Source organism: Miniopterus schreibersii (assembly GCF_964146895.1).
Source record: "Miniopterus schreibersii genome assembly, chromosome: 18".
NCBI classification, from domain to species: domain Eukaryota; kingdom Metazoa; phylum Chordata; class Mammalia; order Chiroptera; family Miniopteridae; genus Miniopterus; species Miniopterus schreibersii.
Window position 1 is genome coordinate 36,419,832 of NC_138121.1, and position 69,901 is coordinate 36,489,732.

Sequence of the window (69,901 nt, forward strand, 5' to 3'; positions counted from 1 at the left end):
ACAGGAGCTCCCATAAGGCTGTCAGCTGACTTCTCATCAGAAACTCTACAGGCCAGAAGGGAATGGCATGAAGTACTCAAGGTAATGCAAAATAAGGATCTGAAACCAAGAGTACTCTATCCAGCAAGGCTATCTTTCAAAATAGATGGTGAAATAGTTTCCCAGACAAAAAAGAAAAGAAAAAAGGCTAAAGGAGTTTATCACCACCAAACCAGCATTGCAGGAAATGTTAAAGGGACTGCTGTAATAATAAGAATAGAGAGAGAAACATAGGCATAAAGAATTAAAATGGCAATAAAGAAGGTTATCAATAATAACCTTAAGGACTTTAAGGGAGAGATCAACAGCAATACAGTTATAGTCATGGACTTTAATACCCCACTGACTTCACTGGATAGATCTTCCAGACAAAAGGTCAACACAGAAACAGTAACTCTTTTAAACGGCACACTAGATCAGATTAATGAATATTTACAGAACATTTCACCCCAAAGCTGCAGAATATACATTCCTCTCAAGTGCACATGGGTCCTTCTCATAGACAGACCACATGTTAGGACATAAAACAAGTCTCTACACGTTCAAGAAGATTGAAATCATATCAAGCATCTCAGATCACAAGGGCATGAAATTAGAAATTGTCTACAGTAAAAACACTCAAAAACATTCAAACACATGGAGGCTAAATAGCATGTTATTAAATAATGATGGGTTACCAATAAGATCAAGAAAGAAATAAAAAACTTCCTGGAAACAAATGAAATGAACACACAGCCACCCAAATCTATGGGACACAGCAAAAGTAGTCCTGAGAGGGAAGTTCATAGCACTACAGGCCTACCTCAAAAAGCAAGAAAAATTTTTAGTAAACTATCTAACCTGACAACTAAAAGAATTACAAAGCTCCCTGTGAAGTCATCCGGACCAGGGCTTTTGTTTTCTGGGAGTTTTTTTTATCACTGCTTCGATTTCATCAGTTGTTATTGGCCTATTCAGGTTTTCTGATTCTTCCTGATTCAGTTTTACATGATCTCACTCATATGTGGAATCTAATAAACAAAATAGACTGAGGAACAAAATAGATCCAGAGACATAGAAGCATGGAACAGATTGATGAGTCTCATTGGGAAGGCCAGGGTGGGGGAGTGGGTGGGGAGAGATTAATCAAAGAACTTATATGCATATATGCATAACCTATGGACACAGATAATAGTGTGGTGAAGGCCTGGGGGGGTTGAGCATGTGGGGTGGAGGGAATCAATGGGGAACAAAAAGGGGGATACCTGTAATACTTTCAACAACAAAGATAAATTTTTTAAAAAAAGCATTCTGGCACTCTCCCTCCTGGAAGCACTCCCACACCTTTCAGTCTCCCTTTCCTTTCCCCTCCCCACCGCCAGGTGCCTTACCATTAGCTTCTTCACTCCCAAGCTCCAAGGCCCTCCCTTTGCCTCTATAACTTGTTTCTTAAGCCCATTTCTTCTATGAATTACTTTTTCTACCTCTGGGATTAACCAAATAAGTGTTCTCTTATAGTTTGAAAAAATAAATAAAAAGCATTCTCACTATCACATAGAGGCTGAGCAATGTGACGATAGGGACCAGCTATCTTGATTTCTAGTCTGGAGTTCTTACCCTGTATTGTGTTCCAGTTGACTTCATCCAAATGCACAATCAAATTTCACTAATTTGTGTGGCTTTATGGTCTGCTAAAAGATGGATATTTTAAAAAGAAAAACATCTGACCATAACAGTGTTTTGTCTAACTGGATCATAGAATCATCGAAGGGCCCCCGAGAGATCATGTCATTGAGTGGTTTTCAAATATTTTTTTGCAACTCCTCGTTTCAAATGAAGTTTTAAGCAGAGCTCTTATGTGTAAGAAATAAAGCTATATCTTGTAGTGCAAATATACTTTATCTTTTAAGGTAAAAGTTTTAACATTTACTTTTTATAATCAATGCAGACCTAAATTCTAATGTATTTGTTTTCCAGGTATAAAAGTTGATTATATAGGAAACCAACAGAATAAATCAATAAAACCGAAAGTTGTTTCTTTGGAAAGATCAATAAAATCAATAAGCCTCTAGCCAGGCTGAGAAAAATTACTAATTACTATTATCATAAATGAAAAAGGAGACATCACTACAGATCCTGTGGACATTAAAAAATAATAAAGGAATAGTAGGAACAACTCCATGCCCACAAATTTGATTACCTAGATGAAATGGACCAATTCTTTGAAAGACACAACTAGCCAAATTCACACAAGAAGAATAGACCATCTGAACAGATCTATATCTATTAAAGAAACTGAAACAATTAATAAACTTTCAAAACAGAAAGCACCAGAACAGATGGGTTCACTGCAAAATCTACCAAATATTTAAAGACGTTATACCAAATATAGTATATATATATCAACTGTAATTGAAAAATAAAAAATTATTTTTTAAAAAACAAGTTAAACCAACTTTCTACAACCTCTTTCAGAGAATGGAAATAGAGGAAGTACTTTCTAACTCATTCTATGAGGTCAATACAAAAAGTAGATAACATTACACACACACACACACACAAAAAACTATAGACCAATATTTCTCACGAACATAGATATAAAAATCCTCAACAAGATACAGCAAGTAGAACCAAGTAACGTATAAAAGAATTATACAACATGAGTAAGTGGGATTTATCCCAGGCATGCAAAGCTGGTGCAAGGTCAATTAATGTAATCCACCACATGAACAGGCTAAAGAAGAAAAATCACATGATCATGTCAATAAATACCAAAAGAAGCATTTGACAAAATCCAACACCCATTCATAATTTAAAAATATTTCTCAATAAACTAGAAATAGAGAGGAACATCCTCATCTTAAGAATATCTACAGGCTGGCATGGCTCAGCAGTTAAGCATCAACCTATGATCCAGGAGATCACGGGAGATCACTGTTCAATTCAGCAGTTAGGGCACATGCCCAGGTTGCAGGCTCCATCCCCAGCAGGGGCCATGCAGGAGGCAGCCAATCAATGACTCTCTCATCATTGATGTTTCTCTCTCTCTCTCCTTCTCCCTTCCTCTCTCTGAAATCAATGGGGAAAAAAAAAAAAAAGAATATCTACAAAAAACCTACAGTTTCTGTTAACAGTGAGAAACTCAAAGCTTTCCCTCTAAGATCAAGTCCCTTCTCACCACTGCTTTTGAACACAACACTTGAAGTTCTAGGCAATACAATAAAACAAGGAAAGGAAATGCATGTTAAGAAGGAAGAAATTGTCTTTGTTCACAGATTGTATGATTGTCTATGGAAAAAAATCTGAAAAAATCAACAAAAAAACCTGGAACTAATAAATTACTACAGCAAGGTTGAGAGACACAAGGTTAATACATAAAAGCCAATCATTTTCCTATATACTAGACATGGATAAGTGGAACAGATTCCCATCAACCTAGAATGTTCTGCTTCTAGGGCACCCAATCTAAGACTCATCCTCCAGGTCAGTGTGGCTTCCTCAGGGGGCCTTGCCTGAACCCCAGGCTGGCTCAGCGTCCTATTGTATAGCACCCTGTTGTTTTCCTTCATAACACTTAGTAAAACTAATTAAATAATTATCTGAGCAATTACCTGTTTGACGTGTGTCTCCCTCACCAGACTGTAAACTCCATGAGGAGAGGACCATGTCTATTTTGCTCCCACTGTGTTCCAGCACCTAGTACAGTGCCTGGCTCAACAAAACTGAGTGAAGGAAGGGATGGAGGTCCTTGTGTTTCCTCTTTAGCATTAGATCAAGGACTTCATATTTATCTTGGTCATGGCGGAATCTGAGTCCCGGTGACTTTTGAGGTTGTCAGCAATGGGCACTGTGGCTGGAGTCACTGCCCTCCGGCAGGCAGCCCCGAGGCCACAAGGGCAGAAGCAGCCCAGATCCCCACATGGACAGCCACCGTCTGCTGTCTGCTGCCTCTCTTTTGTTCATTTAGAGGCAGGCGGCTGGGGCAGCTCCGCCTGTGACCGAGAACAACCCTGGAAGCTGTGTTGTCAACAGCCTGTCACAGCGAATCACCTCAGGCCACTGCATCCCCAAAGAGCTGCCCAATGAACCAGCCTCAGCCCCACCGGGTCCTCTCCCAGCAGCACTAACAGGCTGGTGCCAGATTGGCCAGTCCAAGCTGCCAAACTGGGGCACCTGTTACAGCAGCTGGGGGCCTGGGCTCGGGAAATGCCACTTCTCTCCCTTCCCCCGGGGAGAGAGGGCAGGGCACCCCCGGAGTACCCAGGAAAATGGGCCCTTTCCTACGCCCTTTCTGTTCTTTCACACTTGGGCAATAAGTCTTTCCACTCCTCACTTCCCTGACCTTTGTGCCAACCATACAGGCTGCGCAGGGCTGGTTCTGCCCGTTTCCCAGAGGGGAAAACCGAGGTTCAGACAAAGACAAGAGAAGAAGTAAGTAGCCCAAGAAAAACTGGCCTTGGAGGTGGGGGGGGGGGCGCTGGCCCAGTCTCACTGCCACATGAGGGGGCTCTGAGGAACACAGAGGGGCAGAGGGGAGTGTCTCAAAAGCCCCTGATGTTCACAGCTCTTAGTCTGTCTGGGTCAAGGGGTCAGCTACCAGCAAGCCTCTTTCATCTGTCAGCCATGAGGGGATACCTGTGAAGGGTCCCCACTGGCTCTCTCAGGACTGCCCCAACCAGGTCAGGTGCCCAGCCCATCAGTTGTGTCCCAGAGCTCCCCCTCCATCGGAGCGCCAAGGTCTGCAGGCACAGCTCAGGGCCAGAAGTCTGGCGGGCCCCTGCCTCAGCATCCTGTGCAACCGGACCTCTTCTGAGAGGCCTGGGCCTGAGAGAGCTGGACAGAGGCCATTTCCTGGGAATGCCACACCCCCCAGTGGCCAGCCTTCCTCAGTGCCTCTCTCCTCCTCGGACTCTTCTGGAGGCCACCAGTCACCTCCTGTCTCCTGACCCCAACCAAAAAGACCCTCAGGAGAGAAGGAATCATCATTACTAAACAGAAACAATGGTTCATTCATTCATCCAACAAGTATTTCTGCAGGGACTGTGCTGAGCCCAGCTTGGCTGGAGGCTGCCCTCAGTTCCTTGCCTGTGGGCATCTCCAACACGGCAACTTGCACCACTGAAGCCTGCAAGCCTAGGAGGCAACAGAGTTGGCTAGCAAGACAGGAGTCACACTCTTACGTAACTGAATCACAAAAGTGACTTCTCATCACTTTTGCCATATTCTGTTGGTTAGGAGCAAGTCTCCAGGCCAGCCCACACTCAGGTGGAGGGCACAAACACCAGGAGGCAAGGATCTTTAGGGATCATTTCAGAGTCTGACCGACACAGCGTGGTTCTATTTAACTAGCATTTTCTGGTGCCTTTTATGTGCCCGGCACCATCCTGGAGCTGGGAATAAAAAATTAGATCAGTTAGGGTTTCTCTCTCCCAGGAACTTTTTCTTCGAAGTGTTTTCTGCTTCATGCTTTTACTCACTTTTTCCAGCTGTGGACATTTGGGGAACTATATAGGACCCCTGCTGAGGGGAGGAGGGAAACTACTCACTCTGTAGTGTGAATGTGTTAACCAGACTTTTCCTCCATCCCAGAGTCATCAGAGGGAAGAAAAAGACACACAGGGAGAGTAAGCTAGCTCTGAAGGACGTTTGCACAGTAGTGGTCACTGTGCGGGGTGCTGTGGATACCAAGGGAAGGAGACCAGGCCCCGCCCGGGGGGGAGCAGGCTGGATACCTGGGAGCAGACAGGCAAACTCATGGGTTCGGCCTGAAGCGAGGCACATACCACTAGGCCCACGGGGAGTTGGCACAGCAGTTCTCCTTAGCGCAAAACGAGTTATAGCCAATGGCTGACACCAAGCTTCGCCCTATACTTGGAGACCTTTACATATCAGCCCATAAGATGGTTATTTTTTTTTAAGATTAGAATCCCTCAGTTACCAATGTGCGGGTTTGCTGCATCGGGCATCCAGTACAGGGATGGATAAGTATTGTTAAAGGGCAAACAGAAGCAAGGGAAGCTGGGATAGAACGGAGGAGTTGGGAAAGGAGGAAGGGCAATGAAAAGAAGTGGGGAAGGAAGGAAGGAAGGAAGGAAGGAAGGAAGGAAGGAAGGAAGGAAGGAAGGAAGGAGGGAGGGAGGGAGGGAGGGAGGGAGGGAGGGAGGGAGGGAGGGGGGGAGGGAGGGGGGGAGGGAGGGAGGGGGGGAGGGAGGGAGGGAGGGAGGAAGGGAGGGAGGAAGGAAGGGGGAGGAAGGGAAGAGAGGTGGGGAGAAAAGGGAAAGAGGGAGGGGGGAAAGGAAGAAAAAAGATGAAGAGAGGGAGAGAAACAGAATTGGAAGGGGGAGAGAAAGAGACAAGAGACGGAGACAGAGACAGGAGAGAAGAGGGGGGAGCAAGGCAGGGAGGGAAGTAAGGCTGGAGGAGAGTCAGCAGAGGGAGACTGGCCCGAGAAAGGGAGGTTCGCGGCGAGGACCCGCCCTGGCCACGCCCCCGGCTCGGACTCCGCCCCCGGCCCGCAGGCTGCAGCGCCACCTCCAGCCGCCAGGGGCCGCCACGCGCAGCCGGCCGCACCCTGCGTGCGCGGCGGGCCCTCTTTCCCGCCTCCGCGCTGGCCGCTCGCCGACCCGCCGCCGCTCTCGAGCTCCGGCCGCGTCTCGTTCGCCGTCTCTCCGCGAGGGGTCCGCGCCGCCCGGCGCTCGCCGTCCCCCTGCCTCGCGGCCCAGGGTCTCGCGGGCCCCGCTCCCGCCCTCCGCCCGCCTGGCCCGGACCGGAAGCGGCGGCGCACGGCCTGGGCCTGGCGCGGGGGGCGGGCACCGGGGCCCGGTCGGACATGGGCAAGAAGCACAAGAAGCACAAGTCGGACAAACACCTCTACGAGGGTGAGGAGCGGGCCCCGGTGGGGCGGCGAGCCCGCGGCCGCTCCGGGGCCTTTTCGCGTCGACACCCCCTCGAGCGCCCGAGGCAGGCCGGGGCCGCACCTCCCGCGGGCAGGCCCGAACCCGCGAAGGGGGCGCGGCCCGCTGGACGCGGCGCAGACCCCGGGCGGGCGGAGGCGGCCCCCGGGCCCCGGAGGGTCGCGTAGGGAGGCGGGAGGCGGCCCCGAGGGGCCCGGCGGCGTGCGGGGCACCCCTCGGCGAGCGCCCGTCATTCAACAGGTGCTGGGGGAGCCCCTGCGCGCCCAGGCCGCGGGCTCCCCGCCCCCCCCGCCCCCGCGTGCGGCCCCCCCCGCCCCTGACCGAGCCTCCCCTTCCCCTCCCAGAGTACGTGGAGAAGCCCTTGAAGCTGGTCCTCAAAGTGGGAGGCAACGAAGTCACCGAGCTCTCCACCGGCAGCTCCGGGCACGACTCGAGCCTCTTCGAAGACAAGAACGATCATGACAAACACAAGGACAGAAAGCGGAAAAAGAGAAAGAAAGGCGAGAAGCAGGTCCCCGGGGAGGAGAAGGGAAGGAAACGCCGGCGCGTGAAGGTAAAGGTGGTTGCGCCTCCTGCTCCCGGTGCAGCCTGTCTCTTCCTCTTGCCCCGCGAGCCGCCGACACGCCTTTAAAGGCCGCCTCGTTTTGACGAGCAGGGCCGAGCAGAAACACGAGGCACCTGCGGGCTTCAGCACTTCCATTTAATTAGGCTCTTCGCTGTGCTCGCGCGTCGGGTGAGTGCGCAGCCGGTGCCCGGGGTCCGGAGCTGCTCCCGGAGAGCCCGTCCCACCTGGGAGAGCCTCAGGCTCCAGGATGCTGTTGGACCGTCCTCGATGGTATATGCTCATTTCAGACGTCAGTGGGATCTGTTGAGATTCACATTTTGTCCCAGAATGAAGACTATAATGCCAGATATTTAACAGGCAGCTTCCATGTTTTAAAACAAAGTTTGAGTCTACTGAAGAGAAAATTTGATTGAGACTTTCAAGGGATATGACACCAGTAATAAAAATAAGTAACTGCCACCTTGGTTTGGAAGCTGGGAAAAGTCGTAATAATTAACTTCACTCCCAAGGATGATCACGTACAGTTTAACTTCAGCTTATTAATTTCACCTGCTGTGTAAATAAGCCATAATCTATTAACCCATTTATCTTTTAGTAGGCATTGGGTTGTTTCTAATTTTTTACTATTTCAGTGAGTGCTGCAGTAAGTATTCTTGTACATGTCTTGTATACAGTTGACCCTTGAACAACATGGGTTAGGGACGCTGACACCCCCTACCTTGCAGTAAAAAACTCCTGCATGTAACTTGACTCCCCAGAAACTTAAGTTGTCCCCTGGTACCTAGGAAGGATTGGTTCCAGGACCCCCATGGATACCAAAATCCAAAAATGCTCAAATCCCCTATATAAAAATGTCGTAGATCAATGCGTACATTCGGCTCTCCCCATCCAGGGACTCCCAACTGTGGATCGAAAACAGCATAGGTATTTACTGAAGAAAACCCACATATAAGTGTACCCACGCGGTTCAAACCTGTGTTGTCAAGGCTTAACTGTACTGTGTGAAAAGAAGTTTCTCTGGGGTATAACCCAGGAATAGAAGAACTTAGAATAGAATCTTCAGCCTTACTAGATACTGCTAATTGTTCTGCTAATGGGTGTACCTATGTACTCACCCATCTGCAAGGTATGAGAGCCCCATTTCTCCACATTTTCATCAGAACTTGACATTTACAGACATTTTAGTTTTTGACAGTCAGATGTGAAATGCCTTCTAGTTTTTAAATTTATAATTCCTAGAGTTCTAGGGAGCTTGAGCTAATTTTCATATTTCCTGACATTTCAGGAATTAACCTATGATATCTTTACCCATTTTCTATTCGGTTATTTGCCTTTTTGCATGAATCTGTAGATGTTCTTTATAGAATCTTTGCTAATACTTTGAATTATTTGTATTTCAAGAATTTGATCTCAGTCGGTAGCTAGCCTTTTAGCTTGTTTACAGGTAAGAAAATGTTTCCCTACTCTTGGGTCATAAAGATTCTTTTATCTGAAGTTTTAAAGCTTTGCTTTGTACATTTAAGTGTTTAATGTACCTGGAATTTACTTTTGTGTATAGTATAAAGTAGAGAACTAATTTTATTTTCTTTTTCCATGTAGGTAACTAGTTGTCCCAGCACTAACTACCCTTTGCCCTTGACCTATAATGATGCCAACTCTGTGATATACCCAGACTTGCTATCTATGTGGTCTGTTTCTGGGCTCTGTAATCTGTTCTCTTGGTCTATTTGTCTATCCCTGTATCTGACCCGCATTGTCTTGATTACTGTCATTTTATACAAATACTGTGTATCTGATAAGATACTCTTATTCTTTTCCAAAACTGTCCTGACTGTTCCTGATTCAATCTTCAAGATAAGTTATACTATTGCCTTGTCAGATTCCATGAACAATCTCATCTTACAGTTTTGATTGGCATTATATTTTATTTATAGATAACTCTGGAGAAAATTGACTATCTTTCAATTCATGAACATGGTATATTTCCTTTATTTGGATCTTCCACAATGGCCTTTCCATAATATTTCATAATTTTTCCCAAAATGTATTAGATATTTTTTATTAAATTTATTTCTAGGTATGTTATCTTGCTTTTAGGAATAGTATTATTTTTCTAAGTGGTTATTCCTGGCATATAGTGTCAAATCACTTTTTCCCCCCATGAACATGTTATTCTCTCCTTTTCCAGTAGATGGCAGTAAAATACGTTAAGGGTTGTTTTTAGGTTTTTCTTAAGAATTTTCAGTGGCATCTTATTTTTTTGTGCTGAAATTAATTTGCTTTAATGGTATTCTGAAATATTTATTTCTAAATTACCTCCCTTTGTTCCATTTAGGAAGATAGAAAGAAGCGAGATCGGGACCGTGTGGAAAATGAGGCAGAAAAAGACCTCCAGTGCCAGGCTCCTGCAAGATTAGACTTGCCTCCTGAGAAGCCTCTCTCGAGCTCTTTAGCCAAACAAGAAGGTTGGAATAACTGTTAACTGTCCTGAGTGAGGAGGCTGATACTGTTCTATGGGGCACAGCCAGGGAAAGGAACTGGGTTTTTAGCTTTTAAGTTGAAGTTTAAAAGCTTTTTAATTGAATTTTTTAAGTTTTCTTATTTCTCTGACACATAAGAGCTTTAAATTAGCTTCAGTTTTGAATTCATATTTATTTGTAAAATAAGTGGAATTTCTGTGTGAGATATTTAATGATGGATATGACATAAGTCATAGAGAAAAAAAATAAGCTAAGCAGTCTTCTTTTTTAAAATGCTCTTTTCCATTCTTCTTTGCTTTAGAAGTAGAGCAGACCCCCCTTCAAGAAGCTTTGAATCAACTGATGAGACAGTTGCAAAGGTAAGTAGTTTTTCTAGTATTATTGTAACATGGAAATTGAAATGAGAAATATAGTATCCAAAACACTATTCTATTTTGATTATTTAAAGCCACACTTCGTGGCCTAAATCCAATGTACTTGATTTTAAAGTGGATGATAAATATTTTGCCTGGCAATAGAAGCCCTCCAAGAGGCTGACTTTTAGATGTTCTCATTTAGTTTGTTTTAACTGGCAACTTGAAGAGTGTTACATAATACTCTTAATGGCAAATTTTTTCTTAATCTGAAGTAACTCCTGATGTTAAAGCTTTAAGCCAGAAATAAACAATACAGATATTTCCACTTTGTTAATAGATAAAAATACTCTCTGTGTATTTGTGCAATGCTTAAAATGCTGTGAGTTCAGCAATTACTGAGTCTGGAACAGGAGACAGAATACTATAAATAGGATGTGACCCTTTTAAATGCAGAAATTTGTTCTAAAAATTTTAGTATCTAATTAAACCAATGTTCTTGAAAGGGAAAAGAGTAAGGCAGTCTGTATTAAAATATTTATTCTGATACCTCTCTTTTCTCAGAATTTTAGCTTTCAGCTGAAAGACATTTTCATCGTTGGCAGAGGATTCACGGGTGTAGGGCATGCATTCGTATAGTGAACTTTCTTCTCACTGTGTTGTTCTCACATGTCAACCCAGAACACATAAATAACTTTTTAAGATAAAGCCTCTAGTGCTATCTGTATTCAACACCTATTCATCTTTGCAGTTAAGATCATAAGTTGCCTCGCCCCCTTTTTGGCTTTACAGAGTAGTTGATAAATTACATCTCAAGTCTTTACACTTGAATAAATAATTCATTACTTGTTCGAAAAGAGTGGACATTTCAACTCAATTAGAATGTATGACTAGAGTGTTTTGGCTGCCTTTTACTTACTTATTTTTTAAATTATTTTATTTTTTAATTGATTTCAGACAGAGGAAGGGAGAGAGAGAAACATCGATCTGTTGCCTCACACATTTCCCAAACAGGGATTGAACCCACAACCTGGGTGTGTGCCCTGACCAGGAACCGAACCCACCACCTTTTGGGACAATGCTCCAACCAACTAAGCCACATCCACCAGGGCTGGCTGCCTTTTAATTTTCTTGTAAGACTAGAATATAGATTAAAGATGACACCTTAAAAGAAATCTACTTAAGTCGGACTCTCTTAGTTTGAGGATGTTCACGTTGCTTGGGACAGTTTAGGGATTACAGTCCCGGAGCAACATATTTTTGAATAGCTGTCGTGATTGGATGAGTCTTCATCCTTGTGGCTCAGCACTAATGCTGATAAAGAATATAAGTGATCAGGTTAGGAATGTAGTTTTTGGTCAGACCAGGTGGGGCTCTGTATTAAAATGACTCTTCTTAGGGGGTATAGATAATTTGCTCTGAAGAGGTCCTCCACATATGACTCACAGTAATTGCTGTGGACAGCACACATGTAGTTTACATGTAAGTTCTAGACCGGATGTTTTTGCTTCTTCTTGTGTTTCAGTTTCATTGCTTGGGCATCGTGCTGGGAAGAACAAGGGCAGATTCACATAGACCTGGTTCAGATTTTAACTCTTTTATCAGACTTATGACCTAGAACAAATGATTTGACCTCTAAGTCTCAGTGTCCTCATCTCTAAGTGAAGATACCACTTGATGGCTTTTGTGAGGATTAGCTATAAAATACGTCCAGTACCTACCACTGGGCCTGGCACATGGTAAATACATTTTAAAAGTTGCTGCTGCTATTATTTTTTAAGCCATTTTTTTATTGTCATGATAATTTGGAGTAAGAAATCTTTAGTATGCCCAATTTCCAGAGGAAAAAAATCACTCTGATGACTTAAATATATAAAACAGTGGTTTTCAGCCCTATCAGTTCTAGAGATACCAATGCCAAATGTTCCAGTGCGAGTAGCAATCCTTAACCCTAGAAATACCAATGCCTGGATCCACCCTCCTTCCTCAAGAGATTCTGATGCCGTGGGTCTAAGGTAAACCTCCCCCATCCCACTGGAATTGTTATAAAGCTCCTCCAATGGTTCTTACGCACAAAGTTGCGAACCTGTGATAGAAAGCACTGTTTCTCAAGTTTGGGGGTATTATGAGGACCTTTTTAATGTCAATTTTTTGAGTACCCCCTCTACACACATGCTGGAAATCATATCCATCAATTCAGAAAAATATATGCTCACAGGGATGCAGTAATTGTGTGGCCCATCCAGAGGTCACGCCTATAGTTAGAAACCTTGTGGAAGATTGTGTGTGTACATTCATAGTTACTGTTTCTGCCTTTTCCCATGGTTGATAAAAACACGTAATACTAAATTCCCAGAGGTCAAGATGTTGGTCGGTTAGGCTAGGTTTTTATTTTGTTTCCTTTTTCCCTGTGTAGGAGGTGTTAGTGATTAGTTTAGGCTGCATATTTTAGAAGATTCTCTGTTTAAGAGTGCAGTTGTCTTATATAATATCTCCTTCAATTCTCAGGGGAAAACATGTTAGCACATTACAGATTCTTTCTACATCTGATGGGTTTTCTGACTTCTGCTCCTAGACCAGCAGATTTGTTTATAGTAGAAATAAAATTGCCTTTTTTATATCTTCACAGAAAAGACCCAAGTGCTTTCTTTTCATTTCCTGTGACTGATTTTATTGCTCCCGGCTACTCCATGATCATTAAACACCCAATGGATTTTAGTACTATGAAAGAAAAGATCAAGAACAATGACTACCAGTCCATAGAAGAGCTGAAGGTAACTATAGCTGTTTGTGTTGTGACTGGACAATAAAGAGCTATGATGCAGTGTAACATCTTTTATTCATTTAAGAGTCAAGCTCTTGGATCCTATACATACAAAATCTTGGTGGAAACATGCATGTCTGGTATTCAGAATCTTTCTAATTGAGCTTTTGTTTTGCAAGGAATTAAGTTTACTTTAATATCCAAAAATCTTTGTATATTTTTGCCTTTGAAAACATTTTTGAGCTTGGAGATACAAAACCAAATGAAATAAGCCATCACTGTCTCTTATTATTTTGGCAGTTTTAATAAAATTTGGAACTTCATATGTTCTACAGTATATTTTCTGAACCTTTAAAATGAGAAGGTACTTGATTTTTTTATTTTTTATTTTAATGTTTTTTTATTGATTTTAGAGAGAGGGGAAGGGAGAAGTATAGTGAGATAGAAACATCGATGAGAAAGAGACATCAATCCGCTGCCTTCCACACTGGGGATGGAGCCCACAACTCGGGCATTTGCCCCGACCTGGAATCGAACCGGTGACCTGTTGCTTGGCTCATGGGTTGACTCTCAGCCACTGAGCCATGCAGGCCGGGAAGTACTTGATTTTTAATTTCAGATCAATATAGGTAAAATTGATATTTTAATGAAATTGAATTAGAGTAGTTTATTTTCCTAGACATCTAAGGTGTATTTTCTAAAATAGAGAATAAATTGGCTGGTCCAGAAATATTAAATAGAGGTTTAATTTCATTTTCTACTTTGATGAAAGTCAGTTGCTCTCTGAGATAGATCACTTTGGCATTTGGTATTTGTTGAGCATATTTCCTTCAACTTTAAAAGGAAGGTAATTAAAAACTTGCAAGTAAGGAACCTACAAGCCACCAAGGTGATGTGCATGCCTAATGTTACAGTTGCAGTGTTCTCTGTCTTTACATAGTCTTGGTATACGTTGATTTGAGAGGCGATACTTTTCTTTTTAATCTTCCACGGAAAAGGATCCACGTGTTCTTTAAATTGGCTTTACACGAAACCACCACAAACTAAATTGGTTTAGATGTCCTGTTTTACCTCTATTTTTTCTGCATAAACATCGTAGTGTTCACCTGACCTAAAGGCTGGACCCTAATCAGTTACAAAAGGAAAATAAGACGGTAAACTGCATCCTTATGTGCTCCTTTTTTAATCCACATGTCAGTCAGCTGAGGTTTATGAATAACACCAGCATTCAATTGTCTTTATCAATTTGAATGTGTAGATAATATTCCAGTACTCTGAAAAACTGGAATTGCATTCTCATGTATTCAGAGAACTGGAAACTTTTCCCAACTTTTCATCTGGTGAAAATTAGACTAGAACTGTTTCAGGATATTTCCTACTTTATTATTGCTTAATGGAAAAAAATCTTAACAGTTTTGTTTTTTCTTTTTGTGACCAGTTTTCCTCTGATCTTTGTCTTGTGATGACAGGAGAGAGAAGCATGCCCCTGAGTGTCTCTGAGCACGTGGTTGAGGCATATCATGGAAATGAACAAGTATTTTTAACTCTTTGGAGTTTTCTACATTACTACATTTTTTTCTGTAACTCAAGTAATACTAGCTTATCCAGCTCATTCAGTTCAAGATTTTTTTAATTATGTGAAAAGTATGCAGAAAGGTCATTCAGCTTTTCAGATGACCAAGTGCCATTACACAAAAGTCCAGTAAAGCCTAGCACATGACAGTGTATTAAGATCCATGGAATCCACAAATGGCCTTAGCTGATCAGACCTGTGCTCAGGAGAATAATCCAGTACTTTTGCCAGTTATAGGCCCAGTGGTCATTTAGTACGAATAATAGTCATCTTGTGTCTCTCCTCACCTACCTCGCTTTCCGTCAAATACATATTTAATAATTCTTAATGAAATGGAAGCTTTTCAGACTATGTACCAAGGGTACTTAACCTGGGGTCCTTTGGGAAGCCACGAATGAGCCCCTAGGGGCACCAGGAGCCTGCTAAAATTACATGAAAAAGTCTGTGTTCAAGTGTGTGCGTGTGTGTGCGCACACAGGCTTGTGGAATGAGTGGGTCTATAGCTTTCATCACATTCTCAGAGGTGCAGGACCCAGCAAAATCCTGACTGGCTAGAGACTTGACCAGGGACTGAGGTCCAAATAAACCTCATCCACTTTGAATTTAATACCAATTTACTGTAACCCTTGAGTCAGTTTTCTTAAGTGCTGTTAAACAGTGCCCAGTCTACCTATTTTCCTTCCATTTAACTGTTTTCAGCTGTCATCACTAATTATTAAATAGTGGGGTTTGGAGGAGTTAGGTTTAGGGGAAGGGACATCAGATTTTTTGTTTGTTTTGGTTTTTATCATTTTAGCTTAATAAGGCCTTGGTGTAATCACTCTCACATTTATACAGTGTAAAAATTACTTAAACATGAAAATGTGCTGTGGAATTGCATTCTCCAGCACATTTGTGTCTTTTGAAATTTTAACCAAAAGTACGGTTTTGGTAATTTGGCTCCTCCGTTTACATGTTTCAGCTCTTTGAGGTTGTATTGTTTATTTCACCTTGGCATGATTTTGCAACATTCTGTAAACTATGTTTAGCTTATAATAGCACCCAAACAGGTAAAAGAAAATTAGTGTAAACATTGTAACATTTTTGCTCAGTTCATTTGGATTTAGTAGGAAATATTGTGATAATTTAGCCCTGTTCCCAGTTTTCAGTCAAGATCTGAAATAAAACATTTAATTCATAAAAAAATGGATACTTAAGGTGTGTTTTGAAGAGTAATATTTTTAATTAAATTAACAACTCAGTTAAGATTATTCTATTAAATATATGATATAAGTATTTTCTAATTTTACGTGCAATAAGATTTAAATTTTCATCTTGGTATCGGAAGTTTATATAGTTATGAAATATTTAAGAATTTGGAAAAGAATGTAGTAGGATATTTAAATTAATTTAGCAGTATTTGTTTTGTTTGTGAGTCTTAAAACTTAATAAATTGCTATTAGTGTTGTTTAGTAAACAGTGGAAGCAGAAGGTAGGGTTTTTTGTTTTTAATTTTTTGAAGACCTGTATGATTTCAAATTGGAAAAGAAGGATACTTTGTTTTGTTTTAATGCATTTTCCCCCTTAATCTCTCTGCAGGACAACTTCAAACTTATGTGTACTAATGCTATGATTTACAACAAACCAGAGACCATTTACTATAAAGCTGCAAAGAAACTGTTACACTCAGGAATGAAAATTCTTAGCCAGGTAAAGAAAATTCTTTTTCATAAGTAATAATTATTATAAAATTTCTCTGCCTTTGTTTTTGGTCATAGTAATACATATCCGATTCGGTACTGGTTTTATTGTATAGGCAGGTCATATTAAAGTTGAAATACTCAGTGAAAACATTTTAATATAAAGAAGAAAATTAAAGCAGGAAGATTCTTGTTTGGAATTGATTCAAATAAATATTCGTATTCACTTGTAATTATTTATACGAGGCTCTTGAATTGATACTCACCAGATAGACCTATACTTTCTGTGAAAGAAACACCAACCTGAATTCCAGGGTAAGGCTGATAAGGTGAGTTATGAGACCTTTTAGGAGGAAGCTCTCTTAACCCTTTGTAGGGATGGGATCTGATGTTCTGGTGAAGCACGGGAATTCCTAGTAGAAAGAAAGAAAACACACAAATGAGCAGTAACTTGGAACTGTCTCATAGCCACCTTCGACAGGAGCAGTCCCTCCCGTGAAGGATAGGCACCCGTGCCTAATGAGGCTTTCGAGGTGGGAAAAATGCACACAGAGGCACAGACACACCATCAGACTGCATGACTGAGACAGCTTAAACATCACAGATTCCAGAGAGATGCTGTAGACAGTGTCAGGAAATTATGTGGGTGTCATTTGGGAGCGAAGGCTGACTACAGACCTTGAAGGGTAAATTGAGGTGATCACTGTGGGAGAAAAGGAGAGCTCCTGGGATAAGTCACATCATGGAAGTTTCACTCACAGCTCTGAGTGGGATGGGAAATTAACAGACACTCCTTACCACAGCAGGAGTCAGAAGGTGAGTCTAGTGTAGGCTCTTTCCCAGTAGCTTGTGGACCTCGGGCAGGACATCAACCACTGCAGCAGGAGAGGGTTTTTGACCTGTGCCCTCTGAGATCGTTGCTAGCAGTAACTGCTGTCATAAGACGAGACCTGGCATCGAGGAGATTGTGACAAAGCAGGAGAGGGGTTTTGCAAAGAAATGAGTAGGTATAGGACAGCAAGGAGGAGAAAAGCCACAATTAAGAGCTTGAGCTCAGACCCAGAGGAGTTACAGGACACTAGGGATGAGTCATAGATGCACATGGTTTTCCAGCTTTGATGGTGCTCATCTGTGTCCATTTTACATTACAGAATTGCCGTGGTGTGCACATGTCTGAGTGTCTGTGCGGGCTCTGAAAGATTCTTGGATCCACTTAACAAGGGAAAGAAAAACATTTGAATTGACAATTATTCTTGCACTCCTAATATTTAGACATCAGTTACAATCCTTTCCTAAAAACTTGGGAAACTGTGATGTAACTCAGTTACCCATCTTCGGCAAAATTTGCAGAGGAAAGGGGAATGTAAAATGTTTACCCCAGTCTTGGCAGAAAGGCTCAGAACCAAGCCATGTTCCAGATTTAAAAACCTGCGGATGCTTATTGTTACCGCATTTGAAGGAAAGTACTTCTGGCAGTTGCAGCCTTTGGTCACTCCAGACTATGTACATGAATGTCTAGGGGAAAGTTTAATTCGCAGGGATAGCATATCCAAAGTAAGTTTATCAACTTTGATTTACCACTATTGCCATTCATCATCATTTACCGTCTTTAAATAATGTAGTTAATATAATATGAGAAAGATTTCAGTATCCCTTGGATTTTACCTGGGGGTGGGGTGGCTGGGGCACAGAAAATACAGTTTCTTCTCCACTTTCCCTTCCCTCTGTTATCTTCCTTTTTCTCAGACCTCTTCCTGTTGAGGAGCCCTACCCATCCTGTGTTATAGCTTCCTGTTGACTATTCTCTCCACCCTAGATGGGAGGGATCCTCAAAACAGTGATTTTTACATGTTTAAATTTAGACCTGAGTTAACTCCTCACAGAGCAGTGCTCCCAGGAGAGCCCAATACACCCTTCCACGAATGGTGTCTGTCTTTTACAAGATCATTGTTTTGAATGTTCATTGTAAAGATTGTAGAGCGGTCTTTCTTTATTTTTTCAGTTACACACAAATAATGGCAATTAATAGACATGTTATTTTTATAAAGAATGGGCGTATGTAGAATAACTTTTCATCACCTATGTAAACATGAGGATGCTGCATTATAGTAAAAACAGTATTATTTGTAGCACAATGGCTTTGGAATCCAATTAATCAGGGTTCAAGTCCTGGCTCTGCCATTGCACTGCTGTACAGCCTGTTCCTCTCTAGATAATAAATTAACAAGGTTTTTTATTTTCTCCTCTACTCACATCTTCATCTACAATAAAATACGTTTATAGTTTTAAGATTACTTTAAAATAAAAGTTCAGTAAGAATAATAGGTCCATGTTCCTGAGGCTCTCACAGCCTGCACTGCTAGTCCAGTCATGGGCAACAAGGGGCCTGGTCTTAGTCCCTGGTTCTGTGACCTTAGATGAGTCACTTAGCATTTCTGGACATTGTTCTTATTTGAATGACCTCTGGCCCTTTCTAGTTCCTAGTTTCTATTATTCTGCAAAAGCCTTCCCTGCTGTTGCTACGCATCCCTAAGGAGACTGCCCTCCATGTTTTATGCTGTGACAAGGTTCAGAGGCAGAGGCGTTACTAGGAACAGATCTGCCTCCAGAAACCTCAAGCCCTTAACCACAGCAAAAACTTTACAGCATATCAGTGCGGTGGAAAATTAAGCAGATGTCACCAAGCAGAAACAAGGTTTCTTTGGTGAGAACCATTACATGCTCTGGGAAGGCAGTTGTGCTGGGCACCTTCCCTTCTCAGGCATGTTTCCCCGGGGTCGCCAGTGGCCATCCTGTGATGCACAGTGTAGGGAGACCACATGTTCATGTGCTGTAGGTCTAAAATACCTGATAATTCTTAAAATTCAGACGATAAGCCATTCTGTTAAATAAAAAGTTCTAACATGCTATTAAACCAAACTTGACTTTCTAAATTTAGTACTGCGAAGAATGCCTAGTCTTTATTCACACGTTCGCTTCTGTGAACTTTTTGATGATGCAAAAAAATTGTAAAGCCACCTCGTAGGTTAGAAGTTAAGTTGTCTGAGTCAAAGGATAGACTTCACTGTCCTGGTGCCTGAATGTAATGCTCTTGGTGTATTTACATTTCATCTTCCCAAGTCAGTCACAAGATGAGCGTAAGCCCTTGTGAGAAGAATGCTGCACTACTTTAAAAGTTAACGACAAGCATACAGTAAGAATATCCTTGAATTTTTAGGAGAGAATCCAGAGCCTGAAGCAGAGCATAGACTTCATGGCAGATCTGCAGAAGAGTCGAAAGCAGAAGGACGGCACAGACGCCTCGCAGAGCGGGGAGGACAGCGGCTGCTGGCCCACGGAAAAGGACGACACCGGCGAGATGGAAGCGCAAGCCTTCAAGAGTCCCAGCAAGGAAAACAGGAAGTAAGGATCGCTGTCTTTTGCAAGCTATCAGGGGGAGACCGATGTACTGCCTACCTTGGGAAGGCCAGTTCCAGGCTGCCCGTGGCTAGTTGGTTTTGGCATACAAGTCCTCTTCTCAAGCACCATGTGGAGTTATCCAGGCACAGTTGAGAAAGCGGCTTTGAGTGCCTATTCTTATGAAACTAGTTTTAAAACCACTAGGTTCTCTTTAGGGACTCGTTGTCAGTGAGTTTGGGTAAGTAGAAGTACATGTTGAGGGGATGGTGTGTATTCATTACCGCATGCCATAAAGGAGTTGAGACAGTAGCTAAGCCTAAGCAGGGCTAAAGCTACTTCCTGAATAGGCGGCTGTCACTGAGAGGGGTGTGTGTGTGTCCACTAGACGGCAGCCTGTGGGGTGGTGACTTCCCACTGGCCCCATCAGGCAGCAGCCAGCAGGGCTGGCCCCATGCACACCTCTGGCGACCAGCCCTGAAGCCCAGCACCTCACTGTTGACTCCGGAAAAGGGTTTTAATTAGCAGTTTGGGGTTTCTGCTGTCACAATGCAACAAAAGTAAACTTGTGACAAGTTTCTGTTCTGTTTCTAAGATTTATATATTTTAAATGCATATTTATTATGAAAAATCAAACTTTAAAATGTCACTCTTCCTTCAAAATATATTCTTGGTAGAATTCATTTTTGTGACTGTACTGAGGAACATGTTCAAGGTACATAACACTGGACCCAAAGGGAGGAAGGGAGCTGACATACGGGTTTGCCTTTGTCTGCTCACTCGGGGCCTCCCCAGGCGTTCATTAGGGAACAGAGTCTAGCTGATGATAACGCGTCACCATCTCAGCTGCTTTCATATTTGGAATTAGTTTCAATGTTTCACCTTACCTTTTTCAGGAAAGACAAAGATGTGCTTGACGATAAAGTGAAGAGCCAGAATTTAGAAAGAGAGCAGGAGCAGCTTGACCGCATCGTGAAGGAGTCCGGAGGGAAGCTGACCCGGCGGCTGGTTAATAGTCAGGTGCCGGAGCTTTTCCTATCTCCTCAGTACCCACTGACCCAGTGGTCTGAACGTTCCTTAAATTCTGTGTACTTTTAACCCACATCTGCATTAGAGCTCCTCAGCACAACACTCAGATCAGAAAAATTAATATTTGTCAATTACATGATTAATCTTGCCCTCTTCTATTGGATTTTCAGTGTGTTCTAAAATTGGAAAATGAATGACATACTTTATTTTAAGCTTAACAAGAAAATATGGATACTCTGGTCTTTTGAAATCATACTGTTTAGCATTCTGGTTTTAAAACCAAATGGAGTAATATGTGACTTTGGGCAGGTCTCCCCCTCTCCTGGTCTTCAGTGTCCTCCTTTTTAAGCAGAGGCGGCAGAACTAGGGGGCCTTAGCACCCACATAGTGGTTTCAGATCCTGAGATTTTCCTAACCATCATCTGTTTAGCCCATCAGCGCCTGTGTATAGGAAACAGGTGTGAAAGTCAGTATCTGAGTGTAATGTGATAGCTACCTGTAATGTAAGTTTGACTAGAGTAAAGCTTTCTAGTGTGATACATATGATATACATAAAACCATTTGTGCTGTCTGAATACTTGGCGTCATTGCAGTGTGAATTTGAGAGAAGAAAACCAGACGGAACGACGACGCTGGGACTTCTGCACCCTGTGGATCCAGTTGTAGGAGGTGGGTTCTCAGAATCAGACTGCACACAAGCTTGCTGTTTGTCAGAGCAGTGTAACCTGTGGTAACATTATAAAGCAGCAAGCCTGAATATTGATCAGTCTGGCTGTATCAGTATGTACAAAGAACTTGGGTAGACATCATGTATTTCATGTTAACAGCTAGCCTAACTTCTCTTCATCCTAAAATAGTACTATATAGATAACACAAAGCCCTAGATATCAGACCCACTATTAACAAAGCCAAAAAATGAGACAGTAATTTCTAGCCCTGCTCTTTAGAGACTGGTCTGTATGCTCAGTTATTTCTCCAGGATCTCAGAACCCTCAGGTTGTGACATCATAAACTCAGCTGACTGTATGTTGCTATCATAGTGACGGAGTAGCACACACCTAACAGCATGGTCTTTCACAGGTCGGTGGAAAGTTTATGAAGTTCGAGAATCTCTGTTTCATAACTTCAGTCATATTTTTATTTTCTCAGATGATATTTTATTGGAAATAGTATAGGAGATATTTTTAAATTTGATGTAAAAATAGGAACTTCTTGTCATTCATCTGAGGGGAAATAATCTTGTAATGAGCAAATGTGAGAATGTTCATTTATTTTATAAATACCCATTTCACACTTCCATTATGAGAGAGGTAATTGGGGATACCAAAGTGAGTAACAATAGAAATCGTATACTTCAGGAAATATTCTCTAATGTTTATTGTTTACTGTGGACAAGGCACTGTCTTAGGAGCTGGGAGTGGGGTGGGTGAATAGTAGGGAACAGAACAGAGAGACCAGTTCCTTCCCCTTTGCTCTGAGGCAGGGAAAGGATGGGCCAACAAGTTTACATGTAGAGGTGGCAGCTTTTCTTCCGTGAGTCAGCACCAAAAAGGGACGGAGCAGCTGTGTGGCATAGAGCAGAAGGTGCCTCCCTGGTGTCTCAGGGTCAGAGAGGCTTCCTTAGCCAGGTGATGTTTAGGTTGATCCCAGAATGGTAAGGGAGTGGGGACCACAGGTAAGGAAACCTTGAAGCAAGGGGCCTGACGCACTTGAAGATGAGCCTGTTGGTGCTAGCATGCATTCCGTTCAGGAAATGTTCTAGGACACCTTCACGCAGAAGAAGAGACACCAGTTTCAAAGCAAAGCTCATTTTCTACTTTCACGTGAACTTTTATGGTAGGAATTTATATGGTGTTGAGCCTAAGAAACTGCCACTGGGTCGAGAACATTGCTCTTTCTAGTATAGCTGTAGTGAAACCTCAGTATTTGGAGATGCAGCTGACTTGATTTAGGTGACACCGTGAGATCTGCCCCTTCCTTTCTTTGTAGCCAAGGGTCTGGTCTCTGCCCCTGGTCGGGTCTCCTGGTTTTCCAGTCCCTGTAGACATTAGCAAACTGGCCAAAGCTGACCTGGCTCCTAACGCTCCCAGCAGCTCCCCCAGGGCCAGCTTACTGGTGTAAGTGGAAAATGCCCTCTTCTCACTTTCATCTCCCTGGTGGAGGCGCCAGTACCCCCTAGAACACCAACTCAGGGCTGCTTCCTGAGAGGGAGAGATGTGCTGTAGATGGTCAGTGTCTCACGTATGTTATCACACTGACCAGCTTTAGCAGTAGCTGCTACCGCTGGGCCATTTTGGTATAAAAAACCAGGACTCTCAACCCAGGAGAGCGAGCTCAGCCTCTCTGGGCGTGGCCAGAGGCCACACCTTCTCCGACACCATCCCCTCAGTCCTCAGCTTAGTTCAGATCCTCACTGTCCTCGGGCTTGCTCCTGGTTTACAGAGGTCCTCTTTAAAGGCTATTCCGCACTGTATATATTCCTTCTGAGTGTTAGGAGTTGTCTTTAATCAGGTAGTTTCCCTTAGTCTTTTATTGATGTTTTCTCCTGGTTTACTTCCATCATAACCTTAAAAGGTCCAACTTTTCAATCTTCTTTTGAAGCAGAATGCAGCATGATTATGGAGGATTCCAGGAAGCAGTAGGGAGTAATGAGAAGGACTAGGTTTGGGTCCTGGCCACATGCCTGCCTTTCTAAGCTCAGGTTCTATGTTAAAAATGGGGATGGTAAGCACTCCCCGCCTCCTTGCAGTCACATAGATGGCATGAAGCTGCGTGTGCCACGCTGTGCAGAGCTCCACTCAGCTCACTGCCACTCGAGCTGCCTCCGTGGCGCCCGTCTTACTGCGCCCGTCTTATTCTAGAGCCCGGCTACTGCCCTGTGAGGCTGGGCATGACCACTGGGCGGCTTCAGTCTGGAGTGAATACCCTGCAGGGCTTCAGGGAAGACAAAAGGAACAAAGTGACTCCAGGTAAGGCTCCACCAGGACAATTTCCATTTGCTGCTTCGTTCACTGACTTGCTGGTGGTTTTTCGATTTTAATGAGCTATTAACTTTGGAAGACCTGGAAAGTCAGGTATTAGTGTTCAAAATAAGTTTCATTCTTATCTCCTCTCCCCTTTGTGGGGGCAAATTCACCTGAGCTGCTACTTCATAAGCATCTGTTTGGGAGAAATGTCTACCTTAGGTTTGTGTACCAGTGGAAGTAGCCAAGTTAGAGGGGAATAGTGCTCACTAAAGCAGAAAATAGACCGCTACAAATAAAGCATAGTATTGAAGTGCTGAATCTTCATCAACAGTATTGTACTTGAATTATGGGCCCTACGGTTCTTATGCACCACACTATGACTCCACGTTTGCCAATATCAGCAAGGACGATTCTGATCTCATCTATTCCACCTACGGGGAAGACGACTCTGATGTTCCCAGTGATTTCAGGTGAGTCACCAGCTCATCAGTATTGTGAGTGCCACGTTTTTCTAAAGTGTTGATCTACAGACGTGTTATCTAAAGGGTGTGGTTCAGACATGAGGCTGACTGAGAGGCTTAGTACCTGTGGAAGTCATGAGGTAGATAAAATCACCCCGGGAGGAGCATGGAACTTTACCAGCTGAGCCCTGGACCCTCCATCACTGAGCTCATTTTTCTTTGACAGTTTCCCCAGCATTTCACTTCACTGTATTGATATTGTTTCATTCTGTCATGATGATGAATGTATCGCTGCAAATACGTAAATACAGTGTTGTACCTAGGTAGGAAGTTTGACATTGTGGTGTATAGATGAAGGGCATCTGATAGAAACAGTTGGCTGTGATAGGAAGGTTGAGCCCGTGGAGATGATTTATATGGCAGTGACTTTCCCAACACGCTCTCTTTCAGCATCCATGAGTTTTTGGCCACATGCCAAGATTATCCATACGTCATGGCAGATAGTTTACTGGATGTTCTAACTAAAGGAGGGCATTCTAGAACCCTGCAAGAGTTGGAGACGGTAAGAATGCTAAAGAAACAGAGTAATTTGTTATTGGTGCTCAAGCATTAGTCATGTGGTGTTATGAAACCATGGGCTTAACCAGTGTGACGGCTGAACTCCATTCCCCTGAGAAGACAGCCCGGCCCGGGTGGAGCCCATGGGTGGAGGACAATGAACGGAAATGGATAATGTGGGTACCAGGATCCAAGGGCAGAGGACTGTCATCATCTGATCCTGGGCCTGCAGGAGTCAGAAGTGGGGTGAGCAACTCCGGGGCCCTGAACCCTGACAGGGAAGTCCTGCTTGCTGGCTGGAAGCTGAGCTGACTGAAATGCTAGGGAATTCCTTTTCTTTATTCCACAGTAATAACATGGTGGAACCTCAAGCTACGAAGGAAGCGGCTTCCTTGTTGCCGTCTTTTACTAATACTTGTAAACTGCCTTCAGTTCCGTTGGACAGAGCTCATGATCTGGGACAATTTAAAGATTTGGCCAAAGATTAGAACCAGAAAATGTTCCTTCTGGTGTAGAGGGGAGTTGATCTCCAGAATGTCCTTGTCACCATAGTCATGGGAACCTGGATCTCTTGGGGGTCATGACTTACTGGTGGCTGTGGCTGGAGTTGCCTTGTCCTCTGCCCTCCTCGTACCTGTGGGCCCGTCCGGGGTGACCTGTCAGTGAAGCTGAGTCAGCTCCTTGGGTTCTGAGAGCTGCTGTGCAGTCTGAGCACCAACCCAGACGGTCACGTTCACATCAGGACAGTGTTTTTACTGTGCCCTTCCCGTCTGTTAACAGTCTTGAACTAAAATTGAAAAGCTCTCATTTGGCTCATGTGGCAATGTTCTGATTTACAGTTTCTCTGCCGTTGGACCTAAGTTATTATTCTCAGAATATATTTTAGAAAATAAGAAAAAAGTTATATATAAGGATATATTGTTTATAACTTTTAAAAATTGAGAATTGGTTAAATAAATCACAATACAGCCTTTCAGAAAAGGGTGACGTCTTTGTTGGTTTGTGTACGTGCGTTATCTCAGGCCTAGGGCTGTGGGCAGCCGCACGTCCTCTGTAGCGTTTGAGTGTTTCACAGCAGCCCTCTTCTGTCTGAGAGCATCGCCTCTGTTAGCACAGGACAGTCCCTAGAGGTCCTCCTCCTTTCTCATCGGAGACTGACCTGCTGTTGAAAACAGACTCTATTCAGGTACTTATGCTGCTCACCAGACACCTTCTTGAACATGTGCAGCTTTGGGATCAGGCATAGAATTGCCCATCGTGAAGTCACTAGTAGTAGATATTCCTGGCTCACAGTATGCTCTCAAAATGCTAGTAATTATATATAATTCTTTCTTGGTTTAAAAAGTTACATTCCCGTAATCCATATTCTTGTTCCTTTTCTCTTGCCATGAAACTCTGGCTATTTTTCTGTTTCCTTAATCTTTGCCTTTCTCCATACATTGTAATAAAAGATTCTTTTTCTTTATTCTACAGTCACTGCCTGAAGATGAAGGCCAGACCAGGACACTCGACACAGTGAAGGAAATTGAGGTGGTCATATTCTTTATAAAAAATACTTAAATGGAGAATAAACTAAAAGACCCAAACAGTAAAGCTAAAGCTTTGTTTGAAAAGAGAAACTTTAGCCCTTTAACTGCGGGGACAGAAACCTGAAGATGTGAGATCAAGTAAAGACAGACACAGGTGTAGGTTGTGTTTGCACATGTCCTTTTCAGGGACAGGAGCCCAGAGTCATGTGCTTGGCGAGGGGCAAGAATGAAACAAATCTTAGGAATGGGGAAGACAGGGCTGCGAGGGCCAGTAGTGGCGGGCCACTTTGGATACTGACAGCTTTTCCACCACACCCTTTAGCCCGTGTGTCAGTAGAGAAACCAGGTGTTCGGATTGTTTGAGCTTCGTGTGTAATACCACAGCCTTACTGGAGCCATTAACTTTGGTTACTTATCTGATTTGACCTAGTCCTAAAAAGCAGGTTATAGAAACAAGTTATATGATTCCAGAATTCAAATGCCACCCTTTTTGGATTTACTTCTCCCATGTAATACTGACAGCCTGGCTTTGGGGCCTGGAGGAGACCCAGGAAGTCTCTGTGTACAAGGTCTCCTACAGGAGCGTAGGTGACCAGGCTGGGGGGGCTGACATGGCCTGTGAGCTGTGGGACAGGAGGCCTGGTCACAGTGACTGAAAGCTCTTCACAGCCTCAGCAGTCCTAGGCTATTGTCAGTCTTATATTTTGAGTTGCTGGCATGTGAAACAAATGATGCAGATTGTATAAAACACTCCATTGCCTTAGCGAGGATGGATTTATGGACACTTGCCAGGCTTTGGGAATGACATTTTTATACACATCAAATTATAACTGCAAAGTGAGCAGGTGGGATAACTGGGCTATAAACAGGCCATCTCACTGGTTTCTCATTCTAGCACTATCAGGGCTTAGCAAGCTCGACTCACTCTTTCCTTTTCCAAAGCAGGTTACAGAAATAGAGCCAGCGGGGCGGTTAGACTCCAGTGGTCAGGACAGGCTCACAGCCCTGGAAGCGGTAGCAAACTTTGGTGCTCCCATCCAAGTTTTTGACTCCGAAGGTGAGTGTCTCCAGGGGGTTTTGATGGGAGCTCTACCTGATAACAGCCATCAAGACTGACTGTCCCCTTAGTGCAGATAATGGAGCCATTCACCACTGACCAGGCTTCAGGGGCAGTACAGCACAGCACGCCTGTGGTGGGGTCTCGCTGAGGGGGCTAAACAGTAAATCCCAAAGCATGGGACTCAGTTTACCACTCAAGATGAAACACCAGGATGTGTTTGGGTTTTTTTAATGCTCACCCTAGGATACTTTTCCATTGTTTTTCCAAGAGAGTGGAAGTGGGAGAAAGAAACAAACATCGATGTGAGAGACACATTGACTGGTTGCCTCCCGCTCACACCCCTACTGGGGCTGGGGATCGAGCCTGCAGCTGGGGACATGCTCTTGGTTGTAATCGAACCTGGGACCCTTCAGTCCACAGGCCAATGCTCTAAGCATTGAGCCAAACCGGCCAGGTGTAATGTGTTCTTTGTCTCACCACAGAAGCTGAGGTGTTCCAGAGAAAACTGGACGAGACCACCAGATTGCTCCGGGAGCTCCAGGAAGCCCAGAACGAGCGCCTGAGCACCAGGCCCCCTCCCAACATGGTCTGTCTCCTGGGCCCCTCGTACAGAGAGATGCATCTTGGTAGGTTGCACCTCTGGCGCGAGGAGGGCTCAGAGTGACACTGAGTGTCGAGAAGGTGGACACTTCAATCTTTATACTTCTGTACTTGTTCTTTTAACTTTTATCTAAAGAAACCACATTTCAATACCTAGAATATTTTGATTTTCTTTTTCTAGCTGAACAGGTGACCAATAACCTTAAAGAACTTGCACAGCAAGTAACTCCGGGTGATGTCGTCAGCACTTATGGGGTTCGGAAAGCGATGGGCATTTCCATCCCCCACCCCGGTGTGGAAAGCAGCCTGGTGGATCTCACAGAAGGTGCGTGCCCCTGTTGAGGGCAACGGCCTTTGACAGGGTTTACCTTTGCATGTTTAGTGTGTGAACTACTTCTAGTTCTTTCCATGTCTCTACAGAATTGAAGGTTTTACACATTTGCAAAAAGAGCTACAGTGATCACAATAACGCACATAGCTTTAACCTGTACCTGTAAGGAAGGGCTGACAGCACCTCCCCTTCTGGACACTACCTTTCCACCAAAAGGGGAAAAAATGCTAAAGGAAGTATTTTTTTCTTTCAGATTTTGAAGAAGCTAAAAAGATTGATGTTGCTGAGTGTGAACCCGATGGGAGTTGAGGCTAACTGGTATTTGATTATATATTATGTACATATTTTTTCATTCTTAGTTTGGAAATGCTTTTCAGAAGATATTAAATATTTGTAAATTGTGTTTTTAATTAAACTTTGGAACAATTAAACTTTGGACTGGCCTTCTGTTGCATACCAAAGCTGACCCTGGGACTACGAACTGGGCGATACATATCAGCTCAGTGCCTATTTCATGACCATCCATTAAAGGAAACAAGTCCTCCAAATAACTGAAATCCCTCGTTTTTCCGCAGTCTAGTTTTGGTTAAACTAGAACCAAATTGTTCTTACCTGGTCACACCTGATGATTAAAAGTGGCCCCTGGGAGGAAGGCATATGGCTGGGCCTATTGCCACACGGAGCTTTAGAAAGTAGGGTGGAGCTGACTGGGACAGAGTTCTCAGGAGGCTGATCGTGCAGCTTCCTCCTGGCTCAGATGCAATCAGCAGTCACGGTCCTTGAACTTTAACCCTACTTTAGCTAAGATAAGTTCCTGAAGACCAAGAAAACAAAGTCAAGACATTCCGGTTTTCCTTATTGGTAATTTAATATATGAAAACCGAAACCAAGTAGGAACACTGGTACTTTATAAAAATGAAACACAACATTTTAAAACAAACACTGCAGATCTATAAATACTCAGTGTACAGAACAACCCCTAGCTATTTGAGTAGTTCTATACATTGACCTACTATGCGCACGTGCAGTGGGTAAAGGTTTTCCCCATTAGAAAGTTTCCTTAAGTTAAATCAGAGAACCTCGGGGGGACTTTTCACTAGAGTCACTGAGGCCACCTTAGTGGAAACTTAAGCAGGTCCTTAACCCATAGAAAGGTCAGTGTTAAAAAGAGACTTGTCACAGAACAAAATGACACCTGTGAAGGAATGACGTGGTAATTAGAAAACCGGTTTATAAAAATAACTGCAGGTGACTCTTATGGTCAGTTATATACTGTGATCATCGAAGATTAATCTCATCTGAGCACAGTGCTTTAATTGGAAATAAACATACCTTAATGGTAACCAATTATTTTTTAGACTCCCGATCAGAATCTCTGTTGCTGGAAGAAAAACGTAGCTTGAATATGGGAAAGTAGGAAATGCCCAGCTCAGGAGGCCCGCACACTGGTGTGCATCCGGGCGGCGGTCGGCCTGACTCTGGAAGAGCCTGCGGACAGCCTGCGCCGCCGTTTCTAAGGATAGGTTGGAGGCCAGCCCTTTTTATAAGAAGTTGGTGTGTGAAAAAGGCGGTTTAAGGAAGGCTCAGTCCCTTACAGCATCTCTGCCATACAGTTCCTTTACCCAGCAAGTGCTAGTGATCTGCTCATTCTGTGCCGGTCACGGGCCACACACCAGCGCTGCCACCAGCCCCCCAGCACCTGTGTGCAAGTGAGGGCAAGCCCCGCGAGACACAGCGTATCACAGCAGACTGCCCTGGCTACACACTGCTGAGGGACCAACTGGCAGCTGACCCTCAGCCCTCGGTGCCAGTCGTCCCACCTGCAACCCTGTCACCTCCTGAAGTCTCCTGTGTGCACGGTTCTCTGTAATCTCAGGGCCCGTGGGTGACTGTAGCTGAGAGTCCTGCTGTGCAGTGACATTCACCTGCATTAAGTCCTAGGGTGGCTCTGGTCATGGGGCAGTGCAGTCAGTTCAGAAAACGGAGCAGCAGGTTGGTGATCTCGCTGTGGAGCCTGCTTTGGCTTCGGAGTCTGTGTGAGTCGAAGCTCACAGACCTGTCTTTGCACTTGCCCTGATTCATCCGGTGAGAACAAGAGCATCCCTGCAACTGAGAGGGCCGGCTTCCCAGGGAAGGGGACCGCTCCACATGCCCTCGCTGAGTACGTGCTCCTAGGCTGGAGCTCCTCGGGGCACGTGGACTAAAGGACGGGAGGGTGCCAGAGGTGTCCATGCTCTCCAGACTCCATTCCTTCCTGTCCAGCATAAAAGATGTATTGCACTTGCAGGGGAGAGCTTGAAGGAGTCAGAGGAGAGCTGAGAAGTGGGTTGTGCCAAACTTCCTAGGCTTTTTGCTTATTGAACCGAACCTCCAAAGGCTGGAATCAAAGTAGTCTGACTCAGAGCCAAGGCCACACCACTCCTTGCCGCCTTGCTCCGGGCCACATTCCGCAGAACTGCGTCCCACAGCTGGGACGATCCCATAAGCTGACACTGGACAGCGGTCCTACTTACAGGCTGTGGTTAGAGAGGCAGAGAATATGCTGCAGAGAAGAGGTTTGTCTAGCGTCTGAGAAGTGTCAAAGGGATAAACCTTGTTAATAATGTATCCATTTAAAACAAACACGTGCCAGTGTCTACGCTGGTGTTTTCTTCTTCCTACTGTTTGAAACCATTTATCGACGTGGAACACACTTTCCAGCTGTTTACCAGAATGCCTGGGTGAGAAACAGAGAATCCCGTAGCTGGTCCACTGGGACGAAAGGCGTCCCCAACCCACCCTGACACCTGTCTTAGTCCTGTACCTAGAAACAGGTGTCGCTTGTGCAGCTCCCAGCCGTGAGCGGTGTGCGCGGTCACGCTCCAAGGCCTCCACGGCAGCCAGGACCTGAAGGGGCATCTAAGCTCCAGAGCCTCTTCCTGCTGCGTGGGCTGCGTTCCGACCCCGACGCCAACAGCGCACGCAGGTGCTGGCTGCCCCGCGTGGGGAGGCTCCGTGGTCGCCTCGCGCTGGGGGCTGGCGCATGTGTCTAAGGAGTCCTCTCACGCAAGCCCAAGGAAGCCACCCACTGCCATCTGTCAGGAGGTGCTGGTGGCCAAACCCTCAGAATGCCTGCGTGACCGGCACGGGCTGTCTCCCGTCGGCTCTTCAGGGAAGGAAGGCGGCCTCCGGCATGTTCTGCCCCTGCCAGCCTCCCTCAGTTCAGCCCGAGTCCTTGAAACTTGGCAGTGTCTGTGCAGACAAAGTAAGTCCTCAGTTCCCCTTTGCCTTTGACGTTGATCAGTCCTCGACATTCACAAGAGTAACCGAGGCCCTGGAGGATGGTGCACGTCTCCTCGGTCACCTGGGAAGGAAAGACAAGTCTGCAGAAGCCGGAGGAGCACCTGCGGAGGGACAGCGGGTGGAGGCCAGCCAGCAGGCAGCACATCCACTCCCCGGAGGACTTGATGGCTCGACTCCCAGCGATCGAGGCCAGGTCCCCTCACCCCGCGTAGGGCTTTCCTCCTTGGTCACCCTTTTCCCAGAGGGATTTTACCTGGATCTTCCCCAGTTCTCCAGTGCTTTCCATCCTGCTGGCAACATTGACCGTGTTTCCCCAGATATCGTACTGAGGCTTCCGTGCCCCAATCACCCCAGCAATCACGGGCCCGTGGTTTATGCCTAGAGAGAATGTCTGCAGTTGGCAGGTGGCAGAGGCCACGCCTCGGGCTTCGTCCCTCGGGGGAGGCCACAGAGCCCACCGCCAGCCCGGGGAGGGCCTGCGGAACAGGTAAAGGCAGGCTGGAGTGGTGCTTCCCCAGGCGGGCTCCGCAGGGCGCCCCAAGTCTGGGTGGCGCTCTGTTCTACATCTGCTGATCCCTCAACAGAGTCAACGGCCTGTTGGCTACCAGTGACCACTTAGGTAAGTAACTTGGTTCTCGGTGTATTTTAAGCTCACCTATTTACAGGTGGGGATCTGGGGCTCTCCATTTTCTGTAGGGATGTGTTATTAAAACTTTCAAACGTAACCGAGTCAGTGATGTGCAAGGAAAGAATAATTACCCACCCCTGGGGCTGTAAAATCAGAGGGCTCTCCAGCACCTTTCCCAGTAGGTGGGCCTGAGAGGGCCCACGGAGCCCCGCGCGCCCGCAGCCCTCACCGACGCGGAGGCGGAAGGAGTTGAAGGAGTGCCTGTTGATGCCGTCCAGCTTGCTCATCAGGGCCATGCTGAACTCCACCATGATGCCGATGTGGGCATGCTGCCGCTCCAGGTCCTGCGGACGAGCGCTGTCAGGGCCAGGGTGGGCCGTACCCCAGGGCGGGTCACACCCCGGGTGGGCCATACCCCAGGGCGGGTCACACCCGTCTTCCTGCCTTGACCAGGTTAGGTGGACAGGCCTGCGGACCCTGATCTGGGGCACCACATGGGCACGAGACCCACAGGAGGGTCTGGCGGCGCCAGAGGTGGGCCAGGGCTCCTGCAGAGGGCCCGGACCTGCCCCACACCGCCCCCTCCCTCACGGTCAGGGCATGGAGGTGCCCCGTTAGGTGAGGGGTCTGGGACTGTTGAACTTCACCTCATGGGGCTGGGACCGAGGCCACCGGAGTGGCCGAGTACCTGGTTCTCATGCCCCGAGGGGGCGCTGAGTCCGGCAGCTGCCATGTACGTGCTGCCAATCGTCTTGATCTTCTCCACGCTGCTGAACTTGGGCTTTAACAGCAGCTGCAGGACAGGGAGGCAGGGCATTCGGCGGCCGCAGCTGGCCTGTCCCCGTTGGGAGGGTGTGGGGGGCTGCCGCCCGCCCGCCGCTTCTGACGCAGACGTTTCTCACCTGGGCCCTGCCCGCTGAGCTCACACTACATACGGGTGGGTTCTCCCCCTGCTCCCCCTACTGCCCTGGCACTGCCCGTCTCCCTGCCCTTCCGGTCGTGTCTGGTCTCTGGCTCTTGCCAAGGAGCAAGCAGCCAGCTCTCCAGCAGCATCCACAGGAATGTCGACTGTGTTTCCAGCTCCGTCAGGCCCAAGCCCACTGACTGCCCCAGGTTGGTGGCGTGGGCTCAGCTGGAAGTTACCCTCCACAGGGCCTGCATCTAATCTTAGCCAGCTGCCCGGCACCGGGAGGACGGGAAGACGGAAATGCTTGCATAAAGCAAAGAAAAAGGCACATTTGCACCTTTTATAACGTGTGATGTCCTCTCCACAGGGAGCTGGCACGTTTGTTAATCGGGGCACAGGCCTGTGCCACCGCCCACGGCCCACCGCCCACCGCCCAGCCCAAGCCCCACCTCGTCAAAGTCGGCGATGATCTCGTTCAGCAGGCGCAGGCACTCCAGCCCCTCCTTGTTGACGTCGCACTCGGTGTAGAACACTTTGAACTCCGGCACAGAGGCGAACATGACACAGACGCAGTCGTAGGACTGATGGTACCAGTCCTGGGGTGGGAGGAGGGGAGAAATGGGCCTGTGGCCACCCACCCAGCGCCTCCCCTCAGAGCCGGAGCAGCGGGAAGCAGCCTGAGCAGGGGACCCCTGGTGCTGCAGACGTTCCTGGGGGAAGGGGGGCTGGGTTGCGTCCCCAACCTGTCTGCACAGGAGGGGGGGGGGCGTTTAAAATGCAGGATTCTGGTTGGTTGGGGAGGGACAGGCTCAGGTTGTTTTTTTGCTCCTAAATCCCCTGAGTCTGCAGAGCCAGCTGAGAGCTCCCAGGGTACAGGTCACAGTCAGGGCACAGGCTCCTATCTGTGACACCGCAGCACGGAACTGGTGGAAACACATTTGTCCATCACAGACTGGCCACCATCCTGCCAGCAAGCACTGCGGGCCCCACCTTACAGGTGTAAAACCAAAGCCCAGGAGTAAGGCAGCCTGTCCACCCAGCCTGCGCCCGAGCCTGTGTCCCCGCAGCAGCAGCTCACCGTCCGGGTGCGCGGGGAGGCAGGACCCACGGAAAGTGCTTTGGCTATCAGCGCTCACTCCGCAGGCGTCAGGCACCGTCCGCTCTCCACCCTGAACACCCGGCCTGCTTGCCTGGTCTCCGCTCTCCACCCTGAACACCCGGCCTGCTTGCCTGGTCTCCGCTCTCCACCCTGAACACCCGGCCTGCTTGCCTGGTCTCCGCTCTCCACCCTGAACACCCGGCCTGCTTGCCTGGTCTCCGCTCTCCACCCTGAACACCCGGCCTGCTTGCCTGGTCTCCGCTCTCCACCCTGAACGCCGGCCTGCTTGCCTGGTCTAGCTTGTCCCCGATGAAATGGGCGGCCACGTGGGCCGGCAGCACATTTTCCAGGAGCAGGCGATTCACGCTCTCCATGGTCTCAAACTCCTCGTGTTCCTTCTTGAATTTCTTCTTCCACAGGCAGTCCAGGCGGCAGTAATAGTCAATCTACAGGCGGCACAGCAGTGTCCTGGCCCCGTGAGCGAGGGGCACGGCCACCAGCGGCCGGGGGCCCACCTGTAACCCTGCCCATCGGCACTGCCCACCCTGCGCCCGCGGCAAACGCCTCCCTTATGTGGCGTCACCTTCTGTTGGGACTAGGGACACTGTCTTGGGACCCCGACCAGGGCTTTCCCACGGGACAGTCTGCCCCAAATCTGAGGCAGCCCAGCCCCACCCGTCCCCTCCAGTGGAGGCCAGGTCGGCCCAGCTGGCCTGGGGATGCGGTGGTCGCTTCCGGGTCTCACCTGTCTGGAGAGCATGACAAGGGTGGCGTAGAACAGAACCAGGTAGAAGCTGATCATAGTCTTCAGATCCCTCCACGAACAGGCCAGGGGGCTGCTGGATATGAAGGGGGAGGGTGGGGGTCGTTTCCAGCTCCCACCCAGCCCCCAAACGCTGGGGGTGGCGTGGGGCCCAGACTCACTCAAGGCTGCCCAGGGAAGAGCCACCGAGACAGGCTGCCTGCCCTCAGCGCACAGTTCTCATGGTGTAGACAGTAAACAAGACAGAAGAGAACTTCAGGTAGAGAAAAGAGGTGTCGGGAAAGGTTGGCGGAGGGGGGGAGGCCCCACTGAGGTGGCACCTGAGCTCCCGCCTAGATAACAAGGGAGAGCCACACAGAAAGCCCCAGGCAGTGAGGCCGCAGCGAGGGAGCCAGTGCTCATGGGCCAGGGGCTCAGGGCGTGGGCCTGGCAGTTGGCAGGTACGAGCCAGACCAGCAGGGGCAGGTTTGTCTTGGGTCCCCACGTTACAGCCTTTTAGTGCAGGGGGAGCCAGGCCCCTCTTCTCAACCCACCTGGGGCCGGAGCCTCCAGAACCACACACACATCAGCCCTTCCTGGGTGACAGGTGTCACCCGCCTGTCTAGGAACAGAGCAGGGCTCTGGCTGAAGCCTCCTCACCACGCCCAGACTGGCCTAAAGACAGGACAGCCCAGGCGGCCTCGGAGAGACGAGGGGCGCTCCCCGGAGAACCCCCCGGTGAGTCACACTCGGCTGCTCCCAAGAGCGCAGACCTGGAGCCCCTCGCTTCCCATTGTGGAGTGGAAACCACGTGGTCCCCCTGGCCGGTGTCCCACCAGACGGGGCTCCGTCTGAATGACAAGGAAACAAAGGAGCTACAATGGGCCACAGTCAGAAAGGGCAGTGGGATCCGGGGCCCACCTGAGGGTGGCGTTGGTCTTGGTGAGGTTGCCCAGGCCGAGGCCGCAGCAGTCCCACTGCGAGCACTGGGAGATGTTGAAGAGCACCAGGTAGGCCACCAAGGCCACGGTCAGCAGCACAACTTTCAGCTCCAGGCTCATCCTCAGGAAGACAGAGCAGGCGATGAAGGCCAGGATGCAGCTGCAGGTGTAATACTGGGGAGACGAGGTGCTGGTCACCCCCCAGTCTCCTGTCTCCAAGAGGCACCTCCTGGACCAGCCGGCACCAAAGGCAGGGAGGCCCCTAGCACTTCAGGGACTCGGCAGACAGGCAGCATGTCCTCAGCATCCCCCTCTTGCCTTCTTCACCTCCCTTCTTAAGGAGCAGGCAACGGAATCCCTAACTTGCTGTTACATTGTTTTTACTGTAACTACTTCCACTCAGGGTAAGTAAACTCACTTAGAGGAAAATAATGTAAAAGAAACGCTGCTGGGTGCAGACGCGGGGCGGGCAGGGGGTGCGCGCCCCCGAACAGCCTGCCTGCCTTGAGTCTGCCATGAGCTCGCGCTTCCCTGGGTGCATCTCTGCCTACAGAACCCTCCTGCTGGAGATCAGGCCATGGCTTCCCACTGCCCCGGAATAAAGACCAAACCCTCCTCCCTGGCATGCACGCCCCACCCTGAGCTAGATCAAACCTGCCACTGGCCACCACCCCTGCCCATGACGCAGCCACTGAAACCTGCTCCCACCACGTGCCTCTGCTCTTCCTCACCATCCCTCCCCGGCCCCCTCCCTGACCAGCCTGCCCTTTAGAGAACAGCTCACAACATGCCGTCCCCTGAAGTCCCACAGGCTGCATCCTGCCCTGGGGCTTCCCGTGTCAGCCTGCCTGGGGCCCCGTCCCAGCTGCACGACCTATCGCAACCTCCCCGAGCCCACTTCCCGGTCAGCGACATGGAGATCCTAATGGCCTGCTGCAGAGTGAGGGGTCCGACACATGCATTAGCGTGGGTGCTCCCACCTGCACCCCTGGGGCCAAGCTCGTCAACACCCCGATCCCTGTGGTCTCCAACTCCACCCCATGTGGGCCTGCTTTCTCCACCTGTCCTGGGAGAGGCTGGGCTCTGCTCTGCCACACACCGGGGCCTGGGGGACTCAGGGCCCAGGCCAGGGCCGGCACACTCACCGGGAGGAGCTCGCATGGGGTTCTCTCCCTGCCACTCACGGCCCTCAGGCTTGTCTGGTTCCCAGAAGGTGGCCCCAGGACTGGGGAAGGCAGCAACAGCTACAGAGAAGACAGGTGCTCAGGGGCCTGGGGCTCCAGAGCCTGCCAGGGCCAAGCAGCGCTGGGCCCAAGGCCTCCCAAGCATCACAGGCGTGTCCCGCCAGGCCCAGCTCTAAGCCCGCCCAGAGCCACTGTCAGAAGCCACCAGCTTCACAGGGGGGCGAAGGGTGTAAAAGACGGACACATGGGCACCATCCCAGAGCGTGAGGCTGGCATGGGCTGGGGAGAAGCCGGGATCAGCACTTCCAATGAGCCGCCTTCTCCACAAGTGATGCTGAGGGAGGTGGTCAGAGTCTAGAGTGTCAGGGGCATGGAGGTGGGGACAGACCCTGGCTAGATGTGGGACCTGGGAGGACTGGCAGGAACAAGTGAGGTCTGTGACACGGAGCGCGTGCGCACGGCCCGAGAGGCAGGGGCTCAGCGTCTTCCCAGCTTGTGCCCAGGAGGAGTCTGCAAGGGGGTGAGAAGGGCCTCCTGGGTGGGGGAGGCGTCAGGACACTGTGCTTCAGGACACCTACTGTGGGGCTGGCCACGTGTACTCTCTGGGGCCCCAAACACAGAAAGTGAAGGCTGAGGAGCTCTCAAGGTCACAGAACCTCCCAGGCCCGGCCTCGGGGCTGTGGAGAGGGTTTCTCCATGTGTAGCTTTTAGGCAACAAGATTACATGAGTCTAGAATCTATAGGTTCCCAGGGTCATAACTGGCTCCCTCCACCCAAGAGGCAGACACAAAGGTCCTCACCAGGGCCCACCTTCCTCCCCTGTCCCCCATGAACCCACCAGGTTGGCGATGGCGACGGTGAGCAGGCTGCCAACGGTCAGGATGGCCAGGGACAAGCGCAGCAGCGGGTGAGTCTCCACCCTCTTGGAGATAGCCCGGAGCATCCCCCAGGCTGGGCAGCACCTCTGTGGAACCACGGGGTCCGGTCACCCAGCTCCAGCCCCGGGCAGGAGGGGAAACTGCCTGAGGCCTTGGCAGGGGGAAGCCCACAGCCAGAGAGTCTGGCAGACATGAGAACCCCTGGGAAATGGGCCAGGGAGAGTCGGGGGGTGCTGTGCCCAGAGCTCAGTACACATGTGGAGCACAGACAGAAGGAACGTGGCCACCCTTGGGGCCGTGGACAGCTCCAGCCCCTTGGGACCACTAGCAGGCCAGGGAAAGCGGAATTCTCAGAAGTATCAGGAACACTCAGGGACTGTCCTCGAGACAGGAGGGTCCAGGGGCAGAGCCCACCAGGGAGGGTCCAGGGGGCAGGGGCTCACACCTCCATAGCCCCAGCACCCGTGGGGCCCAAACGGGTGCTTAGTAGGGTCCTCCTCACTCACCAAGAACTCATCAGCAAAGCACAGGCCCAGCACCAGCCCCAGCACACAGGCCACCAGCCCAAAGGATACCCCCAGAGCCGCCGTCCTGGAGAGGAGGGACAAACCCAAGTTCTGGCTACCATCTGCTCAGGGCTAAGTCACAGACATGCTCCTCCCTCCCAGTACCCGAGTTCTCAGGTGCACGGTCACCCTCTGCCCCCTCCCAAACTGCTATTCTGCACTCAGCAAAGGGGCCCTCAGAAAACCGTGGCCCAGCTGCCCCATGAACAGCACACAGGCCTGGCCAAACTCGAAGGCCGAGACCAAGCTCATGTCCCCCTTCCTGGACCAAGCACATAAGAAAGGAGTGACTACGCAGCCTGGGGACTTGGTCTGGTTCAGAAGTTGCATGTAAATGTGTTCCCTATCTTGTCTTTAGTAACTATATCCTAAATCCCAACACTCTGCACTGCGGCCTAACCACCCCTCCAGAACCAACAAGCAGCTGACCTTCCTCCCTCTGTTACCTCACACCCCCTCCCTGCCCCCACCAGAGGGTCTTGAGGCAGAAACATGCATCCCACCCTCTGAGCATCAGTTTCCCACAGCTGAGAGGGAGAAAAGGGTGGGGCAAACACTGCAGGCAGGAGTCCCACACTGAAATGCCCACAGCCTTGCGGATAACAGGTGACTTCAAAGGTGAGAGGCATGTGGGAGTCGGGAGGCCTGTGGCTCAAACTCAAGGGAGTAGCACATTCAATCAAAACAGAAACTAAGTGCCGGTAACTCCAGGTGTGGGGGAAGTCACGGCGGATCCAGTTTCTGGGACTCCGAGACCTAATGTTGCTGAACTCTTAAAGGCCAGCCCCTCCTGCCGGCCACCCCTCCCCCTACCTGACCCCAGTGGGCTTGACCATCCTGCCCACCCCCACTGACCTGGGCATCAGCAGGACGTGGACAAGCAGGATGCAGATAAAGACGAGACTGGCACAGGCGAAGTAGTGGCGGGCCCGGGGGATGGGCATCAGGCGGTACTGGGGGCGGGTGACAGAGACCGTGAGGGTGGGACAGCTGAGGCCCCACCTGCAGGGCCACTTGCTCTGACCCTCCTCTGGCCAGCTCGTTAGTCACCTTAAAAAGGCTTTACACCTCCTTGAGTTGCAGGTGATGAGCCAACAACGCTGTTTCCCATTTTGGGTTTAGAGGAGACACTGCCCCTCCCACACCCTGCCCAGGTCTCCCACTTTATTTCCAACATCCCTGAAAAGCCCAGGGCCCAAGTCTGCAGCCAGGAACCAAATCTGAGCTCCGGGGCTGCTGCGACTGATTTGGGGCGGTGGGTCTGTCCTCACCCCAAACAGAGGAGCAGGGCTCGGCTGAGCCCTGAGCTGTCAGACGGGGACCCCATGCTGCGTGTCCCTCCACACCCGGCACCCCTCGCAGGGCCTCAGCCCACAAGGGCTCCCTCCTGGTGCAAATGAGCAAACGGAGCTCAGAGAGCCTGCCCAAGTCACAGCCCAGGGAGGCCCGCCAGGCAGGTTTCCTGGTGACCACACCTGCCTCCGGGCCCCAAGCTCCCCACCCAGGAACCCGCCGACTCAGGGAGCCCAGCTAGAGGCGGCCCCCAATCCTGGAGGCCAAGGCAGGAGAGAGGGGGCTGGGCCGGCACGAGAGCCCTGCAGTCTTGGCCTCCCCTGAGGCCAAGACACCCCGAAACCTCGAAGAGTCTGTGGGATGGATGATGCTGCCCACACTGGCCACCGTGTGGGGGTTAAATGATACGATGTGGGTGCCAGAACCCAGTAGGCGCTCAACAAACAAGTAAGTGGTCACTAACGGCACCGAAGCACGTTGCTGCAGCAGCCAAGCCTACTGGGGGGCCTCCACGCGGACACTAAGCTGGGGCTTCTCCCGACTACACGGTCAGCTCGAGGCTGCACGGGGCCCTCAGCCGAGCAGTCTCCCAAACCCAAGTGGGTGAGTCACAAATGTGGGCACACTGGGTACAGGGGTGAGGCCAGCATGTTGAGCCTCTGCACCCCACAACCGCCAGCTGGAGCAATTCCCCACCACCTCCCTGAACAGATCCGGGCAAGCAGCTGCCCCCTGGCCCGTGCGCCCCACCCAGCCCAGGCCTCGGGGCCCCTTCCTGGGGCTGCCCAGGGCCCTCACCTCTCGCTCGAAGCCCTTCTCCAGGAAGATGGACCCAAAGGTGTAAAAATCATCAGACTTGGAGCAGCAGGGCCTGTGGGGTGGCAGGTACAGGCAGTGAGATGCGGGGAGCAGGAGGGGGCCGACCCTGGGGGAGAGGAGAGAGGGGGAGGGAAGAGGGAGGGGGGCAGGGCCCCACTCTCAGGAGGCAGCACTAGGGAGGAGAGGGACATGACGAGCTGGGTCGCTGGTGGGTCTGGCCACGTGGGGGCCCCAGTGGAGGGAGCAGGGCAAGCGGAGGTCAAGGACCCTCACCTCGTGGAGCTGAGCCCCTCGATGGCGGACAGCATCTCGTCATCATAGGAGTCGTCCTCCGACCGCCCCTTGGGGGGTGCACTTCTGGAATCAGACACCCACAAAGGCATCATCCCAGGGTCCCGCATCCACTGGCGCAGAGGCAGGGGTGTGGAGCCTCAAGCCAGATGGCAAAAGGACAGGCAGATCCCGCTGAGGCCCAGAGAGGGCAAGTGACAGCCTGGCATGGCCCAGCTGGCCAGCAAGAAACAGAGTAAGGCCCCAGCTCCCACTCCAAGGCCTCTTCCTCTAGAGCCACAGGGTTCCCTCATGCCACCCCACTGAGCCTGCTACCCAATGGGCACACAACCAACAATCGTTCAGTTCTGTTCCAGAAACTCTGACCCCAGCCACGGCAAACTCTATGGTCAGGGCTGGGCCTCACAGACCTGCCCTCCTTGGCAGAGGCTGGTCAGGGCAGCCTGCCTGGAGGAGGTGACTAGTGCAGGACTTCGTCAGAAAGGAAGGCCACATTTTGCCAGGGGAGGGGACAGCATTCCTACCTGTCAGGGGTCCGTTGGCGCCGCAGGGGGATGGCCTGGAAGGGAGGAGAAGAGACTGTTACTCTCCAGAACGCAGGGCCGAAAGTCCATCAGGGGTCTGGGTCTGTTATCTCGGATACGTGGGCAGGGTGTTGAGGCATCCTAGCCACAGACACCTTGAACCAAGGCTGAACTTGTTGGGGAACAAGGAGGATGGGGGTATCCTCACCCCCCAGAGCACTCTCCACACCCCATCATGTCCCCAGGAGGGACACAGGGCAGACATGACCCATTTCACAGATGGAGAAAGTGAGGTCGGCTGAAAGAACCCTTTAGCACAGGCTCTGCTGCCCCCTTTGAAGGGCATCCCAGTCCCCAGCTCCCTGGGAGGATGGGTCCTACCTTGGGCCTCCGGCTGCTGGGGACAGGGGTCTCGTTGCTGCTCACACTCTCTCGGTGGTTGAGGTGGGCGAAGGGCCGCGCAGCCCCCCAGGACTCCAGGTAGCGGGTCATGCGCAAGGACGCCCGCAGCTTCAGGGCCGCATCCACCTTGGGCTTGGGGAGGTGCTGGCTGGGTGGAGGCGGCTGCTGGCTCTGCAGGCAGACACAGGAATGGCTTGTCCCACCCTCGCCTTCAGCCCCCGGAACACAATGCTGCCCAGAGCAAGGCCCATCTGGCCAAAACGGAAAATGGCAAAAAGACTCCTGGGTTTGCAGTGCTCAGGGCCTGGCTGAGGCCCAGTGCACTTCTTGGCTGGGCTAAAGGGGTGGCCCCAATTTGGGGACCAGGCCTCCCCATTCCAGGAAGTACCATGCACAGCCCCTCACACCCTTCTCCACCTCCCTAGGGACAGAAATGGATGCTGGTCATAAGCGCTTAGGGACCAGATACTGTCCTTGGGGCCTGAAAGCCCAATGGCCCCACCCCATGAAAGCACCTGGGGAGACGGCCCCAGGGAAGCCACAGGCATCCAGCTCTGCCCTCCTGCATGTGGCTGACATGGGTCCTTCCTGTGTGGATCAGCCAAGAGGAAGAGGGGTGCTGGCCACCACACAGAGAGGCGACCCACCAAGGGGCCGGCCCCCACCCCGAGGCACCATTCTAGGGATTTCCACTTGTGTGGCCCTCAAACCACAGCGCAGGTCCATTACTTGCCACGTGCCTGCTGTAGCCATGCCAAGGATGCGGCAGCTTAGCCAGGCCCTGAATGAGGGCCCACCCCCTACAAACAACACTTAGACCTCCCCCCTGGGGAGGCCAGGGAGGAATGAAGAGAAGGAAAGATGACAAAGACCCCCTAGGCCACCAGAAGCAAGCCTGGGCCATCTTGAGGCCTCTTGAGTCCCCCTTACCCCCTGACATTACTGCCCTCCAGGAGTCCCCATCTCCTTGGGTCCCCACAAACACCTACAGCCACGAACACTCGCGAAGCCACAGGGGCAGCTTCCCTGAAAACTTTTCACCTCCTTTTGGGACAGAGGCATTTCTAAGCCCTGAGAGGCGTCTGTCTGCCTGGCCAGAGGGAATGACGTGGAATCTGGCCACCGGGAGAGTCCCAGGGTCCCAGAATGCACTGAGCCCTTCGCTGAGCACCTGCCCTGGGGTGGGAGAGGTCAAATCTTCGTCACCCTCCCGTCAGACATCCCTGCGGCGGGAACTCAAGGAATCACATATCCGCTCTGGAGGGGCGAGCTGGCCGCCAAGAATGCGCAGAAGGCTTTCCACAACACACCCTCCGCGCCTTTTGCATTTCCAACTGAGAATGACTGAGATTACACTAAGGTGGGTGGGAGGCAGGGGCCGGTTAAATCCTGCCTGAGACACTCTCACGGAGCACTTCGGGCTCCCACGCCATCAGCAGGCCGAGGTGGGGGAGGGGCTGGGAAAGGGGGCAGAGGCGGGGGGGGGGCTCTCAGGCAGTCGGGCCAGTGCGAGGACGGCCAAGGCCAGAGCGAAAGGGAGCTCGGCCTGCGTGGCCGACATTCTTGAGCGAGTCCCAAGGATGATTCACAAGCAGCTACAGGACGAGTGCCTCCGGGGGCGGAAGAATGGCCTGTGCAGCGGGCGGGGGCAGGCTGGCAGCAGCCCAAGGGCCCCCACCACAGGGTCCTGAGGAGAGCGGGGGCATCGCTGACCGGGCCGACACCGCCGGTCAGAGTCCAGGACACATGAAGGCCCGGCCCGTGGCCCAGTGGCCCCTGGCCATTCCCTGCTTTCCTGAGTCTCATCCAAAGTGTGCTTTTAAAATATGTCTTTTGAAAATCCGGGAGATTAGTGACAACCACGTGGAAAATAAACTCCCAGTGACTTATCTCCAGGGTGTTTGTGACACGCCCGGGGCGCGGTGAGTGCTTCGCCCGGATTAGCGCTTTCTCCTTGTGAGGCAGGCACCGCTGTTACTCCATTTCACAGAAAAGAACACTAAGGCCCAGGGAGGCTGGTACTTGGGGCCTAGACCATACCCAGTGACGGGGAGCTCACTCCCACCCAGGCAGGCTCGCCCCGCTCTCCCTCCCCGGCCGTCCCCCGCCCCGCACCCGAGCCCTCATACCCGGGGGTCGATGACCAGGTAGGTGCGGATGTTCATCTCTTTCAGGTAGGGGTCCCGCTGCTGACCGTGCCCGTCCTCCACCTCATACGCCTTGTCCAGGTGCTTCAGCGTGGCCTCTGTGATATGCACACGGCTGCGGAAGACCCAGGTCAGGCAACGCAGCCCAGAGAGGGCTGGCGCCCCCCCGAGAACGCACAGCAGCCCGAGCCAAGGACGAGCCCCAGCGCTCCCCGCACTGCGCGGTCTCTGACCCTCTGGCCCCCGACGCTCCAGCCCAGAGCCGGCGCCTGGCCTCTGAGCCCCGAGTCCGGCTGCTTCTCACCCGGGGACTCCGGCCGCCTCCATCCTGTTGGCGAGGGACACGTCATGGGACCACACGTCGTACTGCCACTTGCGCAGCCCAATGACGCCACACAGCACGTTCCCCGAGTGTATGCCCACGCGCATGCTGATGTCCACGCCCGTGGCCTCCCGCACCTGCCTGGGGACAGCAACCGGGTCACCTCGCCCCAGCCAGCGCTGCTGTGGGGCCCTCGACCCTAGGGCAGGCCCGGGGTCCCCCATGGGGTATGGCACGGGTGGGGCAGAGTCGGGAGGGGCAGGAACAGGGCCGGCCCAGCTCACGGGAGAGTGTTCTCAGCCTGGCGGGGCTGAGATCACCTCCTGCTGCTGTGAGCCTGTCCTCAGAGAAAGGGAGCCAGCTGCCCCCACACCCCCATCCCCGCTCTGAGAGCCTGGCACTCAGAGGCCCAGTGGGAGGGACCCAAAACAGACGGCTGAGTGATCCAGGATAGCTGCCTGCACCTGAGCCTCAGTTTCCTCATCTGAAAAGTGGGGACAATGTATTCCCCTGGGAAGCAGAAGGGGCCCATTGTAAGGACAGGCCCCAGTGCCCCAGACCTGCCCATGGTACCTACTTAATGGCCTCACACATGTCCAGCCCCATCTTCACGCAGTTCCGGGCATGGGTGGGCAGGGACACGGGCAAGCCCGACACACAGTAGTAGCAGTCACCCAGGATCTTGATGCGCATGCACTCATTGGCCTGTGGGCCAAGGGAGAGGCTGGTCAGCAGGGGACCAGCGTCACACCCAGCAAGCCACCTCCCCCACATCCTTCACGGTAAACCAGGCTCTGTCCCGGTTAGGGGCTTTCTCCTGGGGTACCAGCCACCAATAGCTGCTTCTGGGCCTGGTGAAAGAACTGGGGACATGGGCTCTCCAGGGGGAACTCCAAGCATTGGTGGCGAAAACAAGTGTTACTAAGGGTGGTCACCTGAATGCCCCTGGAGGCGCTCCCTTTGTTTCATTCATCCATGCAATGTTTGAGCACCTACTGAGTGCCCTAACCAGGCACTGGGGCACAGCAGTGAACAAAGACAAAAATCCCTACTGTGTGGAGTTTAAACACTGGTGCAGGAGTGGACACTACACTAGATAAAATCTTACACACTCAACAGTAATAAGCACTAAGGAGAAAAATGGGGCATTGGGAGGAGAGAGGAAGTTCCCAGGAGGCCAGAAAACGCCTTTCAGAGAAGAAATGTTTCAGCAAAGACCTAAGAAACCGAGGGAGCAAGCCACGCTAGTGTCTGGAGGAAGAATTCCAGGCTACAGAAGTGGCATGCACAAAGGCCCTGAGGCCAGAAAGCTGAGGCAGCACAGCAGTCAGTATGGCTGAAGTGGATGGAGCAGGGGAGATAAAGACAGAGAGGTGGCACAAGCTAAGGGGCCAGCAGGTGTCAAAGTCAAGAAATGGCTGTATTGCTAGGGCTGCAGGGTTTGAGGTGTGGGGAGAGCAGAGAGGAAATGTGGGGTGACGGAGGCTGGAATCACACAGGAAAATGCCTTTGGGGGGGAGAGGAGGCCCAGGCCAGCTGTCTGAGGTTCCATCTGAGGTGCTTCTGTGGCCACTACACCCTCCGTAAGCCCTCAGCAAAGGTGGCCACATGCACCAAGGCCTTGGGGCGGGGTTTCGGGGAACGTGAAGAAGGAGCTACATGCTGGCCTCCCTCCCCTCCCCAACCCCCTATGGAGGCCTCAGCAAGCAGCCTTGCCCCTGACTTCTGGTGGGTTGGGGGGGCGGGGCTGGTGGGCTGACTCCTTCATGGTCCCAAAGGGCTGGCTACCTCCTGGCACCAAGGAAGCCTCTCTTTCCAAGTCTAGTGCCTGCTCCCACCCATGCCTGCCAGGCCTGGGCGCAGCAGCCCATTGTCAGTGACCAGGCAGGGCAGCTCCCTCTTCGGGCCCCTGTACCTGCCCTGCCTTCCTGAGCAGTCCCTGTTCTAAACGTCCTCCAGATGACCCAGTGCGAGTGTGGGCCAGCTGCTTCCATTTAGAGCTGGCCTGGCCGGGGGACACAAGGACAGTGGCTTTCCTAGAAAGTCACAAGAAGTCTGGAGAGGGCCCAGACAGCTGACACAGGTCAGGGCTCCAGCCGCCCTCCCCTTGCCTGGGGCCAGGCACAGGCCTGCCCTCTGGACCCAGCCCTCTGTCAGGGATTCAGACCTCCACAGACACAGCTGCTCCTGCAGCCGGCTGACAGGCCCGCCGTCTTTGACACAAACGGGGAAGTCGTGTGAGCGTGTTGGGGGCAGTGGGTGCCTGAGCCCAGGTGCAATGTGACACCGCAGTGAGCAGGCCCTCTCTCTCAGGAGTCATCGTTCTGGAAGCTGCTTCCAGAAGGCAGGACAGAAGGCTGGGCCAGCCCTGTCTGACTCTGCCCATCGCTCAACTAGGAGGCTGGCACCTGCCACAGCCTTCCTGTCCCCACCTGTAAAATGGGGCTGCCTCCCACCAAGTTCTAGACTATTGGTTCTCTGCACATGAAGTCACCTGGGAGGCTCTTAAAAACTCATGGCTGTGGACATGGGTATTGCTTTAAGCTTTCCACATGATTCAAATATGTAGCCAGGATAGAGAGGACCCTGCCGTAAATCTTACATTTGGGTCTCCACTTCCTGGCCACCCCTTCCAGGAAAGCTGCCTTGACCACCTGAGTCTGGGCTCAGCGTTCCCCAGTCCTACCCCCCTGCAGCCCTCTCCAAACCATATGGCATGTAGGCCAGGAACAACTTGACAAGCCCCAGGCCACATACAAGCTCAGGGCTGCCACTCAGCAGGGCTTGGGGCCATTATACACATTAATAAATACTGAGGCTCCTCCCTCTAAACACATGTACCCCCTGGGCTGGTCCTGCTCACATAGACAAGATAGTGAAATCCCAGTTCAGTGTGATCTGGTCTCCAGACCTCTTTCCCACTAGCTGTATCCTGGAGACACTCTTTGCCCAATGACCTCTCCTGCTTGGCACATGCTATGCTCTCCAGGGCCCTAGGTCAAGTTCCACTCCTCACCTCAGCCCTCCAGTCCTTGCATGTCTAACCCCATGATCTTGACCCCTTCACACTGTCCCATTCACACAGAGCCACTTTCCTCCCATGGGTACACAGAACTTTCTACTCCAAGCTTTCACATATGCTGTTCCCTCTGCCCAAAACACTGTTCCCTGTCCTCTTCAGGTCTCTTTTTTTGGTTTCTCAAACTTTAACATACACATGATTCACCTGGGATATTGTCAAAAGGCAGATCTGAATAGGCCTGGCATTCCAGTCCTCCCAAACTCCCAGGTGAGGCCAAGGCTGCCAGCCTTGTATAGTGAAGATGGTGCCATCTCCTCCTCCAGGCAGCCTTCCAGAGCCCCTGTCTTAGCTCCCGAGCCCCTGTGCATCCCCCCACTATATACTGTCACTCACCCCACCGGCCTCACATTCTGAGGGGCAGAATTCTAGCAGCCTTGGCCACCACTCAACCTCCACTTCTACCATGAGGTGCTCGAAAGCATTTGCTGACTGAAGGTGAAAATTCAGCCAAGGCCTCCCGCACCCATCTCACCACAGCACTGGGCACAGGACACTGTGGATGGGACAAGAAGGGGCTCCTGACTTTCCCATCAGCGGAGGGGAGGGCGGCACAGGCCAGAGGGCTTACCTTGGCGATCTGGTCAAACTTTCCGAAGAGCTCGTTCAGCATCACCACCAGCTCTTTGGGGGAGCAGTCGCTGGCCAGCCGAGTGAAGCCCACAATGTCAGCGTAGAGAATGCTGGGGGTGGGGTGGGGCCAGTGGGAGGGTCAGAGCCAGCCCCATGGAAGATGGGACTGCAGGGACATGAGGACCAGCCAGAGGCCCTGTCATCCCTGCTACTCAACAGCCTCCACAGGGATGGAAGGGAAGCTCCGGCCATAAAGCTGAAGTGAAATCCCAGAGGCTTCACATTAGAGCAAACCCCAGAGTATGCAGGGGCCCCTCAGACCCCACCCCAGCCCAGCCCCGCTGCAGGTGACAGAATGGTGCTCTTACAGCCGGGTGCTCTGGCACCTGGGGACTTCCTTCTCCTTCCCTACACGTGGATTTTCACCTTTGCACAGACTTCAGAACTGAAGCCCCTCCTAAGATGTGACTCCATCCTATCCTTGTAGGACTCCCGTTCTACAGATGAGCAAACTGAGGCTCAGGGAGATGAAAACTGCCTGGGAAGCCTGGCTGACATTTGTACCAGACCTCCCAGCTCTAAAGTCTGAGTACTGGGCTGCCACAGCCAGACAAGAGGCAGGGAGGCCTCCCTGGGAGACACCACGCGCACAGGCCCAGCAGCCTGCCCACCTGACATTCTGGTGTCGCTTGACGTAGAGGCTGTGGAAGTTGTTGTCAGGCATGTAGCGACGGTCCCCACATTCCTTAAGTCGTTCAATTATGGTCAACTTCATGCCCATGGAGATGTGAGCTGGGAGCACTGATAGCAGTAAGTTCTCCTGGGTACCAGGGGGATAGGCACAGGGACAGGCAGGGGGACATCAGGTCCCAGGCTTAACCTACACATCTCTTCTTTCTGCTCTGCCCATCACACCCTCCACCTCTGCTGGCCTACGTCCTGCCACCAACCCAGCTGCGCACACATCCTCCCGTGTCCACAGTAGTCCCCGGGGTTATGCTTGCATGGGTGTCCGGCCAAGCACCCCATTCACACGCCACTCTAGGGGCGCCTGATGTCCAGAGAAAGGACACTGGGCGTGGGACCTGGGAGCCGGCTAGGGCAGGCCAGGCTGGGGCCGGGCTGGGGCCAGACTGGGGCTCCAGGGGGAGGTAGGAACCCCACCTGCTGGCGCTTCTCGATGCGCAGCTTCCTGCGGATCTGGATGCACTTCACAGTATAGGTGAAGAGGTCGTGGGAGGCGTCCTGCATCTGGTGCTTGTGGAAGGCACCCGTCAGGTTCCCACACAGGAAGATGACAGCATTGGCCAGCAGCTGAGGGCAGGTGGATGCAGGCTCAGGGTTTGGCCTAGTCTGCCCCTGAGGCACTGTCCTCCTTGATGAGCTGGTAATGGCACCCCTGCTCATTCAATTCACTCAGGCTGCACCCTTCCTGGGGCAGGCAGGGAAACTGAGCCCCAAAACAGAGACTGGTCTCCTAAGGAGTTGCTATGACTACAGGACCAGGGCTCGGGCTCATCTCAGCATCCACCAGCCATTCCCTGGTCCAGAAGGGCTGGACCCAAGAGACCAGGGAAGCCAGTCACTTCTGGGAAGCAGGATGGCACCTCACAAGGCCCAGAGCCCTTGGGGAGCACCAAGGACTGTCACAGAAGGCACAGCGTCCCCCTGGCTGTCCAGAGCTCTGCCTCCGCCCCCCAAGCAGACACCAGACCCAGTCAGGAGGAAGACACATGAGTAAGTCACCACTAAGTGTGAATAAATTTTGTTCACTCAACATAAGACACAAGACAGAATGCTCAGGGGTGCCCCTAGCTCTGTCAGGATGGGGCCCTGTGGGTGAAACCTCAGGAACAGGCCTCACCCAGGAAGGGGGCCCAAGGGCCAGGGCTTGAGTGAGGAGCTGAGCCTTCGGGTACCATAGGCAGCAAAGACCACAGGGCCAGGCATCAGCACAGGGCATCCAGCTTCCTGAGAAAGCCTGCCCTTGAGGCCAGCGGTCTGCAAACACAGCTCCAAGGCTTCGGAACCAACTCACCAGCACGGGCCTGGCTGCCCTCAGCCCAAACTCCAGCCCCACCCAGACCCCCGAGCCCCTCACCTGCAGCCCCAATCAGACCCCCCAGCTCCTCACCTGCAGCCCCACCCAGACCCCCGAGCCCTTCACCTGCAGCCTCACCCAGACCCCCCAGCTCCTCACCTGCAGCCCCACCCAGACCCCCGAGCCCTTCACCTGCAGCCCCACCCAGACCACCCGAGCCCCTCACCTGCAGCCCCAATCAGACCCCCCAGCTCCTCACCTGCAGCCCCACCCAGACCCCTCAAGCTCCTCACCTGCAGCCCCACCCAAATCCCCGAGCCCTTCACCTGCAGCCCCACCCAGACCCCCGAGCCCTTCACCTGCAGCCCCACCCAGACCCCCTCGAGCTCCTCACCTGCAGCCTCACTCAGACCCCCGAGCCCTTCACCTGCAGCCCCACCCAGACCCCCTCGAGCTCCTCACCTGCAGCCTCACTCAGACCCCCGAGCCCTTCACCTGCAGCCCCACCCAGACCCCCCAGCTCCTCACCTGCAGCCCCACCCAGATCCTCCGAGCTCCTCACCTGCAGCCCCATCCAGATGCTGGGTGACGAGAAGACCCCCATCAGAGTGCCGAGCACCAGGAGGTGGGAGGCGCTGGCGACAACCCCCGCCACGATGGCCCCCTGCATGCTGAAGGGCAGCAGTGTGTACGCCACAAAGACAATGAACAGGAAGAAGGGCACCTGGGGAAATGACATCGTGAGGCGCAGGGGCCCGGCCACACCACCCCCCATGCAGGACACAGCCCCAGACTGAGCTGGTGTTGGGGCACAGCCTCTCATTTCCTCGGGGTGGCCCCAGAAACGTGAATCCTGAGCCTCTCAGCAGCCAGTCCAGGCCATTGGGTGCACTGTGCCCTCAGGAAGGTGCCCCTGCCTCCCTACCCTACATGGGGAGACCAGCAACGGACATTCCACGGAGAAGAAAACATCCAACCCTGGCCCTGGGTCGACCAGCCAGCTTTCCCCACATTTCCTGTGAGCTGATGTAGGATGTGGGCCCAGGCCGAGCTCCCCAGGCCCCAAACACGACCCAAGGAGCTCCTGCTTGCTGCCCCCTGTCCACGGCTCTCCCTCCATAGAAAACGTAATGACCAGAAGGCTGGGCAGGGCCTGCCGGCCTGCCACCTGTACAGGGTAGCCCCACCCGCCCATCAGCTCTCAGAGCTGGCTGCTGCCACCCACCTCCCTGCACCCGCCCCTCTGGGAACCTAGCCCTCTGCTCCCGGATCTCCCAGTCAGCAGAGCTGCCTTGAGCTCCCACCTCCCACAGCCCAGGAGCAGCACAGGACCCAGGCCCACTGCTAAGAGGGTGCCAGCCCTTGGCGACAGTGACTGTCCAGGGCTGGGCCCGTGACCCAGGCCAGGCAGATGTGACTCAAGCTGGCTGAGAAAGGGCACTCTTAGCTGGGCTGGGCAGGCTGGTGGGCAGCACTGAGGCCATGTCTGCCCCGACCTGGGGACAGCCTGCCTGTGAATGAGCAACACAGAAGAGTGGGGATGTGGCCACCATGCTGGGGCTCCAGGAAGGACCGCTCAGCCTTTCCCGGCACATGAGCCAGCTGGTGCCTTTTTGCCTTTCTGAGCTGGAGATGTGTTATTTCCCACACAACGAGGGTCCACCCAGAAAAGCCATGGCCAGACAGCCAAGCGAGCACTCCTCCCACCTCAATCCCACCCCATTGGGGCAGAGAACTGACAGGACAAGATCAGCCCAGGGCCTGTTCTAAATCATAGAACCATGGCCATGGGTGGGGGAAGGGCCGGGACCAACACACCAAATGCTGGTCCAGCCTCCAGAGGGACCCGATGCCCAGGGGGGGTGCGGCCGAATAGTGGCACCCAGCTTCAGGAGCAGCAGGGCCCCTGCTTATTACCTGCTCCCACGCACAGGGCGCCTTCATCCATGAGTCGAACACTAGCACGTAGCCCAGTATCACCAGGCAGACCCAGATGAGTAGGGCCGAGGCCCGGAGCCACTGCCGAACAAGGCACTCGACGTACACCAGCACGTAGAGAACCATGAACACGGCGAGCATCGAGAACGCCGTCCCCAGAAGAGCCTGCTGTCTGGAGGGATCCTGGGCATGGAAAGCATACACAGAAATGTCATGGCTTCCCCCAATGCGGCGCCGCAGCCTCCAGAAAGCCTGCCAGGTTAGCTTGCCCAGCCTGCCCCGAGCAGCATCCCGAGGCTTCCTCCATGCGGGTGGTGTCTATGCTCCCTCTAAACACCGGGTTCTTTCTTACCTTCAGGCTTGGGCTGTGCTGTTGTCTCTGCTAAGGCTGCCTGCACACCCCTTCCCCAGTCCCCTGCAGCAGCGTACAGACTGTGACACCCAGGAGCTTGCAAGAAAGACAGCTCAAAGCTGGGACAGCTCCTGGCATCCCCCAGCAGCCCCTAAGCTCCATGAGCGCAGAGACCAATCAGGGTGCCTACGCACCAGTAGATACTCAATAACTATTGGCTGAAAGCTGAAACAAATGTCCTGTGGTTTACGCAGCACCAGCAGGCACTTGACACATATCACCCTGCCACACCCTCCTGTTTTCCTCTAAGACTCTGCTCATGCAGTAGCCACTCGCCACATGTGGCTATTCAAAATTAAGTTTACATTGATTAAAAATAAAATAAAAATCAGTTCCTCAGCCATACTAGCCACATTTCAAGGGCTCAACAGCTGCATGTAAGTAGTGGCTATAGCAGGGCAGGGCCTAGGTCAGCGGTGTCAACTGGACAGCTGTGTTCACAAGAATTCTGAGACAGCAGCCAGGCTCCTGAAAAGGAGTGCTGGGATTGATTCATGATGCCTGCCATGGTATCAGAAGTGGGAGCAGGGATGCGCAGGCCATGCCTGCCCATGGTCTTCAATAGAATAGAAGTCCATTGTGGAGAAAAGTGAGGGTAACTTATTTGGCCAAATTAACGTAGTATCTAAAACCACTCCTGATTTCAAAATTTAAAGTTAAAAACCTGCCTTCCACCAGCATAGCAGATGTGGAAACTCAGGCTCCAAGACTTGCCCAAGGCCTCACAAGTACCAAGCGTCAGAACTGAGATCCGAACCCAGAGAAGCCCCCACTGCCCAGGGGGGTGGCCCTTACTCACCCCGTCGCTAAAGGCAATGATGATGAGAGCAATGCAGGCCACGATGGCCACCAACAGGAGCGTGAGCAGCAGCGGCCCGTGCTGGCTGGTGAGACGATACTTCTCGTACAGGGCATTCTGGTCCGGGCCCTCCTCACCCTCGTTGAGGAAGTAACGCCCCTTGGCAGGCATGCTCCCACTCTGGCGCACCTGCCCGGAAGCCCACTCAGGAGACTCCACGGTCTGGGGGGCATCTGTGTGCTGAAACCCTCCCTGTGGGCCTAGGCCTCTGGCCTCTCTGAGTCTGGCAGACAAGGCTGGGGAGGGAGCCCCTCGGCCTGCAGCTCCATGGCCAGGCCTCAGTCACTGCGTTTCTGGCATCTTCCTTTGCATCCAGGCCAGGCTGACCAGACACGAGGGCTCCTCAGCTCTGCAGACAGACAAAGCAAAGCAAATTTGATGGGGACAGGCCAAGTCAGGGGAAGGCTGGTCTGGGGACAGCAGGGCAAGGCCTCACAGCCTGGGTCTGATTTATCAGCCTTAACCTGGACGTAACTCTAAGTCCTGTTTAAAGCACTGCATACCCCTAGGTCATAAAGCTCATCCCCTTGTTTCCTAGACCTGCTCTGTGGGGTACAGTAGTCACCAGCCACATGCGGCTCTTTAAAATGAAAGGTGATTAATATGAAATTAAAAATTCAGCCCCTCAGTCACACCAGTCATATTTCAGGTGCTCAACAGCCACACAGCTCATGGCTATTCTACTGAACATCTGGAAACTTCTACTGGGCAGCACTGCTCTAGGGGTGACTGTCTTACTGTCACAGGTGGGTCTCTGAACCAACTCCATGAATTTTGTGTATGGTGTGAGGCAGGGATCAAGCTCATTTCCTTTTTGCAAGTGGCTATCTAACTGTCCCAGCAGCAGCCACAGAAGCCACCTCTGTTGGAAGCCAGGCAAGCGTGTCCATGGAGTGTGCCTGCACGCTGTCAGTGGTCCTTATGTGAAGACCACACTATTTAGCGAGCCTTGTGTCTCAGACCCCCATGCCGCAGGATCCCCCCTGCATGCATGTTAAGTTTCCACGTAAGACCATGTTCTCTAAAAAGGGCCCACTGACAAGAATGTAAGAAGCTCGCAAGCCCCACCTCACTGAAAAGGAGCCTGAGCCTCAGAGAGGGAACACAGTGGACCCTTTGTGACAAAGTTGGGAGCAGACCCCAGACTGGCGATGCTCAACCCAGATGGCCCCATTTCCCTGACACCATTCGTTCATTTGCTCATTCACTTATTCCAAAAAGGCTTCTTAATCATGCGCATGACACACCAGGCCCACTGTGCTGCCTGTGTGCCAGGTGGGCTCCCTCTGCCTGGGGCTACCAGTTCCCAAAGACAGAAAGTTACCTAATACTAGGCAGTCGCCAAGACAGAGAGTGAGGCCTGGGGGCAGCTGCCATATTCCCAGCAGGAGCCTGGGTCAAGGGAACAGCCCTGGGCTGGGTCCAGCTCCCAACGTCCCCACAAACTCAGGAGCAAAATGCAAAACCACATACTTAGGGGTGGAGGGGGGCTGTCTTCCCAGGGCCTGGCTCCCTCCTGGCCAGGCAGGTGTCTACAAGCCTTGGCACCGTTTAACCTGGGCAACCCTGTGGAGGTTGGGCCCCGGCTGCCAAAGTGCCCAGAGTGCACAGACAAGTTACAGATCTATTTCTACATGAAATTCCAATTTGTAAATGTGGGCAGCTAATTTTAAAAATCTGACTGGTCCAGTCCACTGGTTTATAGTCTCTAAGTCTAAACTTACCAGAGGTATTTTTCAGTACTAACCATAAATGCCAGCCTGTGCCATAGAGTTTGAAAAACAGGATAAGGCCCCTGTCCTGAGAAGCCCCCAATCCAGGGCACCCCTAAAACATCTGTTTGCAATCATAACAGCAGCAACACTGTCATACCATACCCACTGCCACCTTCATAGCCTGTTAAGGCCAAGGCGTTCCAGCCACTTTACGGATATGTCTGAGTCCAGAGAGGCAGAGCGGCTTGTCTAAGATCACACAGCTGGCACAGGTTAGCAGCAAGGCTGGGATTTAACCCCAGGTCTGCCAGCTCCCAAACCAGTGATCCTCAGCCCGGCCCAGCCTGGCTGTCTTGCTGAACTGAGAGGCTTCCCCGCTGAGCTCCCTCCAGCAGCAGCAGCTCCCGGGATTGAACTGCTGCTACAAGAATACACAACACTGCCTGTCCCTTGGGCTTGGTGCCAAAGCCGGTGCATCAGGGCTGCCAGGTTGAGAAACCCCAAACACTGAGAAACGGCAACTCCCATGGCTGCTCCATCCCCCAGGCAAAACCACAGACACACACACACACACACACACACACAGACACAGCCACACACACACACACACACACCACACAGACTCACACAGACATGCATGCACACACACACAGACACACACATAAATGGACACAGACACACACACACCAACACAGACACAGCCACACACACACACACACACACACGTCACACAGACTCACACAGACATGCATGCACACACACACAGACACACACATAAATGGACACAGACACACATACACAGATACACAGACATATACACATAGACACAGGTATACACCGAGAGACACAGACACAGAGACACACACACATGCACAGAGAAACACAAACATACAGATACACATAGAAACACACACATACACACAAACATGCACACAGACAGAAACAGACACACAGAAACACACACATACACAAATACCACACACGCAGACACAGACACACACAGGCCCACCCCCGCCGCCAACCTGCCCTTCCAGGCGCACAGACCCCGCTGAGCCAGGCACGCAGAGGGAGGAACCAGTTACAAGGGTCCGTGGGAACCCAGGCCTGTAAACCCTCCTCTCAGGGATCTAATTAGGCCACTTCCCAGGCAACAGCAGGAAGGACAGGAGGTGGAAATGCCAGTACTGGGCACAGGCCCTTAGGCCCATCCAGGGACCTTATCCAGCTCCTGAGCAGGGCAGGGCCAGGCAGGGCTGGGAAGAAAGCCTGCATTTATCACTCCTGGAGAGATGGCCAGTAAACCCCACCATCAGACATCCACAGGCCAGTTTCTCCCTAGGAGCCACCCCCAAAACAAGATCCAGAGGCCCCCTCCGCTAGGCAAGGTCTCAAGGCCCCTCTGTCCAGTCGCTAGTTCTGCCGGGCACTGACTCAGCTGGCAGCTGGGAGGGCCCCCTGAGGCCCTGGGTGAAGGAGCTCCTCTGCCATTTCTCCGCCAAATAACCCTGCAGCCTCGGCTTGCACACCTCAGTGGCAGGGAGCTCATCATCTCTCCAGGCCGTCCTCCCCACACTGAGCACTCCTGCCGTCAGTCCTACCTTAGGTCAAGCCAAGCCCTGCCTCCTGTCCCTCCCTCACCCTCACTCTGCTCCTCCTGGCTGAACTCCAGACACCTTTGCCCAGAGGGACTGCAGTCCCAGGGTCCCTCACTGTCATCCAAGCCTCACAATAAATCGGGGGGAAGAGGGAGCAGCCCTATTATGTAGAGAAGGCGCACCCTCCGGGTCCAGGGGGAAAGGGTCTGCTAGGCACTGTGTCCTCTCCCCCACTCTCAGTCTCCTGGTTCAGGGGCCACAGACCCCGGTCTGGCTCATCGGCAGAGTCTCTCCCAAGCCCCAGTGACTGGGTTTAGGAAGGACATGTGACCAAAGTCATCTCAGCAAGAATCCTTTGGGACTTTTGCTGACCCGTGGAAAACAGGCACTCTCCCTGCTACTGGCCTGGAGCTTCAGGCAGCCACCTGATGAGACAGCCCAGCTGAGAATGAAGCCAACATGGGGAGCCGGTGAGAGGCCTGAAAACACCCGAGACCCTGGATCTAGCTCTGCCTGAAGCCCAAGCAACTTCCAAATATCTGAATCGCATGGGACAAGCAATGCCACTGGCAGCTGAAGCCAGTTTGAGTTTCCATCACTTGCAAGCAAGAGTCCCAAAGTCTTTGTCGGGCTCCCCACCCCAGTTTACTATACCCAGGAAGCCCCCATTGGCCCCTTGATGGGTCCAGAGTCAGGGGGGAAGGGTCCTGCTTAGGTCAGAGGTGAGAGTGGGCCCCTGCAGATGCCGCCAGTCCTAAGATTGCCTCTGGAAGGAGCTGAGCCAGGAAGGGGAACCCCTCATACTCATACCTGTCACTGTGTCCCAGACTCTGGGGCCCAGGCCCAGCCAGGCTGCAGGAGGCCCAGGCCTGCAGAAGGCTGGGGGCAGGGTTCCATGCATCCTCTCTAGTGGTCTCCAGAGACTCCTCCCAGGGAGGAATTAGGGCACTCAGGGGCACCCTTAGACAGAAATGGATACCAGGAGTATTAACCTCCTCCCCCAAGCCATCCTGCTGGGCTGAGCTCCCCAGGGCCTGAGAGAGGGGTGCAGGACGCCATACACAAAACCCACTGAGCGCTCACTGTGTGCCAGGCGCTGTGGGCTCTAAATCCACCCACCTGCACTGTAGGTGAGTAGGGCTACCGCTCCTATTGCATGGATGTGGAAACTGAGGTAACAGAGAGGTACAGTCATTTCCAAGGTCATACAGCTTACTAGCTGGGATTTGAACACAGGCCACCAGGGTCCACCTCTCATCCTGCCCATCACCCTCACAGTGCTGACATCCACAGAGCCCAAAACATCTCAAATGTCAACCCCTTCCTGCCCTTCCCTATCAAAACCCGGGGCAAGGTCAGGTAGCCTTCTCTCAGCCAGCACATCTAGAAGGGCCTGTTTTTCCAGGAAGCCCTCCAAGCTATGCCACACATCATCTTCTTCCTTCCCTACAAACCAGGCAGGATGGTCTGTGCTCTCCTTGCCAGATGCTGACTAGCGGGGTCCCAGGTTCTTCAGCCAGAAGAGCTGCTGGAAGTCAGAGGCCTAGATCTCAATTATGACTACAGGACTGGGCCTTTGGGGAAGCTCAGGAAACCATTCCCCTGCGGAGCTGGCTGACCCAGCAGCCACCAGCCCTACCGCACCGCCTGGGGACTTCTAGCCCACCCCCAACTTTCAGACACGGGAACCCACTTCCTCACCCAGGCAGCGCTGGCAGGAACCCCAGCCTGGCTTCCTCCGGCCCCACGCAGGAGGCCCCGAGCTGCACAGGCCTGGGGCCTGGTGGCCTCAGAAAGAGGAAGTGCGGGCAGGCAGGCCCGGGGAGAGGAGAGGGGCTCAGTTCCCTTGGCTGCCCAGCGCTCGCTCACGGGCTGGGTCACAGGTGGGTTTTTCCTTTGCCGAGGGAGTCCCAAGTCCAGGCATCTCCCTCAGCAGACCTGGAGCTCTGTGAAGACCGGGGGCTGCTCTGCCCAGCTCAGGCCTGGCACAAAGGGGAACCCTGTGGGGCCAAGGGATGCCAGCCTTACTGGCATGGAAGCCCTGCCCACACTCTGGGCCTCACTTTCCTCATCAGTAAACTGGGGTGCTGACACCCAAGTTGGGGTAGAGCGAGGTGTAAGTCACAATGGCTGACAGGTCAAGTTTGCAGGACAAAACAGAAAATGAGCGCAGAAAGAAGGCTCAGTTGCCAGAGCTCAGGAGGCCCAACCATGGGGCAGAGGCACGAAGGGAGCTGGTCCCCAAGAACCTGCCACTTCATCTCCCTACCTCCCGGTGACAGTCTGCAAAGCCAGCAGGCAGGGGTAAAAGCTGAAGTCCTCCAGTGACATGAGCAGCCCCACTCTCCCTCTCTGCTCCCCTCAAATTCCCAGGCTGACAACCCCAGACACAGGGACCACAGGCTGCCGACCAGTCTTAGAGTCCAGAGGCCTGCGTTTCAGTTCAGCTCCACCACCAACCTGCTCCATGACCCTGGGCAGGTCCCGCACCTGATCTGGGCCTGTTTCCCCTCTTGCATAAGTGTGGTTATGTCAGACCTCTGAGGCCCAGTCATGGGCTGCATGGAGAAGACTAAAGATTTAAAGGACTCAGGAAGAGACAGCCTGGAGGATGCCACCTGCCCAAGGGCTATTTCGGGGGGGAGGGGACAGTAGGGGGTAATTCTTGGTACCTGAAATCGTCGCTTTCACTTCTCCAGATTAAGCATTGCCCTAGTTGGTGTGTCCTCTTTAAACTGCAAATACCCCACTGCCCCCCATCCCCAAGGCACCAGCTACCAGGGATAACAAATCCGGTTTGCCATCTCCTGTGCCAATTCTAATAACAGTTAAGTGACTGCCTGGGATGAATTCATCCATTCATTTACCTTGAGAGAGAAACACGCATTCATTCAACAGATACGCACTAGAACCTTCTGTGTGCCAGGCCCCAGGTGAGGTGCCAAGAGGCAGGTGCTCCAGGCACAAGCTTCCAGAAGGCAGCGCCTCAGTGCCCACTCCCCCCAGGTGTCCGCAAGGCTCTGCCCACAGTGGGTGTTCAGGCAACGATGCTTGCTCACTGACTGACCAATCAACCAGGCACCCCTATTGGAAAAAACAGCAGTATCCCCCCCACTCCTGCCTGAAATTTCACCGTCAGTGATTCGTTCCTCTAAGCAATGCCCTCACCGGGCTCCCCTTTTAGGATGGAAACCCTCTCATGCCCATGTCCAACGTATTTCTGATCTCTTTCCCCTTGAGAAGGAAAAGAACAACGGGGCAGCCTAGCTGGCTCTCGGGAACCTCACACGATGCTAGTCCCAGGGCGACAGGACAGCGGGCTCCCCACAGCCCACCCTGACGGCAAGGCGAGGGCTGGGAGGAGAGGCGCATTTCACAAGCCCGCGGACAGACGCGACCAGAGGCGCCGCTGAGCTGGGGCAAGAAGGACGTCCGTCAGCAGGAGGTGCCACGCCAGGGGCCTGTGGCCAAGGAGACAGAGGAGCAGGACTCACCACTCTCACCTGGTGGCTGCCAGAGCGCAGAAACCACAGAGGAATCCTCACGTAATGCTGTCGTGAATGGAAAGGCTGATAAATACAATTACGTTTTTAAAAGTTTTCTACATAGGAAAAACTTCAAAAGCAAAACCAAAAGATGAGAGATTTGGAAAGCATTTGAAACTCTTATCACGAGGAGTTAATCTCCTTCGTATCTAAAGAGCTCCTACAAAAAAAGTCAAAAAGAAAAAGGCCAATAACCCAACAGAAAAACGGGAGAAGGGTATGAACGGAAAATTCACAGAAAGGCAATACAAATGGCTCTTAAACATCTGGAAAGAAGCTGAGCCCACACACGCCCAAAATAAGAAAAAGGCAAATTAAAACCACCACGGAAAGCCACTTTTACATATCCGACTGGCAAAGATCAAAGCGTTTCATGGATCTGTCCGTGTTGGCCAGGCTGGGCAGCGACAGGCACCTCATTCACCCCGACGGGAATGTGATCCAGCGCCACCCCTGCGAAAGGCAATTAAGTCATATCTACCAAGCCGCAAACGTACACACAGACCTTTGGCCAGCAAGTCTACTTCAAGGGATTTATCCTACATACATTTGTGAGTGTGAAATTATTCACTGCATCATTATTTGTAATAGCAAAAGACAGAAAACAACGTGTCTATCAGTCAGAAGCCGGTGAAATAAATCAGGATACATCCCTACAATGAACTACTGCGCAGCTGTCAGAAAGGGCGCAGCAGCTAGAACCACCCTGTCTCAGGGAACCCCTAAAAAGCCCACATGGCAACAGGAGTGCCTGGGAGAGGGATGGAACCAGGACACCGCAAAAACAAAACTGCTGCTTTGGTAGAGTGAACAAATCTTCCTTCTCTTCATCTTCAGTTTCTGTTTCTGTTGTCATAATGGAGCTTGTGTAATTTTTTAAAAAGATTTTTTAATAGAAAAAACAAGATCTACTGTATACATAGTGTCTATAGTTAATACTGTATTATATACTTTAAAATTTTTTCTAAGAGGGCAGATTTTATGTTATCACAAAAACAACAACAGAGTGAAAGAAAACTTTTGTAGGTGATGAAAGGTTTATGGCATAGACGGCAGTGATGGTTTCACCGTGTGCACTCATCTCCAAACTTAGGAAATTGTCTACATTAAATTGAACATGTACAGCTTTTGATATGTCAACCATACCTCAATAAAGTGGTTTTTAAAATAAAGTAAAAAATAAAGACACTAGTAGAAAAACTCACAGGACAATATAAGGCAATTGATGATTAAAGTGACAGTGTAATATGTTAACATGGAAAGATGTGTTCCTAGCATGTGTGTTGGCATATACACATATGTGGGTATACATAAAAATACATGAAAGTTTTTTTAAAAAGAAAACAAATCTAGGTGATGTCGAAGCTGCATGACCTTGAGGAAGTCATTTGCCCTCTCTGTGCCTCAGTTTCCCAATTGAAAAAAACGAAGAATGACATTCTGACCACACAGGGCTGTGTGAGGATTCAATGACGTGGTGCGGGCAGAGCACTGAGGTGGCCCCTGGCGCAAAGGACTCAAGTCAAGAGGACAAGAATTATCAGGCTGGCAGTGTGCCCGGAACATGCCCCTTCTGCTCCACCCAACCCTGCCCTGAGCCTCAGCGCTGGAGGGTCAAGCAGCCCTGGCCCCCACTCTACCCTGAGAGTGGCCTGGCCTCTGGGGGTGGCAAGAGCAATGGTCAGCACCTCGGGACTGCTTTCTGGGGCCATGAGCAGCAACACAGGCTGACACCCCCATTAAGTGCCCGGTTAGGCCTCAAGGGAACTGGGGTCAGGGGTTGGTAGGAATGTTGATCTGAGCCAGAGAGAACTCCTGGTGGCATGCGGTCCCCACCCCAAGCCCTCCAGCTCTGTTATGTTGAAAGCATTAACACCCAACTGAAGGGACAAAGAGGGCAGAAAAGCATCCAGGCTGGCGCCTGGATCCTCCACGAAGTGGGACTGTCAGCCTCTGAGAAGCTCTGGGAAGTGAGCAGAGCTGGGAAGGGCCTGGGGCAAGGTTCTTCCATCCTGAACCCCAGGGCAGGGAGGGGGCTGCTCTCACTCTATTTCCAGCCAGGGGAACAATTAACCTACTTGTCCAAAGTCCCCTTGCTGGGAAGCAGTAGAGCTGAGATTCAAATCTAGACCTGCTCCACTCCAAGGCCCAGGCTCGCTCTTAACTCTGCCTCTGCTTTCCTGAGATATGCTCTGCCCAGGGGCTGGGCCCTGAAAAGCTATACACACGTGGCCACACGCCCACACCAGTTTCTGTCACAGGCAGTGCAAGTTAGGGTTCTCTTCCTTTAAAGAATCCCTGAGCATATTAGCAAATCAAAGGCTCTGACAAGTCCTGCAAGAAAGGGACTTCTTGAATTAAACACAGCTAAACATTTCCCAGTCCTTTGGGTTCAAGGGAATCTTTTTGCATTAAGTCCCCAATGAACCCTCTTTGGAAATTGCTGACTTTGACTTCCTGGGCAACTGTGGCTCAGAGAGGCTACTACCCTCCCCCTCTCTGACAGCCTGGGAGCTCCCTCAGTCTGAGGCCCCCACTCCTCCCTATCCACCTGACCCTGGGTTGGGCTGGATGGATACACAGGGGTGGGGACCAGCCCTGAGCTTGGCCTCCAGGGTAGGGGTGAGGGGACGCCTGGGGAGACAGCCCCTGCCCTCGGGTAGTTGTCAGTTCGGGTGGCAATCTGCCCTGGAGAAGAGCAATCAGGAAAGAGCTCTAAATACTGACCAGGAAAAGAGCCTCCTGTCCCACTTCCTGCCTCTCCCATGCAATGCAGGGAGGTGGCCCCCCTGCCTCGATCTCCCCACCTGCCATGGGCAAAGCAGTGCAGGGGCCAGAGCCCCCGTGCTGTGAGGGGACAGCCTCAGCTCTGCACCTCACACCACCCCCACGGGCCTGATTCTTCCAGCGTCTATGAGGGCCCTTCCCATTCAGGTTAGCAGAGAAGCTGACCACTGGGAGGTCAGTGGGCAAGGCGCCCCCACCCAGGACTCTGCAGGCCATGCTGGGGTCCTTGGCTTCCCCTGGCCATTCCCGGAGCCCAGCGAGGCATCACTATGCCTGTGGCCACTGCTTAGCCCAGAGGTTCCAGTTTGGCTCCTGCGGAGCCAGCCACCAGTCCCCAGGCCTAATCCAAGGGGCTGAGACCCAACTTCCCCACAGCTTCCTGAGCACCTGAGTGAGACAAAGGGGCATGTGAGGGACAGGGGGTGCTGCCTGGTGGATCCCAGCCTAGAGCCTGGAAGAACCCTTCTGCAGGGAAGCAGCCTCAGCCGACCCCCCCCCCCCAAAACCACAGCCCGGCTTCCAGAGCGGCACCCACAAAGGGGCTTGAGAGGCCCCCCCACAGCTAGCCCTGGAACCAAGGACCCCATCTCGGGTCATTCACTCCCTCCTTCCACAAACCTCGGCTTTCTGGAGCCAGGGTTGTGCTGGGCACGCAAAGTGCCGTGATGGAGTCTCAGTCCACAGCATCCTCATGTCCCCCAAGCCCAAGCCCCGCCCCCTGGGATAGTCTACCAGGGCTCCCCACACCTGCCCAGGACCCCAAGAACACCCAGCCCAGTCCTGCTTACCCCCTGGCCAAAAAACTCCTCCAGGGCTCCCCAAGGCCTTCTTTGGGGCTGTATGATTCAACTTATTTCGGTTCCCCAAACAAGCCCCACCCTTCAACCTCCAGGCTCCAACAGCCTGAAAGCACTGCCTACCTCCCCACCCCCAAACTCTCTCTGCCTGGCAGACTCCTGCCCCCCGCTTTGGAGCCAAGCTCAGCTGCCACCTCCTCCGGGAAGGCCACAGGATACCCACCTAATTTGGATGCGCAGAGCCTGCCCCTCCCACCGCAGCACAGGGGACCTGGCCTGCCACTGCCTGGCGAGGTGGCACCACCCCCAAGGCTGAGGTCTGGCCATGCACTGTCCTGCTTCCAGGATCCAACACCACCTGGCCCACAGGGGACACTCATATCCCAAACTCAACAGACCAGGTCAAATACAGCCCCCAGCTATGACAGTCAGCGTCTGGGCCCCAACCCTGGCGTCCCCAGTCCTGTCTGCATGAGCTTTGGCAGGTCACTTGCCTCTCAGCACTGTTTCTCACCTGAACGATGGAGATGAAAACACACCCCGCTCCTCAGCCTGTTCTGGCAGTAAAATGACCTCAGGGCTATAAAAACTCCTCATAAATCAGGAAACTGCCCACCGTGGGGGCCCGACCTTGACCTTGCTGTGCTGTTTCTGCCACAGGGAAACGGCCAACAGGTGCTCACTGGGCACATGCCCATGCCAGGTACCCAGGGCGGTGCTGATGCCAGGACAACCAAGACACATGCGGAGTCCCTTGCAGAGCTCATGTTGGGTGGAGTGAAGACATGAATAATAAATGAGCCATGTGAGGAAAAAATGCCAGGCTGGCAACAGTGCAGCCTCAGACAGGGCAGGAGAGCAGGCAGGAAAGCCTATTGGTTAAGAGCATAGGCTCCAAGTTCAAAGAGGTATGGACCCCAGTTGATCAGAGGAACTGTGTGACCTGGGGCAGGTTCATTAACCTCTCTGGGCCTCAGTTTCTTCACTCACAGAATAGACTGGTAATGCTACCTAGTGCTCAGGGCTTCACACAGAGCCTGGCACACAAGAAATGCCATCACCCCAGCTGGCTCTGAAGATGAGGGGTGGGCAGCCAGAGAAACCTTGACCAATAGGCACTGGGGACACGCTTCAAGTCCCAGGGGGCTCAGTCTCACTTCCTGCCAGCCCCCAAAAGGCATGTCTCTTCCCTTGCCCCCTTTCCCAGAAAGTGGGGCCTGACAAAGGAATGCAGAAGAGCTGCCCACCCCCACCCCTGCCTGGCAGTGGCTCCAGGGAGTCTGGTTGTTTCAGAAGAGGACACCTCCCTGTGAGCCTGGGTCCCACGTTAAAGCAGCACCTGCACCAAACTTCAAAGGGCTCCTCCTCCCCCAGCCCGGGGTCCAGGGAGACAGGCATGGGAGGCCAGAAGCAGGGACAGGCCTGGGGATGAGCAAGAAGAAACCAGCCCGGCCCTGGCTGCTGCGGCTCAGGGGATGGAGCATCAGCCCGAGCACAGAAGGGTCACAGGTTTGACTGCCAGTCAAGGGCACGCACCTGGGGTGCAGGTTGGATTCCCCAGCCCGTCGGGGCGTGCAGGAGGCAACTAATCACTGTCTCTCTCTCACACTGATGTTTCTCTCTCTCCCCTTCCCTCCTTCCCTTCCACTCTCTCTGAAAATCAATGGAAAAAATATTCTTGGGTCAGGATTAACAAAAAAAAGGGGGGGGGGGTCAGCCCGCCTACTACAGATATGGGGAGACTAAAGCTGGGAGGAGGGAACGACTGGTCCCTGGTCCACACCCCCCAGCCTTGAAGAGACCCGGGAAAGTGTGCCTCCTCACTCTCCACCCAGGAAAACTCACACAAGCCCTGGGCTGTGGAGCCCTCTGGGCCTCAGGTCCCCATCTGTGCAGAGAAGCTATACCCTGGGATCCTGGACCTCACCCTCTCAGCTGCTCAGTGACGCCAGAAACCACCGCCCTGAGGTAGTGAGACTGAGCCACTTCTGAGGGGCAGGAAAGGTCCCTGAGGTAGCGAGAGGGCCTGGGAGACAGAGAGGCCGCCATCAGGGACTCTGGTCCTGAAGTCTGAGTGCTGACGCCACCTACAGCATGTACCCCCTGGGGGCCTTATGCTCCTCAAAAGGTAGGCCTGCCACGCTGCCAACCCCAAGTGCCACCTCCCTGCCCCTGTCACCTCCAGCCGGGCCCAGCAGGAAGCCAGAGGAGGTGGCCTTGGGGGCCGGGAACATGGCTGAGAACTGGGGTACCAGCAACAAAGACCTCAATATGCTTCTTTTCCCCCAAGCACATTGCAGGGGAATTCCTTCCATTGGTCAGTGTGGGGAGGGTGCAGACTGAGGCATGAAGTGGAGGGTGGACAAAGCAGGGTATCCCTGTGTCCCCCAGCCCTGGCACCAGCAAGAGGGGGCCTCAGCACAGAACCAACGGGGGGAGGGTGCCAGGTGTATGTCACAGGAGCAGCTGCACCTGGGCCCCCCTTCTCCTGAGCTCGAGGACTCTGAAGGGGAGCCCTCATGTGGGTGACACAAACCAAGTGAGGAGAGCGTGGACCAAGGCAGGAGAGGGGCAAGCTGGTCTGCTGTCCAAGTCAGGGCCTGGTCCAGAGTGCACGAGAGGCCGCAGGGATAGGATTGGAGAGGGAAGGCCCCAGAAGCCAGGAGAAGGGATTCAGCATGACACCAGACAGGAGAAGCTGAGCAGATGAGCATGTTAGAGGAACCCCGGAACCCCAAAGCCTCTCCTCCGAGGCCCAAGGTCAGCCATCCTGTCCATCTTAATAATAGGTTGGCTCAGGTTTATCTCCCCAGCACAGCACTTGGTCGGTGCTCAAAACACACCTGTGAAATAGACCTGTCAAAGAGGTCAGCAGATGGCAGGACAAAGGTCGGTCCCAGGTGTTATGGGAGAAGGGTCACCAAAGAGGAGCTGAGCCCACTGGTGGCCCAAGGCTCACCATCCACCCCACCAACACCCACCCAGCTTCCAGGGTGGGGGTGAGTTGAATGGGAACAGGGGAGCAGGACTGGGAGCTGCTTCTGCACTCAGGTGTGTGCCCAGGATTGGGCAATGCCAAGCCATGACGTGGCCAGTTGTGGAACCCGTGGGCCCCGGCAGGTGGAGCTGGATGCTGATGGCTATCGGGTGGGCATGCTGCCACCAACCTTGGGGGCCAGGGTGGCAGGAGCCACAGGTAGGCGAGTGGGCTAGGAGGGGGCAGAGGGCCATGGGGCAGAGGAGGGGCCAGTGGGAGGGCTCCGGCCACTGCCACGGAAACTCTAGGCCTGAGCTTGCTGGCCTCAGATGCCAGGGACATGCTTTTCATGACTTTAACTTTCCCAGAAACCTGCCTGGGCACTGCTAGCCTACAGATGAGAAAACTGAGGAACAATAATTAGTCTGGAGGCGCAGGCAGCCAGGGGGGGCCCTCACTCAGCCCTGCCCGCTCTCCCCTCCCAGGTTCCCTCCCCAGACACGTCTACCCTCCCACCCAAAGCAGGATGGGGCAGAGCAGAGCCCCACGCAGCCACGACAGCGATGACAGCCACCTCCCCTAAGTCGGTGGCCCCTGTGCCAGGGGCAGTGCTGCATCACCTCTAGTCCCACCAGCACCTGTCCCACAGGGCACCGTGTGCAACCCATCGCGTAGATGTGAGAAACTCAGTCAGCCCTTGCTCATCTCACACTGTTGAGGGGAGGCAGAGCGGGGCCCGGCTGCCACCAGTGTCGTCGGCTCTGCCTGGCAGGGGGCTGGACCCCAGGACCTCCTGAAGTCCCCTGCTCCTCTGGCTGTTCAGACGGTGGGCATCATTCACTCCTGCAACCCAGCCCTCATGAACTCCCGGCTCTCGGCTCTGTAGGTCCTTTTAAGCAGAGTAAACACCCCAAAGTACACTGTCAGCACCTCCTCCCACCCTGAGCCCCGACCCACAAAAGGCCTGACTCGGCCACTCTGACACAGGCACCCTGTGTGGCCACACTGCCTGCTCCCTCAGAAGCCGGGAACGCCCCGGTCGGTTAAGCACTGTTGTCTAAGAGCAGAGCTGCCATCAGCTCAGTGTGGAAGTGCCCCGCACCCCCTTCCTCCAGGACAGAAGGGGGCAGATGAGGGACAGCCCTGAGGGACGGCATCGGCCACCCCTCGATGAACCCTGGTGGTGGGGGAATGAGAAGTTATGGGAAATCCAAAGGGCCGATCATCTGCCTCCCAGCCGAGGCCAGACTTGAGCCCAGGCCCAAGCATGCAGGGCCCGGACAGCCCCAGCCACCCCACGCGGGTGCGGACAGGGCCAGGCCCGGGGCTCAAGCCCTCACTCCACCAGTGAGGGCCACCCCCACACACCCAGCCTCTCCAGGCAGGCACAGTGTCCCCACCTCAAATGTGGCAGCTCTCAGGAGACATGTGTGTGGGTGGACACCCCTAGAAACCCCTGGCCAGGACAGGACAGTGCCCCACTGGGGCTCTGTCTTCTCTGTGAACTGGGGACATAAGTCATCTACCATACCTACAGGGTGGTGGGGGAGGCAGGACTGGGTTAAAGCAATAGTTAAACTGGAAAGAGGGGTTCACATCCCCAAAGCGACATCAAGCTGGACCTTTGTCTCCTCTCAAGGAGCCCCAGGCCTGTGTGGAGACCCCACCCCTGCCCCGCCCCACTGCTCACCGCCCACAGGGAGTCTCTCTCCCCAGACCCCCTCCTGGCACAGAGGCGACCACCTTGCACCCGCTAGCCCAGGAAATGGCCACTTCTTTTCCACAGAATACCGTGGGAGACTCTTCCCCCCAAAGTCTGCACCTTCCCTCTGAGGCCAAGAATCCGGAACAATCCCGGAGCCTCTCCTCTGCTCCACACCCGCACCACACCCGGAGCCACAGGAAATCCCCAGAAAGCCCAGGGCCCGGCCGGAGGCGGGAGACCTGCAGCCTGGGCAGCGCGGAGGTGCCAAAAAGGCCCCCCAAGGCCGCGCCCCGGACCCCGCACTTCCTGCCCAGCCTGCGCCCCGCACTTCCTCTCTGCCTCTCACTGCATCTGAGGATCTGCCTTAGCCTGGCCCAGGCAGACGCTCACCAAGGCCCAGATTCAAGGTCCCATCTACGAATTTTTCCTTCAGAAACACATTCAAGTGAACAGCTAACAAATCTTAAACACGCTCCCCCCGAGGCTGCAGCCAGCAGGTCCCCACTCTAGGAGGCTGGTCTAGTCACCCCTCACATCGTCCGGCTGCGCTCGGTGGCGGAGAGAGCTGGTGACAGCCCACAGTCACAGCCCTTCCAGGCCTTGGGGCCGGGGCCCTGTCGCTCGGAGCCCGCTAGGCCCTCTGCTTCCGCCCCCGCCGCTGTCCCCAGGGCCGGCCACAGAGGAAGCCTCCGGTGCCAGCTGTGCCGAGCTCCATGTGGTGACAGGGGAGAGGCTCCTGCTTCTCCGCGTCTGTCGCAGGTGTTTGCTGAGCGCGCGTGTGGAAAGGTCCGGAAGGACCCACTCGCAACGTCCCCGCTGGTCCCAGGCCATGGGCTGGGAGGGGCTGGATGGACGGGAGGCTAGTCTACTTCCCTCAGGCAGCCTGCTCCTCTGTCTCAGCATGAATCACTTCCAGAGGTTGGCCTTTTTGTTTATTTTTTTAACCTAATAAAATAAATTCAATCGCCCTTCCCTCGCTCATCTGTAGCCACTGAGAAGAGTAAACTGTACTTGTACATGTAAAATTACAGCCTTGGAGGAGATGTGGGCTCCCAGTCTGCAGTCCACAGAGTCCGGGGGGGGGACGGGCCAGATGAACGACACCGCGGTGTAACGGCACCTTCCTGTCGGCTGCAAAAGCCGGTGACAGGTTGGGAGCCACCCCACCCGGCTGTCTGCCCAGGAGGCCCTGAGAGCCTCCCCTAGCCCACGCCCAGACCCTGTCCGTCCACTGCCCGGCCAGGCCTGCCTGCTGGGGCTGGTGTCCAGCAGTCTCCTTAGGCCCAGCCGCTAGGACAGACGCCACCATTCCCCACACCCTACTTTACCTGGCTCTCCTCCAGGGCCCCTGGGCAGCTGGGCCAGGGTCTGAGCTGGCTCGGAGGTGGCCCAGCCCTCGCCTGCCCCTCGCCAGCCAGCATCCAGGCTCACACATGTGCAGGCTCCTTCCCCGGCTACCTAATGAGAGTGAGTCACATTTGGGACCCACAACTTCCTGCTCGATGGCGGGGGAAGCAGAGCCTTAGCTCAGCGCCTCGAGGGGTGCATGGGGGCCCCCTCCTAGCCGCAGCGGAGCC

At 52.4% G+C, this 69,901-nt stretch overlaps 2 protein-coding genes across 3 annotated transcripts; one reads left to right on the forward strand and one right to left on the reverse strand.

The window, feature by feature from the left end:
- Positions 1 to 6,644: 6,644 nt before the first annotated feature.
- Positions 6,645 to 28,707, forward strand: BRD7 (bromodomain containing 7). The gene is made up of 17 exons (XM_081120155.1): positions 6,645 to 6,896; positions 7,277 to 7,485; positions 9,833 to 9,962; positions 10,279 to 10,336; positions 12,960 to 13,104; positions 16,246 to 16,356; positions 19,564 to 19,748; positions 20,639 to 20,762; positions 21,365 to 21,440; positions 23,633 to 23,740; positions 24,069 to 24,207; positions 24,649 to 24,760; positions 26,230 to 26,286; positions 27,231 to 27,342; positions 27,828 to 27,971; positions 28,127 to 28,270; positions 28,530 to 28,707. Exons 1-17 carry the CDS (start codon positions 6,848 to 6,850, stop codon positions 28,583 to 28,585), a joined length of 1,959 nt encoding a protein of 652 aa, XP_080976281.1. The 5' UTR covers positions 6,645 to 6,847; the 3' UTR covers positions 28,586 to 28,707.
- A 414-nt stretch (positions 28,708 to 29,121) lies between these two features.
- Positions 29,122 to 53,457, reverse strand: ADCY7 (adenylate cyclase 7). 2 transcript variants are annotated; one of them, XM_081118472.1, is made up of 25 exons: positions 53,144 to 53,457; positions 51,912 to 52,115; positions 50,557 to 50,718; positions 49,118 to 49,267; positions 48,625 to 48,773; positions 47,952 to 48,063; positions 44,879 to 45,006; positions 44,284 to 44,442; positions 43,962 to 44,094; positions 41,812 to 42,003; positions 41,431 to 41,465; positions 40,889 to 40,972; positions 40,595 to 40,667; positions 39,359 to 39,456; positions 38,444 to 38,528; positions 37,898 to 38,023; positions 37,021 to 37,119; positions 35,856 to 36,049; positions 34,938 to 35,028; positions 34,483 to 34,638; positions 33,543 to 33,689; positions 32,875 to 32,979; positions 32,416 to 32,530; positions 31,812 to 31,936; positions 29,122 to 31,619 (listed from the first exon to the last, which is right to left on the reverse strand). In XM_081118472.1, exons 1-25 carry the CDS (start codon positions 53,312 to 53,314, stop codon positions 31,473 to 31,475), a joined length of 3,240 nt encoding a protein of 1,079 aa, XP_080974598.1. In that variant the 5' UTR covers positions 53,315 to 53,457; the 3' UTR covers positions 29,122 to 31,472. The 2 variants fall into 2 exon arrangements, with proteins under 2 accessions (XP_080974598.1, XP_080974599.1); XM_081118473.1 differs by having other exon boundaries at positions 34,938 to 35,031; positions 53,144 to 53,329.
- Positions 53,458 to 69,901: the final 16,444 nt, after the last annotated feature.

Bases quoted from the DNA above. Each gene is read 5' to 3' on its own strand.
- BRD7 (XM_081120155.1), top strand. From the start codon at position 6,848: ATGGGCAAGAAGCACAAGAAGCACAAGTCGGACAAACACCTCTACGAG. The intron at 13,105-16,245 runs GTAACTATAGCT...ATCTCTCTGCAG, and splicing joins AGTCCATAGAAGAGCTGAAG to GACAACTTCAAACTTATGTG. The intron at 24,761-26,229 runs GTAAGAATGCTA...TTTATTCTACAG, and splicing joins CCCTGCAAGAGTTGGAGACG to TCACTGCCTGAAGATGAAGG.
- ADCY7 (XM_081118473.1), bottom strand. From the start codon at position 53,314: ATGCCTGCCAAGGGGCGTTACTTCCTCAACGAGGGTGAGGAGGGCCCG. The intron at 45,007-47,951 runs GTAAGCCCTCTG...CTTGGCCCACAG, and splicing joins AGTTTGACCAGATCGCCAAG to GCCAATGAGTGCATGCGCAT. The intron at 31,620-31,811 runs GTAAAATCCCTC...TTTCCTTCCCAG, and splicing joins GAGAACTGGGGAAGATCCAG to GTGACCGAGGAGACGTGCAC.